The 72089-nt window shown below is 34.9% G+C and overlaps 5 protein-coding genes across 5 annotated transcripts in view; all 5 read left to right on the top strand.

Annotated features, from left to right (window-relative positions):
• The first annotated feature begins 12774 nt into the window (after nucleotides 1-12774).
• Nucleotides 12775-13824, top strand: LOC136066174 (uncharacterized). Its single transcript, XM_065770057.1, has one exon. The coding sequence runs from the start codon at nucleotides 12775-12777 to the stop codon at nucleotides 13822-13824; it is 1050 nt and encodes a 349-aa protein (XP_065626129.1).
• Nucleotides 13825-21045: 7221 nt separating this feature from the next.
• On the top strand, nucleotides 21046-21570 carry LOC136066171 (uncharacterized). The gene has a single exon (XM_065770048.1). The coding sequence runs from the start codon at nucleotides 21046-21048 to the stop codon at nucleotides 21568-21570; it is 525 nt and encodes a 174-aa protein (XP_065626120.1).
• A 21704-nt stretch (nucleotides 21571-43274) lies between these two features.
• LOC136066034 (small ribosomal subunit protein eS28z/eS28y-like) lies at nucleotides 43275-44892 on the top strand. The gene is made up of 2 exons (XM_065769895.1): nucleotides 43275-43352; nucleotides 44493-44892. Exon 2 carries the CDS (start codon nucleotides 44502-44504, stop codon nucleotides 44697-44699), a length of 198 nt encoding a protein of 65 aa, XP_065625967.1. The 5' UTR covers nucleotides 43275-43352; nucleotides 44493-44501; the 3' UTR covers nucleotides 44700-44892.
• Nucleotides 44893-55289: 10397 nt separating this feature from the next.
• On the top strand, nucleotides 55290-65030 carry LOC112006299 (translation initiation factor IF3-1, mitochondrial). The gene is made up of 8 exons (XM_024038581.2): nucleotides 55290-55622; nucleotides 55993-56080; nucleotides 56859-56959; nucleotides 59670-59768; nucleotides 61986-62042; nucleotides 62593-62661; nucleotides 63421-63483; nucleotides 63597-65030. Exons 1-8 carry the CDS (start codon nucleotides 55431-55433, stop codon nucleotides 64674-64676), a joined length of 1749 nt encoding a protein of 582 aa, XP_023894349.1. The 5' UTR covers nucleotides 55290-55430; the 3' UTR covers nucleotides 64677-65030.
• A 4712-nt stretch (nucleotides 65031-69742) lies between these two features.
• The window catches only part of LOC112006296 (uncharacterized), a gene marked incomplete in the record, with an annotated part of 11055 nt that continues 8708 nt past the window's right edge, over nucleotides 69743-72089 (top strand). Inside the window, 2 exon segments of the mRNA XM_065770040.1 lie at nucleotides 69743-69959; nucleotides 71672-72089. The exon segment at nucleotides 71672-72089 is cut by the window's right edge and continues 239 nt beyond it. Of these exon segments, the coding sequence (XP_065626112.1) occupies nucleotides 71733-72089 (357 nt within the window).

Genomic DNA, 72089 nt, shown 5'->3' with positions numbered 1-72089 from the left:
AGAAGCCTATGACTTTGAGAAAGACCCCTATAAATATGGGTTATGAGGCAATAGTGGAAAGCATGGAGAAGAGGAAGCAAAGGAAAAGAAGTTGGGGGATTCCTGTCGCAGGAGAAATGACATTGGCTAGGTTATATATATATATATATATAGAAAGTTCCAGCTAGTGTCATTCTCCTGTGACAGTAAACCCTACAACTTCTTGGCACAAATTTGTCTGAATGTATTTCTGCATATCAAAGGTATAAAAATTATAGCCTTTTCATATATGCTTGTCCCATTGTTTTTTCAAAGACTTTTCCCCTTCAGTTCTCTTTGTCTAGAATTTTTTCAGGAGAAATTAATGTTATTTTTCCTTGTTCCTTTATTGTGCCAAAGCCATTTTGTGATTAGCACAGCTGTCAAGTGCTTCAATTTATATATCTTGTGAGTAGGTTCTATATACAAGCTGGGATTTGGAGAGTCCTCTCTCTGCTAAAACATATAGATAGCAAGAAGGCAATAAGTTTGATTGATTAAAATATGAACTCAATATTAACAATTTATTTCATGAGAAATTACCTCTATGCGTGGATGTAGAAAGACAGGTTTACAGATTATCTCATGGATAGGATAGAGGTCTTCTAAATCCTGTAAAGGCTCAAATCCTATGGGATTTATTTCCATATATTTTGTTATATTTCTACTAAATAGGAATTTTGAATGACTTGAACATTACACCCATATACTAGTTGTGTTTAAATTGACAAAACATATGAACTAATTATATAAATGTGTTGAAGTATGCAGTCAATGGAACTAATTAAGATTGTGGAGCTAATTCATTTAGGGGCCGATGGTGATGATGTACTTTATATATATATATATATATATGGCTAAAGACTTTATATTAGTTAATATCCAGAGCCTGTCCCTAATGAAATTTTTCCAATTTTTTTCTTATATACCTTGGCTTTTGGAAGGAATACTTCTGGGATTTTAATTAAAACTAATACTATTATTAAGGAAGTATGTAGTTTTCTTTCATAGCCATATTTAAGGCTGCAACTGATACTTTCCCTAGCCATTATAGAAAAACTTCAATTCACCCCTTTTTTTACATTGATAAATGATAATATAATTTTAATTTCTTTTAAATTTAAAGCACATTCTACAAAAATTAGCACCTCCTAACACCTTTTTTAAAACTTTAGGAGAAAAATTGACAGCACTTACTTACACTTGAAACTGATTAGTTAAAGTCTTCAATGCTTGTCCCAGCCAGTCATCATAGTCATAATTGCCACATCCTGTTAAAGCTTGTTGGGAAGGGGGAAAAATGATGACCAAACCATAGGCAAAAATCAAATTTCAATTAAACATTATTGTATGTGTGTATTTGTGTGACAAAGAGAGAGAACTTTCAACTCGCTGTTGATACAATTAGTTCTGAAAAAGAAATGATAAAATTGAAAGAAAAAGATATGGCATCAAAGATATCCAAATCTTTGACGAGTTCTGGATATGGAATCTAGGAGACACTAAAAGAACTAAAGACGGTTGCAAATCATTCACAAATTAACTATAGGATGAGAGAATATGCTTTGTTTTGTTTAGAAAAGGGGATGCGTACTAAGCATCCTAAATTAAAATGTATTGTAAATTCAAGAATCTGAATTTTTAGCCGACCCATTAGAGTAAGTTTCTGAAATTTAACTAAATTCATCACTAGGTTAAGTAGTGACCATTTTTCTTAAACTAAATTATATCCAATTCAAGAATTTGAATTTTAGCCTACCCCATTTAAGTGCCTTTTTTTTAATACTCCATTTGAGTGACAAAGACAACAAATGCAAATTGTCATTTTAAAATATAAGTATGCTTTGAACAGTAATTCTCCTGGCCATATGTGACTGTCCGCAGAAAGATTAGAAGGAATGATGCTTCCAAATTCCGCATACTGATCTTATAGATTTATTAACATTTCAACACAGACTTTCTTCAAACTTCACAAACTGATCGGATATTAGTGCTTGTTCTTTCTCCACCATCATATTTATTCAAACGAATCGGGGTGGTTAAATTTCCCAAACAAAACTCTTTCTTTGCAACTTGTGGAATAAAGCATCTTCTCTCTTGAAAAAGCTACAAACTACTATATGCTTTTTTACTCCCTAAGCACACAATTTTCATACTCGAAGACTTTCATTGCATTTTTCGTTGCAAATGGAAATAATACACGTATCAAAAGTGACCAGATAAAAAAATGGCCAGATTCAAGCTTCCAATTGCGAGTTAGGTTTTTGGCCTTGGAACTACGAGGTGTCCTGCATTATTGATTGACTTTTCTAATTAATCAGGCTAGATGAGGTTAAAAGAAAAACCCTAATAACTTGAAAAGTTGGGCTAGTGAAATTTAGTAATATTTTTTGGTCGGTTCAACTTGGCCCTTATTGGTGACCCTACATTGACTAAAAAAGGCCATAAAAACAAGTTATTTTGTTTCTATACATGTGTACACATTCTGTGTCTTAAGCAATCTAACAAATGAAGTAGAAAAAGAAAAAATGTTACTGGTCGATCATGCATTAGTCTTGTGAATATGCTTAATCTATTGGGTTCTCTTTGGTTTAAACAATATATTCGTGGGGCAGGTTCCACACCATATTCTAAATTCTAATGAATAATGATCCGACATGTCAGAGCCGCCATCATGTCCCACCGATTTCTTTTTAAGATTTCACTTTCATTTCTCTATATCACTCATACTTACGCATATATATAAACATGCATTCTTATAAGGATTTGTCTGTAAAGAAGTGATTCCAGTCAGCAGAGAAATTGAGAAATGAGGTTAAAGCTAGGAGCTTCTGTCACAGTAGAGATGGCGCCTAGCTAGTGCATATGAAAATACAGCTATAGGTGCCATCTTTGCTTGACAGAAATCCCCTTCAACCTCTACTTCACACACACACACACACACACACACACACACACATACAGTCACTTTAAAAGGTCACTTCTTTTGCGTATGTATGTCCTTGTGTTTGTGCGGTTGTGGTGTTTTTGAGTTTGTGGTTGTGTGCATAAAATTTATTATAAGAACCTACCAAAACAGCATAACCTCAGTCTCATCCTTGCCCTGTCTCTTTCTTGGATCATTCTATACGTTTCACTTGGTTCTTAATTTGTTGTTGCAGGTTTATTATGTAAGCATATATATATATATATATATATATTTCAAGAAGTGGACCAATTGTTCAAGTCTAACCTCAATGATTTTGAAAGTATGACAGACATGAAGATGGTGATGCCTTTCCTCATCATGTGACAGGTTCATCTCTACTTTCTAGCATTGCGAGTGGTCCCAGTCAAAGACTTGCATAGGCATAGCATTTAACTTGTATTATATATACAAATGCAAGAATTCATAATGAAAGGATTACAAAAGAGTAAGAGCTTGTGCAAGCTGTGATTAGTAATATTATAGATACAGATTTATTTTTTCTTTTTGATAAAAAGGTAGTGAATTCAATTAGGAATAAGTCCCTTTGTTGTTATATAAGTTGCTTTTGATCAATGGTTTAATCAGGATTTGATTTCGGTCACTGGAGGTGGAATTTATATGCACATGCATATGCATGTACACTTATATATATATATATATATATAGTGCTTAAGGAAAACATAAAATATAATTAAGTGATATTTTAAGAAAACCCAAAAATTAATAGCACATATGTTGTTTATCTAGTGAGGATATATATATATATTTTTTTTTTTGGTTGCATGAATTAGAGATTCTTTTATTTTTCTTTTTTGAAATTGAAATTCCACTTATGAATGAAAATGTTTTAAGGTCATGTCAAGTGGGATGTGTCCATGTATGGTAGCCAATTGTGTCCAAATATATTTGAGTATGTAAGTCCTTAGTGTCTAGAAAAGTCTTTAAAGATATATGTCTGAAGAAACAAGAGACTGCTCAAGAGCTATTGAATTTGCTATCTTGACTTCAATCTTTATTGCAGCTCGACTAATTGAGGCTCACTTAAGCTCGACACCAGACTTGATACCTTTCAACCAATTAAGAACCGCAGATTCAATTTTTATTGTATTGTGTTTTGTTTTAACTCACTATAGAAGTGAGTTTTTGTAACCCCAATTAGGGAGCCTATATAAAGGCCCATTATGCATGAATTTTCATAAAGTTGCAGAGATAGAAACTCCAAGATATTCAAAGAGAAAACTCTAGCCTCCAATCATTCAACATGTAAGTTCATATATAGGAGAGATACAAAGAGATAGTGTTGCAACTTGTGTGCACCTAGGGTTTTCTATCATGAGAATTTTTTGACACTATGTTAAAGATTTTCTATCATTCCAAGTGGAAGTTGTTGTATATGATTACTGCAATCAAGTTGTTCCTGTGGTGAGTTAGTAACAGATCAAATATTTATGCACTAAAGAGATTCACAAGGGAAGAATAGTTCAACCGAAGTTGAAGATACATGTATGTGGTCACATCAATAAATGCTAGGTAGCAAATACTAGGAGGGGGTTAATTATATTACTGTACTGTATACTTCCATTCTATTTAGTAAATTCTTTTGTTGAATGGTGATTAATGAACCCTAGAAACTTTTTCCCATCAAGTTTTCCTTTTGTAACCATATCAATGTGTCTTTTATATTTTCGTTGCTATTCCTACTTGCAATATGGTGTGCACATGATTCACTAAAGTGGAACACGTAGCATAATTGGTTAATTTAATCAAATTGTCTAAGCTTTCTTTTAGAAATTTTTTTAATAGTTAGATATACACCAAGAACAAATTATGTAAGATTATGTTATTATATTATTACTTATTATCCCAAAATTTTATGGCTTATTACACAAATTTTTATGAAGGAGAATATATTATTTATTTACATAAATAACTTGAGGTCTGATTAACATTTTTTTGAATATCAATTTTGAAAGATAAAAACTTATGTTCTTTTTGTTTTCTTTTCTTTTTTCTTTTTTCTTTTTCCTTTTTCCTTTTGTTAGAGCTCTAACTTTATAATTCCCCTTTTCTTTTTATCTTTGTTTTCCTTTTATAGGTTTTGACTTTTGAACCTTATAACACATTAATAAAATAATAAGAAGCATTTTTTTTTCTTATTTTAATGATTTTCAAATATGCGGAAATTAAAGATAATAGTGTATTGATTATTAGTATGATAAAAGAATAATATATCAACGAAAAGTTCATAGAATAAATTCACTCAAAATTAGTTTTAAAAAAATCAGGTCTTAATTGAGGAGGGCTTAAATAGTTGTAGGCTTGCTATCAATTTATTCATTTAAAAACTTACCATTAATTTATATAATATATATATATATATATTAATAGGTAAAACTTTAAAAAAAAAATCCAGTTAGATTCTACAATTGAAGTCCAATTTTACGTCATATGTTCTAAATTATTTATTTTTAGAGAAAGTTTTATTTATTAATTTTGTAGTCAAATATGGAACCACATCATAAATATTCATCCAAATGAATTATTGCATACCAAAACCAAAGAGTCTAAAATTAATGAACATAAAAAAAATTAAAAAATGGACAATTTACATTTTCTACCTAATAATATTCTTACAAGACTTTTTAAAGAATTAATATATATATATATATAAATGATTATCAATAATATTTAAATTATATATGTAAGAATTACAATGCTGACAAAATCAAAGTGGTTTTGTTCCAAATGGGACCAACGAAGGCTCCTGGCCCTAATGGTATGAATGCTCTTTTTACCAAAAATTTTGGCACATTGTTGGTGATAATATTATTGCAATTGTATTAGACTTTCTAAACTCTGGCTATATGGTACCTGAAATTAATTATACCCATATTGTTCTTATTCCAAAAGTCAAGTCCCCTGAAAAGATGGCTGACTTCTGTCCTATTAGTCTTTGTAATGTCATATACAAAATTATCTCCAAAGTTCTAGCTAATAGACTAAAGCAGATCTTGCCCCAGTTAATCTCACCTACTTAGAGTGACTTTGTACCTAGTTGTTTAATCACAGATTATGTTTTAGTTGCATATGAAACTCTACACAATATGCATTGTAGAAAAAAGGGCAAAACAGGCTTTCTAACTCTGAAATTAGATATTAGTAAAGCCTACGACCGAGTTGAATGGGCTTTCCTCCAAGGCATCATGTTTAAAATGGGCTTCCCAACTATTTGGATTGACCGGGTGATGACTTGTGTCTCCTCATCTTCCTTTCTGTTCTGATTAATGGCAAACCTTTTGGTATGATTAATCCCTCTAGAGGTCTCCGTCAAGGGGACCCTCTATCACCTTATTTGTTTCTTTTATGTGTGGAAGGTTTCACATCTCTACTTGCAAAGGCTGAACATGATGGAAAAATCCATGGAATCTCTATATGCAGGAGAGCACCTCAATCTCCCATTTGCTTTTTGCTGACGACTAATTACTATTTTGCAAAGCATCAAAAAATGAAGTGCAAGTGATAAATGAGGTACTGATGGGATATGCAAATGCCTTGGGCCAATGCATTAATATGGAAAAGTCATCGGTGTTTTTTAGCAATAACACTCCAAGGAAAATGAAGGAATGGACTAAAGAGACTTTTGGGGTCAAAGAGGTGGAGCGCTTTGAAAAATATTTGGGTTTGCCCACTTTGATTGGTAGAGCAAAATACCAATCCTTCTCTTATTTAAAAGATAGGGTGTCAAAAAAACTTCAAGGATGGAAGGGCAAGCTACTCTCTAGGGCCGAAAAAGAAGTATTGATCAAAGCGGTAACTCAGTCAATCCCCACTTACACAATCGGGGTCTTTCTATTGCCAACAAAACTATGTGATGAGCTTAATGCATTATGTGCAAAGTTCTGGTGGGGGCAGATTGGAGTGGAGAGAAAGATTCGTTGGAAGAACTAGAGTGGGTTAACTCAAGCCAAAAGGGTGGGAGGCATGGGGTTTAGAGACTTGCAACCCTTTAATCTTGTTATGCTAGCCAAACAAGGGTGGAGGTTCTTGCATAACCAAGAGTCACTTGTCTATAGATGCTTTAAAGCATGATACTTCTCGCGTTGCTCTTTTTTGGATGCTGCTGATTCACCTAACAACTCATATGTGTGGAAGAGAATTTTGGCTGGCCAACCTGTCCTGAAAAAAGGTATTTGTTGAAGGGTGGGTGTTGGAGCTTCCATATGTCCTTTGCGGGACAAATGGATTCCTAACCACCCTTCACGTATGATTCTTTTCCACCAACTGAGGAACAATGGGAATGGAGGGTATCAGATCTCATTGACCCTTTCTTGAGGTGCTAGGATAGAGAGAGTGTATTGCTAAATTTTCATAAAGAAGATGCGGAGGCAATTTTAAGAATTCCTTTGAGTCATAGGCACATTCAAGACTTAGTAATGTGGCTTCATACTCAAGATGGGACATATACAGTGAAATTAGGCAACCATGTTGCATCTGAAATATTAAAGATTGAGAAGAATTAGGTAGAAAGCTCTTGCAACCCACCGAGCAATATGGTATGGGAAAGAATATGGAAGCTTAAGATTCCCAATAAAATAAAGGTGTTTGTGTGGAGGGCTGGTCTGAATATTTTACTAACACAGGATAATTTGTACGTGTAGGTGCAAAATAGTGACTGATAATACCTATGAACTTTGCAAGTTTAATCGGGAATTGGGGATTCATGTGTTGTGGGAATGTGGAGTTGCACATGATATATGGGCAAGCAGTGTGGTGAAGCTACAGAAGTTTGTGGTAGGACATGTCATTCAGCTTTTTGAAGAGTTGCTGGTACGACTGGAGGTGGAGGAATTTAAGTTGTTCCTAGTTCAAGCCTAGTTTGTTTGGAACCAAAAAAATTAAGTCATTCATGGAGGAGTATTGCAAGCACTGAATCTGCTTAATAGAAGGGCAGAGGACTTCCTAGCAGAATTTCACCAAGCACAGGTGCATTTGGGCATGTCAACTACAGCTGAAAATGCAAATAATTGGCAACCACCACCCGCTTCCAAGTTTAAACTCAATTTTGATGAGGCTGTTTTCACAGACCTGGGGTGCTCAAGGATGGGAGTGATTATTCACAACAAAAAGGGTGAGGTCATGGGAGCAAAGTCAACAAAAGGACCAAGAGTAGCAGATAGCCTCAAGGCAAAAGCTCTGGCCTGCCACAACGCACTTGAATTTGCTGTGGACATTGGCTTTTCTGATATAGTTACTGAAGGTGACTGTGTTCAAGTGATTGATGCTATCAAAGCAAGCAAAGCTAACTTGTCTCGGCTAGGTCATGTGTTTGAAGACATTCAGGTGCTGATTTCAGGCCTTAGATGGGTAGAAGTTCTTTGGGTAAAGAGAAGTGCAAATCTGGTCTCCCATAGTTTAGCACGCCACGCAAAAAATATTTCAAATGATGTAATTTTGTTGGAGGATTCTCCACCACTAGCTTTGGCATCTCTGTATCATGACTATTCAGCTATTACGGAATGAAAGTTTGCTTCCAGCTTCAAAAAGAAAAGAATTATACTATGTATCTAAATATATATCTTTTAAGTATATCCATCCATATGTTTAGGGTTACAAGCTAGTATATATTAATTGGATTCTCAATTTTGTGTCATGTGTCTCATTTAATTTTTAATCTTGTGCCAAGTGAATTATTGACTGTAAAAATCGAAAAGTCTAAATCTACTTAGATTCAATTGGAGTCCAATTTTCTACCACATATCCATCTAAGTTTTTAATTTTTGTAACAAGTGAATTATTGCTACTACATATTTTAGAAATGTATTATTTAAAAAAAGTGTAAACTAATATTATGTATAATTTGAAAATCTTCTAACAAGATGGTATAATTTCCGTATCCATAATAGTGCAAAAAGAAGGAAGGCCTGACGCTAAGAACAATTTACATTTTCTACCTAATAATATTCTTATAAGACTTTTTAAAGAATTAATATATATATATATATATATAAATGATTATCAATAATATTTAAATTATATATGTAAGAATTACAATGCTGACAAAATCAAAGTGGTTTTGTTCCAAATGGGACCAACGAAGGCTCCTGGCCCTAATGGCATGAATACTCTTTTTTACCAAAAATTTTGGCACATTGTTAGTGATAATATTATTGCAATTGTATTAGACTTTCTAAACTCTGGCTATGTGATACCTGAAATTAATTATACCCATATTGTTCTTATTCCAAAAGTCAAGTCCCTTGAAAAGATGGCTGACTTCTGTCCTATTAGTCTTTGTAATGTCATATACAAAATTATCTCCAAAATTCTAGCTAATAGACTAAAGCCGATCTTGCCCCAGTTAATCTCACCTAGTTAGAGTGACTTTGTACCTAGTTGTTTAATCACAAATTATGTTTTAGTTGCATATGAAACTCTACACAATATGCATTGCAGAAAAAAGGGCAAAACAGGCTTTCTAACTCTGAAAGTAGATATTAGTAAAGCCTACGACCGAGTTGAATGGGCTTTCCTCCAAGGCATCATGTTTAAAATGGGCTTCCCAACTATTTGGATTGACTGGGTGATGACTTGTGTCTCCTCATCTTCCTTTTCTGTTCTGATTAATGGCAAACCTTTTGGCATGATTAATCCCTCTAGAGGTCTCCGTCAAGGGGACCCTCTAACACCTTATTTGTTTCTTTTATGTGCGGAAGGTTTCACATCTCTACTTGCAAAAGCTGAACATGATGGAAAAATCCATGGAATCTCTATATGTAGGAGAGCACCTCAATCTCCCATTTGCATTTTGCTGACGACTAATTACTATTTTGCAAAGCATCAAAAAATGAAGTGCAAGTGATAAATGAGGTACTGATGGGATATGCAAATGCCTTGGGCCAATGCATTAATATGGAAAAGTCATCGGTGTTTTTTAGCAATAACACTCCAAGGAAAATGAAGGAATGGACTAAAGAGACTTTTAGGGTCAAAGAGGTGGAGCGCTTTGAAAAATATTTGGGTTTGCCCACTTTGATTGATAGAGCAAAATACCAATCCTTCTCTTATTTAAAAGATAGGGTGTTAAAAAAACTACAAGGATGGAAGGGCAAGCTACTCTCTAGGGCCGAAAAAGAAGTATTGATCAAAGCGGTAACTCAGTCAATCCCCACTTACACAATGGGGGTCTTTCTATTGCCAACAAAACTATGTGATGAGCTTAATGCATTATGTGCAAAGTTCTAGTGGGGGCAGATTGGAGTGGAGAGAGATTCGTTGGAAGAACTGGAGTGTGTTAACTCAAGCCAAAAGGGTGGGAGGCATGGGGTTTAGAGACTTGCAACCATTTAATCTTGTTATGCTAGCCAAACAAGGGTGGAGGTTCTTGCATAACCAAGAGTCGCTTGTCTATAGATGCTTTAAAGCATGATACTTCCCGCGTTGCTCTTTTTTGGATGTTGCTGATTCACCTAACAACTCATATGTGTGGAAGAGAATTTTGGCTAGCCAACCTGTCCTGAAAAAAGGTATTTGTTGGAGGGTGGGTGATGGAGCTTCCATATGTCCTTTGCTGGACAAATGGATTCCTAACCACCCTTCACGTATGATTCTTTTCCACCAACTATGGAACAATGGGAATGGAGGGTATCAGATCTCATTGACCCTTTCTTGAGGTGCTAGGATAGAGAGAGTGTATTGCTAAATTTTCATAAAGAAGATGCGGAGGCAATTTTAAGAATTCCTTTGAGTCATAGGCACATTCAAGACTTAGTAATGTGGCTTCATACTCAATGACGAGGTAGACAAGTACTGACGAAACTATCAAGCCTTCCCATGAGGACGAGACCTTCGATATGGACGAGAATACCCTCAGGATAGACAACGTGGAAGGCAACACTACTGACGGACACCCATTCCATTTAATGCAATCAACTAAATGGTTACACTTCCAACTGTACGAACCGTTTGAAGTCATTGATGCCTCATTACACAGCCCTAAAACGTTACCCAATGGAGCATTAAGACCTCCATAACTCCTCCAACGGCTAGAGACCATGAGGGCATATATAAAGCCCATACACTCCTACGAAGGAAGGGAGAGACAAGTAAGAAAGGAGATTGTTTATTTGCTTTTCTGTTCATCTTATATTGCTTTTCTTTTAAGAGAGTTTCATATTCTGACTTTGGCATCGGAGGCGTTGTGGCAGGCACCACACCGGTGACCATCTGTGGAAGCTGAAGGATCATCTCCATTCAACGAACAGTACCGACGAGTTCACACTCATCAGTTTGGCGCCGTCTATGGGAACGACATTTTCGTGTTCAAACTCGAAATAGTGGTTCCTTATTCTTATTCTTTTTAGGATGGAGTCCAATCAAGATTCTGCAACCCTAGCTCAGCAAGTTCAGGCCCTTACAGCCACAGTTGAAGAACTGACTAGGCAAAACCAAGAAATGAGGCTACGGCTTCAGCAAGAGGAAAATCGTTCGAAAGGAAATCAGGAAGATGAGGGGGATAGCAACAGAAGAAGTGACCATCGAAGGCCAAACACTCCCGCCGAGCAAAATTTAGACATTCTTCGGGAGATGAGGAGGGAGATGGACGAACTAAGGAATGCCATCAAAGAAAAAATGGAGCGGAGCGTGGATTGGATGGTCCGGGCGATGGATTCGCCATTCACAATAGCGGTCCTCGACTGTCCAGTGCCGTCAAAATTTGAGTTACCTCAGCTTGAGTCCTTTGATGGACTGAAGGACCCCCAAGATCACCTGAATACTTTCAAAACGACCCTGGGACTCTAGTAGCCCCTAGATGAAATATTGTGTCATTCCTTCCCAACTACACTCAGGGGAGCTGCCCGAGAATGGATCACAAAGTTGCCAACATCGTCCATCGATACGTTCGAGCAGTTGAGCAATGCCTTCCTGCGTCACTTTATTGGGGGACAATGACCAAAGAGGACCGCTGACCACTTGCTTACCATCAGGCAGGGAGAAAAGGAAACCCTAAGGTCATATGTAAAACGTTTCACGAGGGAGACACTGGAGGTAGACGAAGCCGATGATATGGTGCAGCTGACGACCTTCAAGGCAAGGTTGAGGTCCAGGGAGCTCGTTAGCTCGCGAAGAACCCCCCAAAGACGATGGCTGAAATGCTCCTTAAGGCGCAGAAGTATATGAACGCTGAGGACGCGTTGGCTGCTATCAAGGACGGGGACAGACCAGGGGACAAAGGAAAAAGAGAAGACGATTGTAGAAGACAAAAGCGGGACCAACCAGATCGTCGAATCAATGACGGAGTCAGAAGGAAAGATGATAAAAATCCATGAACAGTAAAATTCACCCCTCTCGTTATGCCTGTTGACAAAATTTTAGCACAGATTAAAGACGAGCACTACCTTAAGTGGCCACGACCACTGCACTCATCTCCTAACGTCCGCGACAAGAGTAACTACTGCCGATTTCACAAAGATCATGGCCATTACACCGAAGATTGTAGGAATCTCAAAGAGCAAATAGAAGAATTGATACAAAGGGGGAAGCTGCAGAAATTCGTAAAGAAAGGGGAACACAATAAATTCCAAGATGAAAACAAAGGCCAACATGAGTCCTCATCCAAGAACGACGGCCGTCAATCCCAACCTCCTCAAAATGTGATCGGGGAGATACAGACGATCGCAGGGGAGCCTACCACCTGGGGCTCATTCAAGTCACTTAAGAAAACACATCAACGACAAGTAAATAGCGTCCATATGACACCCCTGCCAAAGCACAGACGAACTGATTAGGATATGACCTTCAACAAGAGTGACTCCAGAGGAGTGAAACAACCTCACAATGACCCCTTGGTCATAATGCTCACCATAGAAGGGTTCAACACCAAAAGGATCCTCGTGGACAACGGTAACTCTGTCGATATCATTTACTTTTCCGCATTTCAACAATTGAAGCTGGATCCTAGAAGACTTCATCCATTCGATTCCCCACTTATCAGTTTCAGCGGTGACAGGGTGTATCCTAGAGGCATAGTGACACTGACAGTAACAGTGGGAACGTACCCAAAGCAGTTGACTCGTCAGATGGACTTTTTTGTAGTAAACTGTCCCTCATCCTATAATGTCATCATCAGAAGGCCAGCACTTAACAAGTGGAAGGCGTCCACATCCACCTACTGCTTGAAGGTGAAATTTTCAATGGAAGATGGTGTTGGTGAAGTTAAAGGAGACCAAGTTCTAGCTCGAGAATGCTATCAAGCTATTTTAGCAGCTAAGGAGAACCACACGTGGATAGTAGAAGAAAAAGAGGAAGAAAAGGTGGAAGCACTGGAAGTAGTGGAATTGATCGAAGGGGAAATGACTAAAACAACCAGAATAGGGACGACCTTAAGTCCTGAGATAAGAACAAGGCCCATTCAATTTCTCAAGGAGAACTTAGACGTCTTTGCCTGGAGCCATGACGACATGCCAGGCATATCTCCAGAAGTTATTCAACACAAGTTGAATGTGGACCCAGAGAGGAAACCCATCAAGCAGAGACGAAGAACCTTTGCGCCCGAAAGAGACCAAGCAATTGCTGACGAGGTGAGTAAACTCTTGACTGCAGGCTTTATCAGGGAGGTGTACTATCCAGACTGGCTGGCAAACGTCATCCTAGTAAAGAAAGCAAATGGAAAATGGAGAATGTGCGTGGACTTCACGGACCTGAACAAGGCCTGCCCGAAGGACAGTTTCCCTCTTCCCAGAATAGACCAGCTAGTAGACTCTACAGCCGGGCACAAGCTGTTGACATTCATGGATGCATTCTCAAGGTACAACCAGATAAAAATGGCTTACGAGGATTAGGATAAAACCGCCTTCATCACCAGTCAGGGGCTCTACTGCTATAAGGTAATGCCCTTTGGACTGAAGAACGCAGGAGCAACTTATCAGAGGTTGGTGAATAGAATGTTCGTTAAGTAGATAGGCAGGAATATGGAAGTGTACGTCGATGATATGCTTGTCAAGAGCAAGGAAGAACTCGCACATCTGGACGACCTTAAGGCGACATTCGATACCCTCAAGCAATACCAAATGAAGCTAAATCCTGGTAAGTGTGTTTTTGGTGTCGCCTTCGAAAAATTCCTCGGATTCATGGTGTCTCAGAGAGGAATAGAAGCAAATCCTGAGAAGGTGCAAGCCATACTCAATATGGCATCACCTAGGACCGTTAAGGAAGTCCAAAAGCTCATAGGCCAGATTGCAGCTCTTAACAAATTCGTGTCTAGAGCAACGGACAAATGCTTACCATTCTTTAAGACCCTGAAGCAAGCCTTTGAATGGACCGACGAATGTGAAGCGGTCTTCCAAGAGCTCAAGCGTTACCTTAGCAATCCACCACTCCTAAGCCCGTCCAAAAAAGGTGAAAACTTGTACTTATACTTGGCAGTTTCATCTACAGCCGTTAGTGTAGCCTTAATACGAGAAAAAGATAGGAAACAGCTCCCAGTCTATTACGTCAGCCAGGCTTTCCAAGGAGCTAAATTCAGGTACCCAAAGATCGAGAAAATCACGTTTGCATTGATAGTAGCCTCTTGCAAGCTCAGGCAATACTTCCAGGCAAACCCAATCTTAGTGATGACGGACCAACCCATCAAAAAGTCTATGAACAAACCCGAAGCAGCCGGGAGGATGGTCCAATGGGCAATTGAACTCAGCCAATTCGACGTGGAGTACCACCCCAGGACGGCCATCAAAGCACAAGCTCTGGCTGACTTCATCGTCGAGTTTACCCATCCAGACGAGCCGAGCCTTGCCAACAAGGACGAGACATGGGTGATGCAGACCGATGGCTCATCAGCCCAAAAAAAAAGGGGAGTAGGGGTCGTCATAACCACTCATGACGGAGAAACATTGAAATATGGAGTCCAGCTGAAATTTCCAGCCACCAATAATGAAGCTGAGTACGAAGGAATTCTGATAGGTTTAAGGCTCGGAAGAGAGCTTGGGGTCAGGAACCTGCTAGTCTAGAACGACTCAAAGCTAATAATTGGGCAAATCAGAGGAGAGTATGAAGCAAAAAAAGAAAGAATGCAGAAATACCTCAGGTTGACGAAACGCTTGACTCAAGAGTTCGAAAAAGTGGAGTTCATCCAAATTCCGAGAAGCCAGAATATGGCTGCAGACGAAGTTTCAAAGATAGCCTCGTCGGAAGAGGCAGAATCAAGGACAGACTTGATGATGGAGATACAGAGAAACCCCAGCATAAAAGAAATTTCAACATTCGCAGTCGAGGACGCAAGTAGCTGGATGACGCCCATCATGTCTTTCCTCCAAGATGGCCACCTAGCCCAAAACGCAGATGAAGCTAGGAAGATCAAGAAGAGATCCGCCAGATTCACAATTCTCAATGATACCTTATACAAAAGAGGTTTCTCCATGCCCTACTTGAGGTGCGTTGACGAAGGAGAGGCCAAATACGTCCTGAAAGAGGTCCATGAAGGGATCTGCGGAGATCATGCAGGCCCAAAATCCTTGGTAAGAAAAATTATGCGAGCAGGTTACTTCTGGCCAACCATGCAAGATGACGTGACGAGGTTCGTCAAGAAATGTGACAAATGTCAAAGGTTCGGGAACATTCAACGACTCCCATCAGAAAAGCTGACGATGATAACATCTCCATAGCCATTCGCACAATGGGGAATCGACATCGTTGGCCCACTGCCTCAAGGCAAAGGTCAGGTAAAATTCTTACTAGTTGCTATTGATTATTTCACTAAATGGGTTGAAGCAGAGGCATTGGCAACCATCACCAAGGCCAGAATCCAGGGGTTCGTGTGGAAGAATATAGTTTGCAGGTTCGGGATCCCACGGACGATCATATCGGACAACGGACAACAGTTCGATAGCCAGAGTTCCAAGGACTTCTGCTCGGGCTTGGGCATCAAGAACCAGTTCTCGTCACCAGGCCACCCACAGGCGAATGGATAGACGGAAGTAACGAATCGCACGTTGCTCAAGATCATAAAGACCAAACTGGACGACGTGAAAGGTGCCTGGCCAGAAGAACTGCCCAACGTCTTGTGGGCCTACAGAACCACAGCTAGGACCCCAACAAGAGAGACCCCCTTCAGACTTACCTACGGTACGGAAGCAATGATCCCTGTCGAGGTGGGAATAACCAACACCAGACGAGAAGCTTTCAATAAAGAAGACAATGACGACCTACTGTGAGTTGACCTAGATTGCCTTGACGAAGTACGAGACAAAGCCTTCAGCAAGATGACGGAATACCAAAAAAAAAAATGACAGACTACTACAACAGAAGGGTGAAGCTCAGAAGACTCAACATAGGGGACCTCGTCCTGCTCAAAGTAACCCAGGCAACCAAAGACCCAACTCAAGGAAAGCTCGGCCCCACGTGGGAGGGGCTATACAAAGTCACTCACTACTCCAGACAAGGCAGCTACCACCTGAAAACCCTAGACGGACAAAGGCTCCCAAGACCATGGAACATTGAACACTTGAAGAAATACTATCAGTAGATGTAATGGAAAGACGTATTCGTCATTTACGATCAATAAATGAATTATTCAGCCAATATTTGTGTATAAACAGGCCTGGAGAAACTAACGAAAGCCAAAAATGGCTAAGTAACAAGATTCCGCCTAGACGGATGTAAGTTACCAACGAAGATCACTAAGAGTGATTAAAAAGCCAAAAATGGCTAAGTAACAAGATTTCGCCTAGACGGATGTAAGTTACCGACGAAGATCACTAAGAGTGATTAAAAAGCCAAAAATGGCTAAGTAACAAGATTCCGCCTAGACGGATGTAAGTTACTGACGAAGATCACTAAGAGTGATTAAAAAGCCAAAAACGGCTAAGTAACAAGATTCCGCCTAGACGGATGTAAGTTACTGACGAAGATCACTTAGTGAATAAAAAGCCAAAAATGGCTAAGTAATAAAGTTCCGCCTAGACGGATACAAGTTACTAACAAATATATAGGCGCCAAATGGGCCAAATAATCTCCCTCTTGACGCTACTAACGGCAACCAAACAAATATAAGGTGCCACCAAGATGACAAACACGGCAAACATGCATCAAACAAAAAAGAAGAAGGACGTGCAATCACGAATACAAGTAAGTACCAAAAAAATAAAATTAAAAACCAGAGGCTAGCAGGCCAATTGCCACTGTTTCTACAACTAAAAGCCCATAAACGCTAGGCTAAAAATGTTGTCCTCAAAATTTTATTTTAACAAGTCGTTTATCTAAATGTTTTTTTTTTTTTTTTTTTTTAGCCCAAAACATGACGGGCACCACAAAAAGAAAGAAATTTTTTCTGCTAAGTGTCAAACTCGTCCAGACGCGTCGCCGGCAGGGGCATCCTCGGTACGAGTGGCGTCATCAGGAGTGTCAGCTAGAGCCACAGCCTCAGTGGTAGACGATTGAACAGCCTCGTCAGCCGCCATTTCTTGATCCACCTCTTCCAGATCAAGCACCTCCATGTTTACTCTGGAAGGGTGCTTGACGAGGTATCTCCTCAGAAGCTCGAAACCCTTGAAATACCAACTGAAGAGCACGGTGTTGTACTCGTCAGTGGTCTGGAAGGCTGCTACTGATCTAGCTGCAATGGTCTTGAGGCTCTCCTTGGCTGCTACAATCTGCTCGTCCTTCTCAATGTTCAACTGACGCTCCACCCTAAGAACGTCTGTAAGTTTCTTTGCTTGCTCTCTCAAGGTATTCGCTGTTCCCATGGATTCGATAAGATCCTTCTTCAAGCCTGAATTTTCCGCCTCTAACGCCTCACCCTAGAAGTCAAAGACGCCACCTTTGCCTCCTGAGTAAGATACTCAGAAGAAAGATGAAGACTCTCCCCCAGCACCTAAAAGAGAGTTAGAGGCATTCAAAAAAAAAAAATTGAGGAAGAAGTACCTGAATGATCTTATGGACGTGGCCAGCAGCTACCCCATTGAGGGGGACACCGGACAAGGCCTTTAAATCGGCAGCAGTTACTACCTCATGGGCTTGATCCATTGCCATTTTCTCATCGTTCCAGATGGTAGATGGACGAGAGTCAGCCTTCTCCTTCTCTTTCCCTTTTTCAGAAAGACGTGGCATTTTCGAGACGGGAGTGCCACCTATCTCTTCCAGTGACATAGTTGGAGAAGCTGTCCTCGTCGTCTCCCCCACGGAGACGATCGGGAGGACGGAAGCAATTGGAGCAACGAGGGTACCCCTCCCGGTAACACGCACTGTCTTCTTGCCGAGGTTAGACAGCGGCTCATCTTTCTTCGACCTCATCTTGGCGTAAAGGTCCTTGTTAAACTTCGTCGTCATCTCTGCCAGAAAAGAGCAACATAAAAATAAATAAATAAATAAAATAAATAAAAAAACACTGACGAATTCAACACTTACTTTTTTTTTCCTTCGATTTCCATGTTTCGCAAAACGAAAGAGGAAGGATCTGGACCGAGATTGTAAAAGGCTAACGTCCTCGGGTCTACCAAGTCGTCCCAATTTTCAATTGTCTGGCGTATTCAATTGCTTGCTCAACGCATTCCTTATACCTGCTCTTGAGCTTAGGCTATCTCTTCACTGCAAAAAGGAGGATAACAAAAAATTGTGACGACCACAAGCAAATGAATACAACAAAACTAAAATGACAAGGAGGGAAACTGACGCACCTAAGGTCGGGGTTCCCCACCGACGAAGCAACCTTGGAATGTCACCCCATTCCTGACTGGAGGGAGTCTCAAAGTCATCCCCGGACACAAAGAAAAATCTTGACTTCCAATATCTGAAGGACGAAGGCAGCCCTCTAATAATCCTGGTCCTTTTCTCCCAAGGAACCAGCTCATAATACCCATACTCTTTTGATTCTTTTAAACGATAAAGGTGGACGAGTTCACCCACCTTAATCATATCTCCATTAGCAGCCAACCATATCTCCATACAGTTGACTACTATTCTCTAGGAATTAGGCATTAACTGCCCAGGGGCAATCCCAAAATGGCTCAGGAGTTCCATAAAGAAAGGGTGGACGGGGAATCTGAGTCCACAGGTAAAGGCAGCCTCATAAAAGCACACCTCACCCGCGAAGAAATGACAAGCCCTATCCTTGTCATTAGGCCGACGAACACGAACCCTTTCTGGAAACTGAAACCTATCCCTAAACCTACTCACCGTCTCGGCATCTAGACCACAAACCTCTTCAAGGGCATAGAAAGCCCTAACGACACGGGGAGAAGAGACAGCTGTATCCCCCTTCACTGGATTGCCGCTACACGACAACCCAGTCTCGAGATCACTGGATCTGACCTCAGACATAATGTTCTCCTTCCTCACCTGACCCTTGAACCAGTCAACTGATTGCCTAATTAAAGGCAATAATTTAGTCAATACCACACTAAGGCCACTACCCTCAAAGACAAAATTCCCAAAATCTGAGAAAGTGCCTAAAGCCCCCCCTAAGCACGCAAAAAGAAAAGAAACCGAGGGACAAACAACTCTAACCTCAAAACTACCAAACATGAAAACCCAACAAAAACACAAAAAAGGAAAACAACCCAACTGAATCACAGGAAAATTAAAAACAAAAAGAAGCAGGAAAAGAGAAAATCAAGAACAGTACCACAGCAAAACCAAGAAAAGAAAAAACGAGAGGGAAAGAGAAACATACCTTAATCAATGGCGGATTGAGGGAGCTCTGCTTAACCAGCGTACCAACCCAAAGAAAAGTAGCAGAAAAAAGCTAAAAGAAGAGTAATGGTTGAAATGTGAAGGAGAAAAATGAGGAGAGAAGGAAGTTAAAAAGAAAAGCTCGAAAAACGGAAAGGTCGGTGGGAAACCCAATAGTCTCATCACCTTGGGCATTAATTGCATCAATCAGCGTGCGCCACGTAGGCCACGATCTGTGAAGCGTCGCCACTTCGCACTTAATACGGAGCAGAACCCCAAGAGTCATTTACAACCTGTAACCCTTCATATTCTATGATCGTCATTAAAACGACGAACACAGAATCGGGGGCAGATGACAAGGTAGACAAGTACTGACAAAACTATCAAGCCTTCCCATGAGGACGAGACCTTTGATACGGACGAGAATACCCTCAGGATAGACAACGTGGAAGACAACGCTACTGACGAGGACACCCATTCCATTTAATGCAATCAACTAAACGGTTACACTTCCAACTGTACGAACCGTTTAAAGACATTGATGCCTCATTACACAGCTCCAAAACGTTACCCAATGGAGCATTAAAACCTCCATAACTCCTCCAACGGCTAGAGACCATGAGGGCATATATAAAGCCCATACACTCCCACGAAGGAGGGGAAAGACAAGTAAGAAAGGAGATTGTTTATTTGCTTTTCTGTTCATCTTATATTGCTTTTCTTTTAAGAGAGTTTCATATTCTGACTTTGGCATCGGAGGCGTTGTGGCAGACACCACACTGGTGACCATCTGTGGAAGCTGAAGGATCATCTCCATCCAACGAACAGTACTGACGAGTTCACACTCATCACTCAAGATGGGACATATACAGTGAAATTAGGCAACCATGTTGCATCTGAAATATTAAAGATTGAGAAGAATTAGGTAGAAAGCTCTTCCAACCCACCGAGTAATATGGTATGGGAAAGAATATGGAAGCTTAAGATTCCCAATAAAATAAAGGTGTTTGTGTGGAGGGCTGGTCTGAATATTTTACTAACACAGGATAATTTATACGTGTAGGTGCAAAATAGTGACTGATAATACCTATGAACTTTGCAAGTTTAATCGAGAATTGGGGATTCATGTGTTGTGGGAATGTGGAGTTGCACATGATATATGGGCAAGCAGTGTGGTGAAGCTACAAAAGTTTGTGGTAGGACATGTCATTCAGCTTTTTGAAGAGTTACTGGTACGACTGGAGGTGGAGGAATTTAAGTTGTTCCTAGTTCAAGCCTAGTTTGTTTGGAACCAAAGAAATTAAGTCATTCATGGAGGAGTATTGCAAGCACTGAATCTGCTTAATAGAAGGGCAGAGGACTTCCTAGCAGAATTTCACCAAGCATAGGTGCATTTGGGCATGTCAACTACAGCTGAAAATGCAAATAATTGGCAACCACCACCCGCTTCCAAGTTTAAACTCAATTTTGATGAGGCTGTTTTCACAGACCTGGGGTGCTCGAGGATGGGAGTGATTATTCACAACAAAAAGGGTGAGGTCATGGGAGCAAAGTCAACAAAAGGACCAAGAGTAGCAGATAGCCTCGAGGCAAAAGCTCTGGCCTGCCACAACGCACTTGAATTTGCTGTGGACATTGGCTTTTCTGATATAGTTACTGAAGGTGACTGTATTCAAGTGATTGATGCTATCAAAGCAAGCAAAGCTAACTTGTCTCGGCTAGGTCATGTGTTTGACGACATTCAGGTGCTGATTTCAGGCCTTAGGTGGGTAGAAGTTCTTTGGGTAAAGAGAAGTGCAAATCTGGTCTCCCATAGTTTAGCACGCCACGCAAAAAATATTTCAAATGATGTAATTTTGTTGGAGGATTCTCCACCACTAGCTTTGGCATCTCTGTATCATGACTATTCAGCTATTACGGAATGAAAGTTTGCTTCCAGCTTCAAAAAGAAAAGAATTATACTATGTATCTAAATATATATCTTTTAAGTATATCCATGCATATGTTTAGGGTTACAAGCTAGTATATATTAATTGGATTCTCAATTTTTTGTCATGTGTCTCATTTAATTTTTAATTTTGTGCCAAGTGAATTATTGACTGTAAAAATCGAAAAGTCTGAATCCACTTAGATTCAATTGGAGTCCAATTTTCTACCACATATCCATCTAAGTTTTTAATTTTTGTAACAAGTGAATTATTGCTACTACATATTTTAGAAATGTATTATTTAAAAAAAGTGTAAACTAATACTATGTATAATTTGAAAATCTTCTAACAAGATGGTATAATTTTCGTATCCATAATTGTGCGAAAAGAAGGAAGGCCTTACATTTTACGGAAATTGATTTCCGGAAGTAGGTTGAAGTTGAAACAAACACAGCCTTACTGGAACCCGTTAGTCTTGAATCTAAAGCCTATTCTGAAGGACAGAGTCAGCTGAAATCTGTTATAAGCCATTTTTTGTTATTGTTTTTGTTTTTACCAAGATTTATTATTTGTATTTATTTTTCATGTTGGCTAGAGTTTGACATAAGATCTAAACTCTAATAACACTCATTAGCTTCCCCATAAAAGAAAAATAATAATAATAACACTCATTAACAACTTATTTAAATGTCTTTTTGAGAATAACTTATTTAACTTTTTTATTAAAAGTACTATAAATAAAATGTAAAAGATAAATAATGAGACCTACAAATAATAATAAAAAAATTAAAAAAAAACAAAAGCTTATTTATAATTAAGAACCAACTCACACTTAGACCTCCGAACAATGACACCTACTGAATTAAAAATGCAAGGTGTCTCCATATTGGAGTTGCCCTAGAAAAACTAAAATCCTTTTTTTTTTTTTTTAATGTGTATATGTGTTAGATTTCAGCCTAATAATTGGCCAGGCAGTAGTGAATAAATCCAGCTCATATTATTTATATATAAGAAAAAATATTTTAGTTAATAAGATTTGGTAAGCAAGCCATGCACCCAGATGTACTTATTTATTTTACTTCCTTGCTTAGGATATAAAGCCAAATAATTGATTGGGGGCTTTTAAAATAATCTACACATTTTTAATTTGATAACACAAAAATCCTATCAATAAGATAGTAAGGTTTGGTCAGCAAGCACCCACATCCACGTATACTCTCTATGGTTGGGAAGAGGATTCACTACATTGTTTTGAAATTGAGAGGGTGCTACTGCTATCACCTATGTTGGAAACCCCTCGTCCTTAATTCCAAGGCCGTTTTTTGAACAGTAACTCAATTTTCTCAATTTTCCGGAGTCAAAAAAATTAATAGAGAGATGGGTCATCTGACTGTGTCTCATTTCTAACAATCACTTTCCATAAATTTTCTTGGTAGACCACTAATAAAACAGCTGCCTTAGACACTTTAGAATGTTCTCACTTAAAATATTTTTTCTGAGTATAGCAAGAAACCACCAATGAATTTCGTTATTGAAAGAAATACCATTGTGGAGCACACCTTGGTATCTATAAATGTATATGGTTAGTATGAGTTATGGAAGTCATGGGAAAGGTGCAAAATACAAAGAAAGAGAGATAAAAGGGGTTGTAGGAGTATTGTCACAGGAGGGATCGCGCTGCCTTTTGAAAATAGGTGCTTGTGGCTAGCGCGGCCCTTCTGTGACAACATACCTGCAATTTCTTCTGCTCATATTGTCTTCCTTTAGTTCTTTGATTTTCTTAAAAGGTGTCCCTGTCCATTATATTTTGGACCCTCAAAGATTTGTTCTCCACATTCTTCTTTAGCAATCCTTTTTTTTTTTTTTTTTCTGTGCACTATTTGATGAATTTTCTGACATCTAAAATGAGATTGAGGCTGTCCATGGTAGTTTGAATACCTCAACTTTGAGTGTTTGTGTGTGTGTGTGTCTAGATATATGTATATATATATATATATTTGATTTGTCTTTTTAGATAGATATAACTACCATGTTGCTTCTTAAGGATAGAAACATAGTATTAATGTTTTTATGCTGTTTTTTTTTTTCACCAAGACTAACCTGTGTATTCATCATTCTTCTGGAAAGGAAAATTTTCTTGACTTTGTCAAGCACATGATTATTTATTTAGTGAAAATATATCTATCATCGTCATTTGAAAATTGAAATATCCTTTTCAAGATGATCATTTGATCATGATCATCAATTTTAATTAAAACCTAATTGGAGCTAATGGTATGTTTTGAAGAAGATAAAAGAATTGATGATGTTATCTACTTGAATTTTAGTGTCACTACTTCATCATCAAGATTTCATCAATGTATGAGATATGAGCATTAGGAAACTGACATGATGAATAGAATAAAAAGGTTCTCTTGATCATCTCCAACTGTAATTAGCGTTGACAACTTACATATGTATAATTGTATATGTATAAACAATTCATAGTTTCAGATAAGGCATGTATATAGGTTTAAAAAATTAAGATCCAGTGATCATATAATTGGTCGATATTTAGTACTGAATTCCATGCTTGCCCCATATGAGCTTTTTATAATACAGCTCCCATTCGCCGGTGCCACCTACCTACAATCATATTTTAAGAGAGAGTTTTGAAGTTTATGCCTGGATCTTGGGATGAACATTAACATAGTTATTTTTTTCTTGAAGTGTCAATTATAAAAGTGCCAGGCTTTTATTGGGAACATCATATACATATACCCGCAACAATTAGACTAAATAAGCGAAGGGTGAGATAAATAATTTAAGCAGTAGAGGAACTATAGAAGACATGTTCATATATATGTGTGTGTGTGTGTGTGTGTGTGTGTGTGGATTCTTGTTGCAGGAGAGGGGTAGCCCAGGGAAAGAGAGGAGCATTAGAAGAGATGTATAGGAACTTCTGTCGTGGGAGAGATGACGCCTTGCGCTGCAGTAGAAGACAATTTGAGCAGTAGGCATCATCTCTCCTCGACANTATATATATATATATATTTGATTTGTCTTTTTAGATAGATATAACTACCATGTTGCTTCTTAAGGATAGAAACATAGTATTAATGTTTTTATGCTGTTTTTTTTTTTTTCACCAAGACTAACCTGTGTATTCATCATTCTTCTGGAAAGGAAAATTTTCTTGACTTTGTCAAGCACATGATTATTTATTTAGTGAAAATATATCTATCATCGTCATTTGAAAATTGAAATATCCTTTTCAAGATGATCATTTGATCATGATCATCAATTTTAATTAAAACCTAATTGGAGCTAATGGTATGTTTTGAAGAAGATAAAAGAATTGATGATGTTATCTACTTGAATTTTAGTGTCACTACTTCATCATCAAGATTTCATCAATGTATGAGATATGAGCATTAGGAAACTGACATGATGAATAGAATAAAAAGGTTCTCTTGATCATCTCCAACTGTAATTAGCGTTGACAACTTACATATGTATAATTGTATATGTATAAACAATTCATAGTTTCAGATAAGGCATGTATATAGGTTTAAAAAATTAAGATCCAGTGATCATATAATTGGTCGATATTTAGTACTGAATTCCATGCTTGCCCCATATGAGCTTTTTATAATACAGCTCCCATTCGCCGGTGCCACCTACCTACAATCATATTTTAAGAGAGAGTTTTGAAGTTTATGCCTGGATCTTGGGATGAACATTAACATAGTTATTTTTTTCTTGAAGTGTCAATTATAAAAGTGCCAGGCTTTTATTGGGAACATCATATACATATACCCGCAACAATTAGACTAAATAAGCGAAGGGTGAGATAAATAATTTAAGCAGTAGAGGAACTATAGAAGACATGTTCATATATATATGTGTGTGTGTGTGTGTGTGTGTGTGTGTGTGGATTCTTGTTGCAGGAGAGGGGTAGCCCAGGGAAAGAGAGGAGCATTAGAAGAGATGTATAGGAACTTCTGTCGTGGGAGAGATGACGCCTTGCGCTGCAGTAGAAGACAATTTGAGCAGTAGGCATCATCTCTCCTCGACAGAAGCTCCTTCAATTTCTTCAAAATGTACTTGATTTTCAGCCCATCCTCTAATTTTGAGAGGTAAGCACTTCCTTTCTTCGTTGTTTTTTCAAATAGTTTGTAGCTTTGGTTCTGATTGTTGGGTATGTGTGTGCGTGTGTGTGTTTTGAATTTCTTTGTTTCATTGTTCATATGATATACTAATAAGAAATACAATAGAACATGTGTGTGTTTGTTGAATTTTCTTTATTTCATTGTTCATAAGATATAGTAAGCAATAAAATAGAACATGAAGAGAACTGACAATTTTTCAATTTCCAAGATTTAGAAGTATTCATTTCAAGTTAGGAATTAGGAGATTTGAGGTAAGTTTCTATATTATATGATATTGCTTTGAAAAGCCAAATATAAATTTTCAAGCTAATAGAGTTTTCAGAAAGAGTTAAACGCTATGTGATTTTGTACCTTTTGATTTTGGGATCAGGTCAGTTTGGATTGTTTACTTTCTTGCAACACTGAATCAAGATTGGCTGCGGAGAATTTGCAGTGCTTGAGAAAAGCCTCCTTTATAAGGATGTTTCTTTTAAATGCTATAGCATCCCCTTCTTTTAATGTAATCACCTTAAATCAGGGATACCTCATTTGGTTTACCAAATTGCCATGGTTAAGGGTCCCTAAGATCTAGTGTTTAGATAAAAAAAGGCTCAGTACGCAAGCACCTAAGTGGTTAAATTTGGTTCTTTTTCCTTCTTTATTTCCTTTTGTTTTCACCAATCACAAGTTGAAAGCTGGAAGCTTAGTAAGATGAAGCATTTTGAATTTGTTACAGTGTGTTGGCTGCGGAGCTCAATTCCAACAACCTCTTCCAAAAATTTTAAGGTAGATTACTTAAAGCTTCTTTAGTGAAACAATCCAATCATATTGAACATGTGGGAGTTGACTCTTTAAATACATTTTAAACAGATGTCTCTGGTTGTATTCTAGGCAGCCAGTCTCCAAACATTCAAAGTCAGTTTCACATGAAAGAGCAAATATTTTGTGTAAAGAGAGAGAAAAGGACACACACCTTTTTGTGTCTATAAATATAAAGGAATGGTACGAGGCATAGAAGCCATGAAGATCATGGGGCTAAAAGAAACAAAGTTATTGAAGTTGGGGGACTCTTGTCGCAGGAGGGATGGCACTGGCTTTCTTATGGCAAGCCACATGCAGCAAGTGCCATCATTCTGAGACAAGATACCCTTCAATTTCTTCTTCCTCCGTTCTTCATTTTTCTTGATTTCATTAACACAAGGTACGAATCTCCATTACTTCGTCACCCTTAAATGTCTCTCTTCTTTGTTTCTTGTTACTCTTCTTCTTCTTCTCCAGCCGTCATTTTTATCACATACAAGCAGCTTTGAGGCCATCCATGGTGATATGATTCTTTTTACTGCAGCATATTTTATTCCTTTACTATTGTTGTTGTTGTTGCAGCTACTGCTGCTGCTTTTGTCGTTGTTGTTGTTGCTGTTGTTGATGCTGTTATTGGCAAATATCACTTCTTAGTTGTTCCTTTACAACGTTTGTTTGATTATTATTATTATTTTTAACTATTTCCTTGAGATTATTTTATGTTCCGAGCTTCTCTAAGACATGTTGATTTCAAGCACAGGTAGCTTATTAACTGTAAAGGTACAATCCATTTAATTATCTAATCAATCACTTACAAGTAAAAAATGCTTAAATAATCCAATCATATAACTGCTTAAAAGGAAATTTAATTTTCAAGTTGAAGATATATATATATATATATATATAGGGTTGGGTTTAAGTACATCTGGTATAACTCTAAGTAATGTTACACAATTCAATATTTTTTAATTAGATGCGAATATTGACAAATCAACCGTTATATTACATTATCTTTGTATATTCTTTATGCTTAAAAAATTTCAAAGTGATCAAAAATTAATATCCATGTCATCAATCAATTATTATAATTCAAATTTTTGTATTTTAAAATAATGCATAAAATATGAGTTTATAGATCAAATGGTAAATAGCATCCGATTGATATGAAAATTAGAATGCGTATTAAAAACATATAAAACATGTAATTCAACAGTTAGATTTTCAAAATATTAATTCAATAACAAGTTATTGGGTGGTATAACATTACTTAAAATTACACCAGGTGTAACTTGAACCCAACTCATATATATATATGTGTGTGTGTGTGTGTGTGTGTGTGTGTGGTAGTGATAATAAGGTTTATGGTTATTCATCCACTTGGATTTAATCTCAGCCAGGTATGGACAAAAGGATATGAAAAACGAAATAATACATATTTTAAGACGTTTTTAGATCATCTCCAGCTAAGTTATTCTGAAAACATGCATAAACAAGTCATAAATTCGTACAAGGCTTGTAGGGTAGGAATATATATAGTTTTCTTAATTATGAGAAAATATAGTTTTTTATTTATTTGTCATGGTAGGGAAGAAATAGAGTGGGCTTCTATATTTGTATAATTTATTATGAACTTGTAAGAGTCTATTTGTGTAGCTTGTCCCTAATGAGCATTCCATTTTACCTAGTTCCCTCTTCCCCTGATACTACCTACCTGTAATGATTTTCTAAAAGAGCATTTTAAAAGTATAGGCTTGGCTGTTTCAACTTTTTAATTAAAAACTAGGACTATGTACAAATCCTTATACATATAGGGAAGAAGCTAGCTATATATGAAATAATCAGGTGGTCCAATTATTTGAATGAAGCTGTGCTTTTTATGCTGAGTAGTGGATCAATATACGCTGTAGCAGAGTTGCATCAAGAGTGATTCTCTATCAGCTTGGGGCCACATCTTTGATGACATTAAACTTATGCTGGAAAAGTAGCTGGTACTTGGGAAATTGATTGCTGCTTGCTTTTCAATGACTAATAAGGCTGCCAAAGCCTTATCTTCTTGTATCACACTCATTTGCATTGAAGAATGTCCTCCTTATGTACAACCATTACTGTAGGTTTTGGCCTTATTTGTGTGTCATGCTCATGTATACCTCTTTTTTTTAATCAAAATATAAAGCATCATCTCTCCTTGTTAGAAGCATACTCTTGATTCAAACCCCTCTTACACCAAGCTCAAGGAAAGGTAAGCACTTATTTTATTGCTCTAGTTGTTGGAGTTTAATATGGTTATTGATGCTGATGCTAATATCAAAAGATGCATTAAAAGGAGATCATGTGGAGGTCTTGGAGTTACAGAAGAGGGGGGCACTCAGCAAAATGGTAAGAACTCAATGAGCTGATCACATGAACTGCAACTTGATTTGCTTTCTTGTAAACCATGCCCCCACCAGACTTCATCTCAATTCTCAACACTTGGGCGAGTAATTATTCGGCTAACAGCCAATTCTTGGAATTTTCTTGTCTCACCAAAAAAAATAGTCAAATCATGATTTTCCTTTGTTGAAGTGAGCTTTTTATTTTTTATTTCTTTTTTGTACTTTTTCTTTTTTTGGGTTTGGTTTTTCACTCTCCATTCAGTGGTGGGGAATTGAATCTGTATGGTGGTTTGGGTGGGAGGTATTCAATGAGGGGATTTGGATTTTAATTTTTAGTTTAAATGACTTGAATAAAATAAAATTTTATAATTTTTGTTTGTATTGATCAAATTTATGAATAGATTTGAGCTTATTCATATGTGAATTTGAAGTGATTAGGTATAAGATTGTTATGTCAGATCCATAATATCATGAGTTTTTTTGTTTGATTCTATCAAAATCCAAGTCATAATGTGTTGCTAAGTTTATATCAAGTGATTCATAATAATATTAATTCTTCAAAGCCCTTTATGTTAAATTCTTAAATCCAAAGGCAACTATAAATAATTCAAAGTAACAACTAATTTTAACTGGAATCACATTTCATGATTATTAAATTCCAGAAATTTACTATAATACTCTTCTTCATTTTTATTTTCTTCCTGTGTGTGTGCGCGTGTGAGGGCAGAAGCAATTTGTCATGCCACTCAATTCTCTTCATTGAATCATATCATTTCGCTGACCTTTTTTTTTATTTTTTTTGAATAAATCATTTTGCTGACTTTAACGTTCCAATGTAGGAAATCATCTCTAACTATATCAAACAAAACTTAATCCCAAATGTAATCTTAATCCCAAACATTTGGGGTCAGTTATACATATTCAACAAACTAGTCACGATGAGTTATATGCATTTTTTTCTACCATTATATTTCATCTGAAATTATATTGTTTGTTATTATATCTTAATTGACATAACTTTTTTTAACTATTTCTACTAATATTATTTTAAATCTTCATTTACCTTTTTTTTTTTTTAAATCTTTTCAACAACAAGAGTTACCCTTATGTTTAAGTGAATTTTCTCATTTCGAATCTTATCTTCTTGTATTTTCATAAATTAATTTTAATATTTTTACTTTAGTTACACCCATTTTATGAATATGTTATTTTTTTAACAATGCAACATTCAACACCTTAGAACATAACAACTTTTATAGCAATCTTATAAAAAATTTCCTTCAACTTAATAGGTATTCTACAATCATATAAATAGTATCCTCCATACTATTATCATATAATTCAGTTCTTCTTCAGTCTCTCAATCCAATTTAAATCCGATATCTGTTCTACATCAGATCTTATACCATTTAAATCCTCCAACTTTAACTAGATGTGAGACACATGGAATTTATTTGATTTTGTGTGGTGTACATGGGATTTTAAATAATAAAAACTGGATTTGTCATAAGCCATCTGTCTTACATCTAGATTAAAATTAGGGGAAATTGGAGGATTTAAATAAGAATTGATCATTTCTCATTGATTTAAGATATTGAAAACTATCACTCTTTCATATTTCTTGACCATTAATTAAGTCATACAGCCCTTCATTTTTGTTTCAACTTTTACTAAACCGACATTCTATATACTATGTTTTAGTCCTGCTTTGTTGAAAACTTTCATATTCTAAAACATCTCACCAAAATTCTAACTTTACATTATTTTATGTGTGAGAGACTATGCCTTTCAAGAGACAGTGGAAAGAATCCTATTATTATTATTCTCTCTCTCGGATTAAGGGTTGTACAATGGGGTAACTACTTATTTTAACAAAGTAAATAAGAAATTAAATTGAAAAATACATTGTACTCATTAATGAATTGAAAATTGTACATCTCTTTGATAATAACCAAAATTTCATCGCTTTGGTCCTAAATACAATCTAAAATAAAAATACAATACTTTGATTCCAAGTTATAATCTTTAAAAAAAATATATATATATAAGGGAAAAACTTAATCTACTAACCCTTGATCTAAGTTTGGATGCTTGGTTAAAAGATTAAGAAGGTATTAGGCATCCAACATGCTTGGTAAAACCAATCTTTTTTACTATGATGACCAATGATCATTTCACATCATTCAAGAGTTTATATTATCCAAAACATATAAATTGCAGAGATAAAACATCTAAGAACATGATGAAACTCTATTCTAGGCATGCATATTAGATTTTGAAAGAGTTGGTGAATATTAGTGATGTGTGACAAACCCTAGTTCTAAGAGCATGTGAATATGTTATTGAATTGAAAACCCTTAATTCTAAGAGCATGTGAGCATGTTATTAGATTGAAAACTCTAATCATGCAAAGGCTAAGAACAACCTAGATCTATATATCATGCTAATCAAGAAAATATGAAAAACCTAGAAATTAAACATGCTTAAATTTAAAAGCATAAAATAAAAAGGAGGTTAATTAAGAAACCTAACTTGCATGCACAGCACTCCAAAGCACTTCAAGCTAGGTAGCAGAGAGAGAGAGAGAGAGAGAGAGGAATTTTAAATTTTCTGAATTTCAAAAGGATTTGGTGTCTTTTTTTCAACCGAAAGTGAATGGGCGGTATTTGTACTTAAGGTGGGGGAGCTAGGGCTATGTCTCTAGGCAATGTAGGACTCAAAAAATTAGGTTTTTTGAGCAAAAATTGTAAGAATCAAGGTCAACTTGTCTGGAGAGCAAGTCGAACCAAAAAGGGAAGAGAATCTAGAGGCTCTGACCAAAGTGTTGATCGGCACTTAGCTCTAGATCCTTCTAATCCATACTTTTTCCGTTCTATTAATTTTCGCTTTCGATATGGACCTAATTTCTTACAAATTTTTATTTCATTTTTTTTATTTTTTTTTTGGGGTCCTCAAGGTTAGCAAATTAATTCCAAGTACATCTAATTAATTAATTAATTAATTATTAATTAATCAATTAATACCTATTTAATCAAAAATTAATAATTGCTTTAACTTGGATTTAATTTGGAGCATGCAATCTTACCATAAATCCTACCATAAGCCAATATGATTATGAGAAATTATCTAATGTAAATTGGACTGAAAATAGACTAATTAAAATTAAGAGATCATAATAACCTATTGTCGGAATCTGATTCATATAAGAGTATCTATCTTACCGTTAAAATATGTTTTTTTGATATCTTTCAATTTGGTGATCCAATTTATACTCATGAACTGTCATTTTGATCATTTTGACCTCAATATTAATTTTATAAAAAGTATTTGGAGATCAAACAACCAAATTTCAGTCTTGCCTTTAAGATCTAACTTGACATTAACCATCGGTATAGTTTCATCCACTTAAAATCTACAGAAAGCATGCACTAATATTGGACTTTATCTTAAATAGATTTAGAGAACTCATCCATCACCGATGCAAAAGGATAGAGATTTAATATTGATTCTTGATGCAAATTTATAATGATAGGAAATTCATTTATGATGTATATATCTACTTTTATATATAGAAAATGACGTGTTTACTTGGTTTCACACTATCTTTATTTCCCTAACGTGTCTATTAAATCAACTTAATATATGTAAGTCATTCTCAAAAAAAAAAAAAAAAAAAAAAAAAAAAAATATATGTAAGAGGATATATTAAGAGGAAAGCCTTTCCTTTCAAAAGCAATTCATCTCCCCTAGACAAATAAAGAAGCAATTTTTTTTTCTTGTTCCATTGTACTTGTCAAGAGACATATTAAGAGTCACTTTGTTAACATGGTTCTTTAGGAAAGGAAATGTAAGGAACACCTGAAATAGAGACAAAACCTAATGAAATATTGAGAACTCACTAGTTGATATGTCCTTTTTCTTTCTGTAGACCATGCCACGTGTGTCCGTACACAAAATAATGGAGCACTACATTAATAGGCTCATTCTTTTCAATATTGAGGCCATACTTATTGTCGGTAAATCACCAAAGTCTGGGAGACCCTTTTTTTTTTAATTTGTTTAAACTAATGGAAGCAAAACATGATTCCCTAAGAGAAATTATTACTTATCCATATGAAAGGATATGACGAATATCTTTTATTCAAAATCATTCAGCGCATTGGAATTTTATAATATATACCATCAATAATTAAGGACAAATGAGATCCGACGCCAGGTAGTTTATTATTATCCCCTTAGTGGGGAGAAATTATATATAAACTTGTGCTTGCAGTGTCACTTCTCTTCTTTAATCTAAGTGTTGAATCATTATTTGTTCTTTTTCTTCTTTTGTTTTGTTTTCCTTATTTCAATTCCTTAAATATTCTTCAAAAGTTGTCCTTGCTATACTCAATAATTGACAATTCTGTTGGGAGTGAGTGATTCAAAGAGAGGCTATCAAATTTGTTGGGTCCGCAGGAGTCTGGACCCCTTTAACTTTTGTCTCTGTTGTTGAGCTCACATGTGATTGGTTTTGAGGATTAAAAAACACATTAAAAATGAGCTGTAAGGCACACAGCTTTTGTACGGAAATATGAAAAGCATTAGGCTTTAGTCCCATTAATTTACTTACTCATGATGATGATTAATCAATTCGTTCATACGAAGTTAACGAATCACGAGGCCAAGTTACATGGAGTACTAATTAATCTACGTACGTAGACCCACCCAACTCAAGATTATACGGTTTTTTAACAAAATATTGCCCAAGCCCCAAGGAGTAAGGTGTGTCAAATCTCTAAAATTTTCTCTTTCATTGCTGCTGGTTATGTATAATCATAGACCATCTTACACAGAAAACCCTAGTTTTCTCTAGGAAAAAGAAAATTATATATCTATGAACAAAATTATGACCCTATCTTGCTAGGGGGGAACTCATTAATCTAATTCTCTTTGAATTTACAGACACCTTTCGTGACTAAAGGGCAACAAATTTCATACTGAATTTTGCTTTGAATGGAATTTATATATAAGGCTTCTTGTAGTAGAACATTTCTAGCAGAATGTAAGAAATTAATTAGTAATGTGGACATGACAAAACTGTATTCTAGCTAAGGTTCCTTTTTTAAAGCTTTCACTTGAATTAGTCACTATGATATATATATATATATATATCTCTCTCTCTCTCTCTCTCTCTCTCTCAAACTGTATTCTAGCTAAGGTTCCTTTTTTAAAGCTTTCGCTTGAATTAGTCACTATGATATATATATATATATATATATATCTCTCTCTCTCCCCCACCCTTGAATTATTAATTACTCTGACCTACTAAAATTTTAATAAAAAAAATTTTGGAACCATATGTAGAAAATAATATGGTTTTCAAAGGGATCAATGACTTTGAAAGTACTCGTAGAAGGAATTTAACAAATAAATTAAAAACACTAAAGTACTACTATTTTGTTTTTATTATAAGAAACTTGTAACTTTTATTAAAACACTAAATTACTTTTTAATTAGATGAAAAAACTAGGTTTTTTTTTTTTTTTTTTTTTATAACCAAGGAAACTAACCTTGTACGATACCTTATATTAACTAACATTAATACTCTTTAATGATTCTGTTCGGGCCCACTACTTTAGAATGATAAAAATTAGAAAAGCAATTTTACATTTTAAAGGGAATCTTATTGTAATATTCGTTAAGTGATTAATAATTTCATAATCAACAGGCTTTTGATCTACTTATATTGAAAGTTGTGAGGTCAGGACTCAGAAATCCCACGATATGAATGTTAATAGTTTTAGAAATTTTATAATGACATTACCCACCCATTACTACTTGATGGCTTATAAAACAATTGTCTGTCATTACCTAAGCAAAGTATAATGACCCGAGTTTTATAGTTTAACTTTAATCGGTTCATTCTGGTATCTCTAACAACAACATTTAAAGTTCAATTTTTTTTAACCTCTACTATCAATGTATTAAAAAAAAAAAAAAGCAAAGTATATTTAAAAAATATAGCTTATATGAAGTACAAATACTATCGCATAGCAAAAGAGAGAAAAAAAAACATATATATATATATATAATATGTTTATATATAAAAGTAGGAACTTCAACCATAGTGGTCTAATTTAGGTTATGCCAATTAGCGATTCCATAAGATTAAAGGGAATTCTTCTTTTCAAAAAATAAAAAATAAATGAAAATTCTCTTCATTTATATTACTTGCAAGTTGTGAGCTTAGAAAAGCTCCCATGATATGAATGTTAACAGTTTTAGCAATTTTATGCTGCCTTTACCCACCCATTAGTAATTGATGGCTAGTAATGAAATTGCTTCTCACTAACAAAGTAAAATATAATGGTGAGAGCTTTGTGGCTCAATTGGTATTTTTTGGTATTTCTAATTGAGACATTTAGACTTCAAATTTCTTCACCCCAATTATCGATGTATTAAAAAATTTTAAGCAAAGTATAACTTAAAAAGAAAAAGGAAAAAAAAAATCCTCTTAGGATGGTTTTGTAGCAGCTCTACAATTTTGGTAGTGCTTCTATAGGTTGTGCCAATTAGTGCATTCCTTGTCTTTCTCCTTTGAGAGAGAGAGAGAGAGAGAGAGAGAGAGAGAGAGAGAGAGAGAGAGAGAGAGAGAGAGAGAGAGAGAGAGAGAGAGAGAGAGAGAGAGAGAGAGAGAGAGAGAGAGAGAGAGAGAGATCTTCATTTAGCCTTACACCTCATTAAAATTTGCATTTATATCAATTATTAATTACTTGGCAATGTTAATGTGGTAAATGCATTTATTTGTTTCTAAGTATTAATTATATACACCCCCCCCCCATGGCACACTACTAATTATTTATTTATATAAATTACATGGTTATTTTATAAAATTATATGTAATAAAAATTTATTTGGAATACTTATTATCAAAAAAAAAAAAAATATGACATTATTCTTCATGTTTAGTTGCTTTGACAAAAATTAAAATAAAAACCTTTAAAAAGTAAAATCAAATTTAATTTTATATGCAATGAAGATATCAAAAATAATTGTGTGCTTAAATTATTAGATATAATTAAATATTTGTGACTACAATAACGTAATATGTTCATATATTTTTAATTATATTAATTTAATAAATATATATTTCATAACTACTATTAATGACACTAATATATATAAATATGTATCTGAAGTTATGAACCAATACTAAAGTAATCTAATTTGTGCAATGTAATCAAACAAAGTACCAATAGGATGAATGCATTTATTTTCATGCATATATATTTTGTATTTGTTTATTATAAGTGATGCACTATTTATTTATGAAATTCATTTTCATGATATATTTCTAAGGTTTTTTTTATACATTGATATTTTGGGTGGGGTGATTTGAACTTAAGATTTAGATATTTTCGTTAGAAATACCTATAAGAGTCAACTAGTTGAGTTATAACGCTCTTGGTGATATTTTTCTAAGATTTATATAAAATAAATAAATAAATTGAAATATGACATTCTTGCTTAAATTAACTTGCGCAGGCAACCATTTAAGTATGTACTCAGGAAAGCTGTTTGGTTGCTAAGAAATTGTGATTCCAATTGAAGTTTTATTTTATTTCCTCGAGAACTAAACAAAAAAAGAAATGAAATTTTTGAAAGGGGCATGGCACACACGCAACATCTCTTGAGAGAGAATAGTGACGCTCGTAAGTTTGCACTACGTGATAACAATTCTTTAGAACTCAGTGATTTGATTAAGGAAAAGCTCCCTCTATGAGTCCGCGAACCTCTTGAAGGAATCAACGGAGGTCCCAATCCCTAGCTCCAAGAAATCGTCTTTCAATGCTTTTGTTATTGAACAAATCTCATAAGCTATGTGGCATTCACTTTCGCATCCAATCAGCATAAACAGATTATTTTAATCTTCTCATTTGCCACCTCTCTTTTTTTCTACAAATTTAATTAAAATGGCATATTTGAAAGATTACTATGAACTATTTTGAAACATGGGATAAAGATTGAAGACCAAAATAGTAATTAATCCAAAATAATTAAAGTGATGTAAAAAAGAGGGAAGAGAAAATTAACGAAAAACAAGAGAATTAACTTGATTTGGAGCATACCTCTGTTACCAAAAAAAAAAAACTACTTCAAAAAATCATGATTTACGTTAATATATTTTATAAGAATTATATTTTTTTTCCAAGTCAAACAAGTATTATATTATATTATATTTTTTCCAAGACTCTAGATGCCGCCAGGGATAAATCTTTTAGAATAGATTTTCACAGTATATTGTATTATAGCCATATTTTTTCCCTTGAAAACGTGAGCATGCAAGGAGCTTGACAAATATGACTATCAATTCAATTCACATGTGTTGAAGTAATTTACTGATCATGATCTTTTAGACCCATTCAAATGGATATTATGGTCACATGGATGCACAGTGATTATGTTCTATAACTTAATACTTCTTTTCAGATCTTTCTGATGAAGAATGTTTCTCTCTCTCTCTGTCTCCCTCTACAGCCACATGTAGGCGCAGGCACATCTAAATAGTAAATAGGCGTGTCAGAAGGATTGGAATAAAGTTTAGTAAAGGTATGTTCTCAATCAAATTCTCAGTGGGAGCAGGATGACCAAAATTATGGGAGGAAGAAACAAAGCGTCAACGGTGGGTTAATGTCCCGTCGGAGATGGCACCCACATTACATACACATTGCATTTTTGAAGTTGGTGGTCGGTGCAGTCTCCTCTTGACAAGTGTCACCATTGAAGGCAATTGTTATGTTGAACCAAGTTGCGCGAGCCTACGCAAGCTGTGTGCAATTGTTTAATAAGGATCATGAAATTAGGGGTGTCCACGGGTCGGGTTTATGGCCAATCCAGACTCAATCTGATCTTCTCGGGTGGGGAAAATTTCGATCCACAACTGACTCATGGGAAGTTTCAAATCAACCAAGTCGGGTCATATCTGGTTTCAAGTAATAATCGGTCAGTTTTGAGTTTTGTGATTTTGCCTGATTTTGGCCGAAATCTGGTCAGATCTCGTCAGATCTGGTTAAATCTAACGATATTCGGCCGATATTCCTTCGTATCTACGGAAATCTGGTCGAGATTTTGCCGAAATCTAACGAGATTTGGCTGAGTTAGAGTTGAGCTTACCAGAGTTTGGCCGAGTTTGAGTAGATCTGGGCTAGATTCGCAAGATTTAAGCATATCTGAGTGAGGATTTGAGCGGATCTGAGTAAAGGAAGGCCAAACGTGGCCGGATTGGAGTTGAGAAGCCCAAATGTCGCTGAATTTTGGCCTTCTTTTTGAGGTTTTGTTGAGCGGGTCAAGTAGATTGGGTTTTTAAGGACGAAATTACCACTCAACCCGCCGAGGTCAGGTTCTGAAGATTGGGACCCGTCACCGACCCATAGAAGGTGTCGGTCCAATCGTAACGGGTCGGTTTTGATCAGGCAAATTAGTTCCAATGGGTCTTCGGGTACTCTGGACACCCCTACATGAAATATAATATTCTTCTCTTTAAAAAAGATGAAAAAAAGAAAAAAAAAATGGAGCAAAGTTTAGACTTTATTATTATTTTTCTTTAGTACCTATAAGTTATACATACTACCTCAGCAATGAAAATATGGCTCTTCAAGCTTCTTGGCCAGTCGACCCAATCAATTCATTGCAACCCAATCTAACACCTTAGGTGGTCGGCTACAAGTCTCAACCCTCAGAAACCAAATTTAATGGGTCAAGTGATAGGTTTCCTCATCTAAAACCTGAGCCATCCAACCTGATCAATAAGCACTTAAAATACGGGCAAATATACCTAGATTCGACAACATTCAAGCCACCCTTCTCTTAGATTCGATCATGTTTGCTTAGATTTCCACTCAAATTCAAAAGATCTACTCTCAAATCCAAAAGTCTACTTTTCTTCACTTAGATTGGCAAAGATATACTCTCTAATGCCTACTGTTATTCCATTAGTTTTGACCGAACCAACTGATCATCCTTTTGAGCTCAATCTGACTCGACTCATGGTGATTGGCGGTCGGCTGTGGGTCTCGTCTTCTTTCACCCGACTTGAACGGAAAAAGTTTGAAATGAGCCCAAAACCAACCCATTGACAACCCTAATTGAAAATTTTAAATAATGTGATACTGAATATAGTTTTAAATTTATAATATTTAATTTAAATTATTAAGTTAGTTTAATTTGAAATAAAAAAATCCTAATATGAAATTTTAACCTTTCCTAAATTATTAAGAATCTTGTAGTTTAATTAGCATCTCTAGATATTTTAAACTTTTAAGGTAAATTTTTAGGATGCAAATTCTATCTTCTCTTGTTAAAACTTAAAAATAAAAAATAATGATAAAAAAAAATCAACTTGTGTTATTTTTGGTCAATAACGACTAAAGAAAAGTACTAACAATTACACCTCGAAAGCTAAAGTCCAAATAATTAAACATCGAAAGTGCAAGGACGTTGTAAGTTTGTAACATAAAAGGGGGCCCCGAGAACATAGCAAAGTGTTCACATGGTCCAACAACACGTGATTCCTAAAAATATTATACAAACTACAAAGTAGCTAGGGTTGGAAAAAAAATAGTACAATATATATATATATATATATGTGGTAAACAATAGTACAGTATATATATAATAATATGCTTTACCTTGTGTTGCTACTTGCCAACAATATTCTCGACAACCTTTTTACTACCATTTACAAACACAAGCATGGAACAGCTGTTCACTATCCTCAAGATTGAAGAGTTGCAAAAGCCAATTTCGTGACAATGACCAAAAAAATCTAGCACTACAATTTTTGTACAGTAACTTTGTTACAACTATGATATTGCATATTGTGAACGATGAAGAAAAAATAATAAATAGTTACTCACATTCTATCACATCAAAAATGTGCCAAAAGTCTTGACCTAAATAAGTTAGACACCATAACAAGAATAAGTAGATCTCCTCACAAATATCATTTCAATCATTTAAGCATACCCAACAGTTTCTCCTATTAGTTCTTTCAAATTGGAATGTGTCAACATGCTGCATTGCTTCTTTTTTTTTTTTTTTTTTTCCTTAATTCAATAATTAGAGAAAAGTAAATTTGAATCTAGATATCTTTATTAAAAACATAAGACATGCAAGTTGAGTTTAGTTTACAAGGCTCTTAACAATGTGCTATTTTAATTTATTTTCCCAAGTGTGTCATGCTACTCTTGGACTCCTAGCCCCTTTAAAGCCAAGGGCCAAGGCCCAAGAGTGACGGTGTAAACATTAGGCAATTGGGTGTCTGATAAATGCCTGGTCTATTATTATGGACTTGTGATGAGGCTTTGGGCTCCTAGGCCTGGATTTCCTTGGCCCAAATATTATACAGTAAATCCCAGTCTAATTGGCCTATCTAAGGCTAATTTAGTCATTCTGTTCCCATTAAAAATTTGACCTAACCCTAACCTGTCTATACGTATAAATACCATGTTAGATTCCTCCTCTACTTTTTGATTATTTGCTTTTAATTTCTCTTAAACAAGGAGCATTTTTTTTTTTAACCAGCGTGAGTGATTTCTTGGTAATCAGGTATTTTTTTTTTTTCTCTAATCTTCTTTGTTTTATGTTGCTGTACATTAATTGTTATTGAACTTTTATGATTGCTTTTAATTGATTGTGAGGCAAATAACAAATTGAAATATTAGAACATAGGTTGTTTGGATTAGGATCTCGAGGTTTTTTATTATTATTTTATTTTATTTTTTAAGCAAAATCTTTTAAATTCAAATCATATATACTGTTAAATTTACACCAACAATTTTAGATTAATGATTTAAAAAAAAAAATTCAAATCCAAACACAATATAAAATTTTTAAATGAATATTTTTCTCTCTTTTTTTCCCCTAGAAATTGGTACCAGCATCTCAACCGTGCTGTTGAATTTTATTTCAACCCAATTTTGCATCAACTTAGAAATTAAATTATTTATTATTTATTTAATATTTCGTTTTGTAATTGTAATTTTTAAATGTATTTAATTATTTTCTCAATCTTTTTTATTTTTTATTTTGTTGTTATGTAGCTCAACTGGTATCCCGCACACCTCCTCCTCTTTTTCATTAGGACGGATTTAGCCATTGATTTTTCTGAAAATGGCAATTACTTCCTGCCAACTCTTTGCCACGTTTTGTGAATTCCAACTTTATTTGATTGAATTTTTTCCCCCTCAGGCCTCAACTAGCCAAAATTACTCTATTAAATAAAAAAACAAGTTGGTTTTTGAATTTGGGGAAAGAATCAGACTGACATAAGAGCTAATTAATTCAGCGAATCCCAACCGTGTAATTCTCGGATTTTGAAAACCCAGTAAGAGTAAGGTGTACATGTTTTAGTAACCAAAAAACAATAAAGAGGTCTTGAAAATTGACGAATTTTTCCGAGATATGAGGCCTGCATAATTCCTCTTTCCACCAAATTTCTTTAACCATATAGCAATCCCATAGAGCATGGATGCCGTCTTCAGTGTAATCCCGGCAGAAATCACAAGTGTCATTTGTGATTAATTTCCTGCGGCAAAGGTTCTTTTTTGTTGGTAGTGATTCAGAGGATGCTCTCCAAAGAAAATGCTTAATTTTATTTGGGATATTAAGCCTCCAAATATTAATCCAGAGCTCTCTGTGGGCAGATGCATTTGATGGGCCAGGTTGGTTATTGGTTGCTGTCTTAGCTAGGAGTTGATACGCTGACTTCGTGGAGTATATTCCATTCTTTGACTCAGCCCAAACTCTGACATCAGCTGATTGCCGAGAACTTAATGGGATGCTAAGGATCTCCCTAGCTTCAAACGGAAGGAATTCATCTTTGAACCGAACTTCATCCCAACTTGCTCCATTTTCTGTCAACAAAGCACAGACTTTGGTGATGTTCTCGATCCTTTCCCCCCAAAAATTCTTCCCAATTGGAATAAAGTTTGTTAAAGGTGATGTTCTCGATCAAATTCTCAGTGACATATTAAATGCCTAATGTCAAGAAAGGTGGGGAAAAAAACTAAAACTAAAACCCGACAATATTAATGTCATTTTTTTTATAAACTTGAAGAAATGATGTATTATTGAATGCTTAATTCCTAATTAACAATCTCGTAGTTTAATTAGCATCTCTAGATATTTTAAACTTTTAAGGTAAATTTTTAGGATGCAAATTCTATCTTCTCTTGTTAAAACTTAAAAATAAAAAATAATGATAAAAAAAAATCAACTTGTGTTATTTTTGGTCAATAACGACTAAAGAAAAGTACTAACAATTACACCTCGAAAGCTAAAGTCCAAATAATTGAACATCGAAAGTGCAAGGACGACGTAAGTTTGTAACATAAAAGGGGGCCCCGAGAACATAGCAAAGTGTTCACATGGTCCAACAATACACGTGATTCCTTAAAATATTATACAAACTACAAAGTAGCTAGGGTTGGAAAAAAAATAGTACAATATATATATATATGTATGTATATGGTAAACAATAGTACAGTATATATATAATAATATGCTTTACCTTGTGTTGCTACTTGCCAACAATATTCTCGACAACTTTTTTACTACCATTTACAAACACAAGCATGGAACAGCTGTTCACTATCCTCAAGATTGAAGAGTTTGCAAAAGCCAATTTCGTGACAATGACCAAAAAAATCTAGCACTACAATTTTGTACACTAACTTTGTTACAACTATGATATTGCATATTGTGAAGGATGAAGAAAAAATAATAAATAGTTACTCACATTCTATCACATCAAAAATGTGCCAAAAGTCTTGGCCTAAATAAGTTAGACATCATAATAAGAATAAGTAGGTCTCCTCACAAAAATCCTCTCAATTATTTAAGCATACCGAACAGTTTCTCCTATTAGTTCTTTCGAATTGGAATGTGTCAACATGCTGCATTGCTTCTTTCTTTTTTCTTTTTCTTTTTTTCTTAATTCAATAATTAGAGAAAAGTAAATTTGAATCTAGATATCTTTATTAAAAACATAAGACATGCAAATTGAGTTTAGTTTACAAGGCTCTTAACAATGTGCTATTTTAATTTATTTTCCCAAGTGTGTCATGCTACTCCTGGACTCCTAGTCCCTTTAAAGCCAAGGGCCAAGGCCCAAGAGTGACGGTGTAATCATTAGGCAATCGGGCGCCTGATAAATGCCTGATCTATAATTATGGACTTGTGATGAGGCTTTGGGCTCCTAGGCCTGGATTTCCTTGGCCCAAATATTATACAGTAAATCCCAGTCTAATTGGCCTATCTAAGGCTAATTTAGTCATTCTGTTCTCATTAAAAATTTGACCTAACCCTAACCTGTCTATACGTATAAATACCATGTTAGATTCCTCCTCTACTTTTTGATTATTTGCTTTTAATTTCTCTTAAACAAGGAGCATTTTTTTTTTTTAACCAGCGTGAGTGATTTCTTGGTAATCAGGTACTTTTTTTTTTCTCTAATCTTCTTTGTTTTATGTTGCTGTACATTAATTGTTATTGAACTTTTATGATTGCTTTTAATTGATTGTGAGGCAAATAACAAATTGAAATATTAGAACATAGGTTGTTTGGATTAGGATCTCGAGGTTTTTTATTTTTATTTTATTTTATTTTTTAAGCAAAATCTTTTAAATTCAAATCATATATACTGTTAAATTTACACCAACAATTTTAGATTAATGATTTTAAAAAAAAAATTCAAATCCAAACACAATATAAAATTTTTAAATGAATATTTTTCTCTCTTTTTTTCCCCTAGAAATTGGTACCAGCATCTCAACCGTGCTGTTGAATTTTATTTCAACCCAATTTTGCATCAACTTAGAAATTAAATTATTTATTATTTATTTAATATTTCGTTTTGTAATTGTAATTTTTAAATGTATTTAATTATTTTCTCAATCTTTTTTATTTTTTATTTTGTTGTTATGTAGCTCAACTGGTATCCCGCACACCTCCTCCTCTTTTTCATTAGGACGGATTTAGCCATTGATTTTTCTGAAAATGGCAATTACTTCCTGCCAACTCTTTGCCACGTTTTGTGAATTCCAACTTTATTTGATTGAATTTTTTCCCCCTCAGGCCTCAACTAGCCAAAATTACTCTATTAAATAAAAAAACAAGTTGGTTTTTGAATTTGGGGAAAGAATCAGACTGACATAAGAGCTAATTAATTCAGCGAATCCCAACCGTGTAATTCTCGGATTTTGAAAACCCAGTAAGAGTAAGGTGTACATGTTTTAGTAACCAAAAAACAATAGAATAATGAAATTAGTTTTTGTATCAATTTCAAATGGCTGTATGGATGAATGAAATGTTTTGTACATGTTTTAGTTTTTTTTTTTTATAAATACGATAGCACTGGAACCTTTGATGAGCGTAGTAGTATAATGATTGCACTTTATTATCTGATTAAGATATTAATGAATTTCTCTTTTGTGTTATTTGGATTCTATTTCAAATATTTTATTAGAAAATAAAATACTTTACTAATTATATTAAATAAAAATGAACATACCATGATGGTGACTAATGATAATTCTTTTGTAAGAATCATCTTGTTTACTTCTTTGATCAACAGCTGTGCAAAATGAACACTGACGTGAAGCATGCGATTGTGACGAAAGTTGTTGGTAGGACAGGATCAAGAGGGCAAGTTACTCAAGTGAGAGTAAGGTTTACGGACGATGCAAACCGCCAAATTATGAGGAATGTCAAGGGACCTGTTAGAGAAGGTGATATCCTTACTCTTCTTGAGTCAGAAAGGGAAGCAAGAAGGCTGCGTTGATGGTCTTTTTTTTTTTTTTTTCTATGGTTCAAATTTTTAGTATCTACGAACATTTTGTGAGAATGGATACTTTGTTTGGGATTCTATGGCAGATTTTATTTTAGAATAAATGCTATGTAGTTGGTTTAAAGTTTAAACAAGCATGTTTTGATTTTTGCTGTAGTAAACCATTTATATCTGGATTTTGATTATATATTCCTATGCTACTTTAGTTATGCAATTTCTTATATTTATGCTTCTCATGAGTTATGAAGATGAATTAGCTTTGTTCATTTGCTGACCTAAGTGCGAAGTCAATTTTTTGTAGATTTCATTTCTTCGCAACTTTTAAGGCTCATTATAAAGATCAAGGACCTTATATTATGTAGCAAGTTCTTGAGGTTTATGAGAATGAGTAATAAGGATTTAATCCCAAACTCTTTTATTTTACCAAGTCATCTGCAACCACCTTGGTCATGTAAGGAATGCCTCTTCTTCATAGAGCCCTTGATCTTAATAGAGCGTGTCATGGTTTGTGATTCATGCTAAACGCCGAGCTCTGAAATTGAAGTATTTTTTGGCTCTATAAAAAGTTTTATTTTATTTTATTTTATTTTTGTTTGTGTTGTGACCAAAAAGTAAAAGAAAAAACATGAACAAAAAGGAATGCTTTTAGATGAATATGTTTTATATATTGACATACTAGGCTGATCCAACCAATATTTCAAAAAGAATCAGTTTGGTCATTTTATATATTGACCTACTAGGTTGATCCTACCAACATTATAAAGAAAATAAGTTTCGTCAATCTTCACTTTGTAGAGAATCCATTACTTTGACTTTGTAGTGAAATGAAGAGGATTCAGATTCTTTTGTGTTCCTGTGAAAATGTGACACTACCCGTGTGCAATACATAGGGGGAATTACAAATTTGATTATATAAGTTACAAATTAATGTGTAACTTTCAATTTGACCAAAGTGAATCGAAATGGACCAAATTAGACCAAAGTGAAATGAATAAATCAAACTTGACCAAAGTGGGTTGAATTGCTTTGAAGTGGACTGAATAGACCGAAGGGACCAAAATAGACTAAATTACACCGAACTGACCAAATTAGACCAAAATGGTCCGTAATGCTGCTTTTAGATATTATGTTGATATAAATTAAAAAAGATAAAAAGAAAATGTAAGGAATTAATGTGGTCCAGGCTCCAGCCTTAGATGCCAACATCCACATTGGAAAGCCTTTGATAATAACTATGAGGTGTTGTGTATTACAATCAACCCATTAAAGCGTACTTATATTATGCTAAATCCTAGATTAACAATACTTGAACTATAAGTGAGACTAGGAATATTGCTTTGCTTGACTACAAGTAAGACTCAGATTACGCTATTGCAGAATTTTTTTGATATTTTTCCCTTCCACGGCCACAGGATGCAACTACTCCAAACAATTTTTGATAATTCAATTCATTTTCCAAAGCTCTATTTCTTGGGGTGAGGAGCAAATGATGATATTATAAAAATTTAAGCCCATGCTCAACCCCCCAACATTATTGATACCAGGTGGTAGGTGGATTTTCTTCCAGCTACCTTAACAATTCACAGAGAACAAACCATGGAGCTTCTTCTAGGTGCAGTACATCTATTTAGTTTGCTTTCGTAGCAGCTGGAATCTGACCAAATTAACTGGATTATCATTGGCTTGCCTTTGAAGACAAATCCGTTGACTATATTCTGCAGCCAGAGGTTAGAATGGCATGATCATTACAACTTAAGCACAACGGCGAGATTATTACAAGAAAAAGAGAGATTTCCTTTAGTTGTAAGATTAACTGTACATACTACTCTCAATTAGTGAATGCTTCAAAACTAAGATATTTTTACAAGCCTAGTGCATCAGTATCAACGATCCTCATGGTAAAATACATTGTGTAAAAAAAAAAAATTTCGTCTTAGTGTTCCTAGATATATTACTTTAGATTGTGACATGAAATTTATTAATCATTTTTTAAGTACAATTTGGACGCTCCTGCCTCCATCCCAAATTGATGGTCAAACAAATTTTTTGAATTAATCTCTTGGAAACTTGTTGAGAAGTTTAGTAAAAGGGCATTTAAGGAAATGAGATTTGTCATTTAACGAGTTGAGTTTGCTTATAATAGCTCAATCAATCGATCGATGAAATAAAACCTCCATTTGAAGGTGTCTGGCAGAAATCCACATAATTTCTGGGTCTCTTATCTTTGTCAATTCAAGCAAGAGTGAGTATGGAAGTTGAAGGGTTTGGAGTACAAAAATAAAGGCATTATATGAACAAGTTCAATAACAATTGAAGCCATCCTAAAATTTACCAGTCCAGAGTTGAAAGTTGATGCTCATAGAAGAAGCTTGGGGTTCAAAGAAGGTGGTTTGATTATCGTTTATTTGTATAAAGAGTACTTATAACGTGTTCAAGCAAAGAAAGTTTGGTCTTTGCCGAGTATTGAATAAGTTGAGACCAACTACATTTCGCACAGAGCTACCAAAAGATTCTCAATAGTCAAACTTTTAATGTGAGGAATCTCTTTCCTTATATTGTGGAGATGAAGAGAAAATAACATCAAAGCCAGTAAACATTCAATGCCATCTTTCTAGTTCACCACAAGAGCCGATTGATGTACAATCTATCACTTGTAAACGTAATCACTACTAACCGTAGCACAAATACTTAAACATTTGGTGCACTAATCTTGGTGTTCCTAGATACATTACTTCCTAGATACATTACTTTAGATTGTGATATGAAATTTATTAGTCATTTTTTTAGTACAATTTGGAAGTTCCTGCCTCCATCCCGAATTGATGGCCGTACAAATTTTTTGAATAAATCTCTTGGAAACTTGTTGAGAAGTTTAGTAAAAGAGCATTTAAGGAAATGAGATTTTTCATTTATCGAGTTGAGTTTGCTTGTAATAGCTCAATCAATCGATCAATGCAATAAAACCTCCATTTGAAGGTGTCTGGCAGAAATCCACATAATTTCTGGATCTCTTATCTTTATCAATTCAAGCAAGAGTGAGTATGGAAGTTGAAGAGTTTGGAGTACAAAAAATAAAGGCAGTATAAGAACAAGTTCAAGAACAATTAAAGCCATCTTAAAATTTACAAGTCCAAAGTTGAAAGTTGATGCTCAAAGAAGAAGCTTGGGGTTCAAAGAAGGTGGTTTGATTATGGTTTATTTGTATAAAGAGTACTTATAACGTGTTCAAGCAAAGAAAGTTTGGTCTTTGCCGAGTATTGAATAAGTTGAAACCAACTACATTTCGCAGAGAGCTACCAAGAGATTCTCAATAGTCCAACTTTCAATGTGAGGAATCTCTTTCCTTATATTGTGGAGATGAAGAGAAAATAACATCAAAGCCAGTAAACATCCAATGCCATCTTTCTAGTTCACCACAAGAGTCGATTGACGTACAATCTATCACTTCTAAACGTAATCGCTACTAGCCGTAGAACAAATACTTAAAACATTGGGTGCACAGCGTTTTGAAAGGATTTGACGGGAATTCTGGCATTTTACTCTGAATTTTTAAAAATTTTGGCAATATGCCCCTTTTTTGAAAGGTTTGTTGGTTCCTCTCTCTCTCCAAATTGTCCACATTAAGCTAAAGGGGATGAAATTCCAAACACTAGCTGGACCATCGCCAACAGAAAAATAATATGCAGGTGTTTACTAAAAAATTTAAGATAAAAGTAGTCATCAGTTTTGTCACATGAAAATATTATTTTCTAAAGAATATGAGCTCAAATCGAAACACAATTTTAGCTATGTTTCGTAATCTGTATACACGATACACGATACGTAAAAAAGTCAATGCATAAATTTGCAACCAACTTGAATTGGTGCAAGTTAATTATTTGTGTCCAAACAAGTCAAACCCTTTTTGACACAACCCATTTAACTCATATAATTAAATACATGTGTGTTTTAGTTAACTCAATTAGTAAAATTTTTTATAATTAAATAAGAGATTTGTGGTTTAAATCTTGCCTACACCAGAAATCAATTAATATCTTGTTTTAATGTTAAAAAGCAATCATAATAAGGCAAATACTATATATTCAAATTTTATCATATTTATCACAATACAATATAATATAGCATTATATATATATATATATATATATATATATATAATTTTAATGTGAGGAATCTCTTTCCTTATATTGTGGAGATGAAGAGAAAATAACATCAAAGCCAGTAAACATCCAATGCCATCTTTCTAGTTCACCACAAGAGTCGATTGACATACAATCTATCACTTCTAAACGTAATCGCTACTAGCCGTAGAACAAATACTTAAACATTGGGTGCACAACGTTTTGAAAGGATTTGACGGGAATTCTGGCATTTTACTCTGAATTTTTAAAAATTTTGGCAATATGCCCCTTTTTTGAAAGGTTTGTCGGTTCCTCTCTCTCTCCAAATTGTCCACATTAAGCTAAAGGGGATGAAATTCCAAACACTAGCTGGACCATCGCCAACAGAAAAATAATATGCAGGTGTTTACTAAAAAAATTTGAGATAAAAGTAGTCATCAGTTTTGTCACATGAAAATATTATATTCTAAAGAATATGAGCTCAAATCAAAACACAATTTTAGCTATGTTTCGTAATCTGTATACACGATACACGATACACGATACGTAAAAAAGTCAATGCATAAATTTGCAACCAACTTGAATTGACGCAAGTTAATTATTTGTGTCCAAACAAGTCAAACCCTTTTTGACACAACCCATTTAACTCATATAATTAAATACATGTGTGTTTTAGTTAACTCAATTAGTAAAATTTTTTATAATTAAATAAGAGATTTGTGGTTTAAATCTTACCTACATCAGAAATCAATTAATATCTTGTTTTAATGTTAAAAAGCAATCATAATAAGGCAAATACTATATATTCAAATTTTATCATATTTATCACAATACAATATAATAAAGCATTATATATATATATATATACACATATAATTTGAAAAAATTTATTTATTACTTGCAAGCTTTGAGCTTAGAAAAGCTCCCATGATATGAATGTTAACAGTTTTAGCAATTTTGTAATGCATTTACCCATCCATTAGTAATCGATGGCTAATAATGAAATTGCTTGTCCCTAACAAAGTAAAATATAATGGTGAGAGCTTTGTGGCTTAATTGGTATTTTTTAGCATTTCTAATTTAGACATTTAGAGTTCAAATTTATTCACCTCAATTATCGATGTATTAAAAATTTTTAAGCAAAGTATAACTAAAAAAAAAAATCCTCTTAGGATAGTTTTGTAGCAGCTCTACAATTTTGGTAGTGCTTCTATAGGTTGTACCAATTAGTGCATTCCTTGTCTTTCTCCTTTGAGAGAGAGAGAGAGAGAGAGAGAGAGAGATCTTCATTTAGCTTTACACCTCATTAAAACTTTGCATTTATATCAATATATTAATTACTTGCCAGATGTTAATGTGTTAAAAAGTTTCATTTTAAATATAAATTATCAAATTTTATACTAAAGTAAGTAAAAAATCTTTCAATTGAACTAATGAAATTTTTGAAAACATAAATGATCCCAAACTTAGAGAAATAGGTTAGGCTCCAAACATATTTGAAGCTATCTTGTTCTAACTTATTATGTGGCAACTAAAGACACATTTCATGTGTAGTTTTAGTGACAAGAATTTTTTAATGAATCAATGCCTTTTTAATCGCCACATAACAGGTTAAAAAAATAGATTTAAACATGTTTGATGTCAAACTTTATCAAATATTTAACAAATATAAAAGCACATTTTATAATAAAAAATAGAATTACGAAAAAAAAGAAAGTTATATCTCTATAACTATTAGACCAATTTTTTTTTTTTAGAGCATCATTGAGCTAATTCAAATATTTAGAGGGGGCAACTCTTATTTTTATAAACTAAAATTTGAAATCATTAAAATAATTATATATATATATACACATATATATATATATATATTTAAAGTTTTCAAAATTTTGAGAGCCCATGACCCCCACCCTTCAACATAGGTGCGGTTTGGATAGCTGAAACACGCATTAGCGTTTTGCGTTATCAGCTTTATTTTTTTTATTTTTTAAACCAGCGTCTGTTGCATTGTTCACATGACATGAACAGTGCAATTAGACCAATGAACAGTAATTTTTTTTATTAATTTTTTTATTATTTTCAGTTTTCAACAAAATAAACTATATCTAAACGGATCCATAGTACCGCCTTTGGTGATAACAATTATTTGGAACTCAACGGAGGTCCCAATACCTATTCTATTTCCAAGAAATCGTCTTTCAACGCTTTTGTTATTGAACAAATCTCAGAATAATGCTTATTGCGATTTTTGGAGAGCTACCCCATTATATGATCCTATTATGTGTTTTCTTGAATAGGTTTTAGCACTTTTTATTATGAAAAAAAAAAAAAAAACACTACGTGGCATTCACTTTAGCATCCAATCAGCATAAACAGATTATTTTAATCTTCTCATTTGCCACCTCTTTTTTCTTTTTCATTTTTTTTTTCTATTCACCACTTAATCACTATTTTGACACAATAACAAAATATTTAAATTTAATTAAAATGGCACATTTGAAAGGTTACTATGAATTATTTTGAAACATGAGACAAAGGCTGAGGACCAAAATAGTAATTAATCCAAAATAAATAAAGTGAAGTAAAAAGGAGGGAAGAGAAAATTAACGAAAAATAAGAGAATTAACTTGATTTGGAGCATACTTCTATTACAAAAAAAGTACTTCAAAAAATCATGATTTACGTTAATATATTTAACAAGTATTATATATTTTTTTTCAAGTCAAACAAGTATTATATTATATTATATTTTTTTTCCAAGTCAAGACTCTAAGGGATAAATCTTTTAGAATAGATTTTCATAGTATAGTGTAATATAGTATAGTGACATTTTATCCCTTGAAAGCATGAGCATGCAAGGAGCTTGACAAATATGACTATCAATTTACATGTCCTAAAGTAAATAATTGATCATACACTTTAGACCCATTCAAATTGATGGATCCGGCTTTTATCCAATGGCGAATGCCATTAGATACGTTTGATTACGGACACGTATCCTCTTTTGAATCCGAAATTCAACGTGTCCAGTGGCAGTTGCCACTGGGCACAAGCCACTCCCCAAATTGATATTATAGTCACATGGATGCATAGTGATTATGTTCTATTACTTAATATTTCTTTTCAGATCTTTGTTATAAAGAATGTTTCTCTCTCTCTCTCTACAGCCACATGTAGGCGCAGGCACATCTAATTAGAATGATTGGAATAAAGTTTTGTAAAGGTGATGTTCTCGATCAAATTCTCAGCGGAAGCGGGATGACCAAAATTATGGGAGGAAGAAACAAAGCGGCAACACTCAACAGTGGGCTAATGTCCCGTCGGAGATGGCACCCACACCACATTACATTACATACACATTGCATTTTTGCATTTTTGAAGTTGGTGGTCGGTGCAATCTCCTCTTGACCAGTGTCACCATTGAAGGCAAATGTTATGTTGAACCAAGTTGCGCAAGCCTAATCTACGCAAATTGTGTGCAATTGTTTAATAAGGATCATGAAATATAATATTCTTCACTTTAAAAAAGATGGAAAAAAAAGAAAGAAAAAAAGAAATGGAGCACAGTTTAGACTTTATTATTATTATTTTTTTATTTAGTACCTATAGGTTATACATACTATCTCATCATTGAAAATATGGCTCTTCAAGCTTCTTGGCCAACCGACCCAACCGATCTATTGCAACCCAATCTAACATCTTAGGTGGTCGGCTGTAGGCCTCAACCCTTAGAAACCAAATTTAACGGGTCAAGTGATAGGTTTCCTCATCTAAAACCTAAGCAATCCAACTTGATCGATAAGCACTTAAAATAAGGCCAAATATACATAGATTCAACAACATTCAGGCCATCCTTCTCTTAGATTCGATCATGTTTGCTTAGATCTCCACTCAAATTCAAAAGATCTACTCTCAAATCCAAAAGTCAACTTTTCTTCGCTTGGATTGACAAAGATCTACTCTCTAATGCCTACTGTTGCTCTATCAATTTTGACCGAGCCAACTAATCATCCTTTTGAGCTCAATTTGACTCGACTTGAGGTGATTGGCGGTCGGCTGTGGGTCTTGTCTTCTTTCACCCGACCTAAGCAGAACAGGTTTGAAATAAGCCCAAAAACGACCAATTGACAACCTTAATTGAAATTTTAAATAATGTGATACTGAATATAGTTTAAAATTTACAATATTTAATTTAAATTATTAAGTTAGTTTAATTTGAAATAAAAAATATCCAAATATGAAATTTTGACCTTTCCTAAATTATTAGTGACACATTAAATGCCTAATGTCAAGAGAGGTGGGAAAAAAAAAAAAACAAAAACAAGAACCCGAGGATGTTAATTAATGTATAAACTTGAAGAAATGATGTATTATTAAATGCTTAATTCCTAATTAAGAATCTTATAGTTTAATTAGTATCTCTAGATATTTTAAACTTTTAAGGTAAATTTTTAGGATGCAAATTTTGTCTTCTCTTGTTGAAACTTAAAAAATAAAAAATAAAGTTAAAAAAAAAAATCAACTTGTGTTATTTTTGGTCAATAACGACAAAAGAAAAGTACAAAATAGTAGCAATTACACCTCGAAAGCTGAAGTCCATAATTAAACAACAAAAGCATCAAGGACGTTGTAAGTTTGTAACATAAAAGGGGGCCCCGATAACATAGCAAAGTCCAAAGTGTTCACACTGTCCAACAATACACATGATTCCTACAAATATTATACAAACTACAAAGTAGCTAGGGTTGGAAAGAAAGAGTATAGTATATATATATATATATAATAATATGCTTTACCTTGTGTTGCCACTTGCCAACAATATTCTCGACAACCCTTTTACTACCATTTACAAACACAAGCATGGAACAGCTGTTCACTATCCTCGGAATTGAAGAGTTGCAAAAGCCAATTTCGTAACAATGAGCCAAAAAAAATCTAGCACTACAATTTTTTACAGTAACTTTGTTACAACTAAGATATTGCCGGTGGTGAACGGTGAAGAAAAAATAATAAATAATAAACAGTTACTTATATTTTATCACATCATAAATGTGCCAAAAGTCTTGACCTAAATAAACTAGATATTATAACAAGAATTAGTAGGTCCCTTCACAAAAATCATCTCAATCATTTAAGCATATCCAACAGTTTCTCCTATTAGTTTTTTCGAATTGGAATGTGTCAACGTGCTGCATTGCTTTTTTTTTTTTTCTTAATTCAATAATTAGAGAAAAGGAAATTTGAATCTAGATATCTTCATTAAACACATAAGACATGCAAGTTGAGTTTGAGTTTACAAGGCTCTTAACAATGTGCTATTTCAATTTTTTTCCCAAGTGTGCCTTGCTACTCTTGGACTCCTAGTCCCTTTAAAGCCAAGGGCCCAGGCCCAAGAGTGATGGTGTAATCATTAGGCAATTGGGTGTTTGATAAAATGCTTGATCTATTATTATGGACTTGCGATGAGGTTTTGGGCTCCTAGGCCTGGTTTTCCTTGGCCCAAGTGTTATACAGTAAATCCCAGTCTAATTGGCCTATCTAAGGCTAATTTAGTCATTCTGTTCCCATTAAAAATTTGACCCAACCCTAACCTGTCTAAACGTATAAATACCATGTTAGGTTCCTCCTCTACTTTTTGATTATTTGCGTTTTTAATTTCTCTTAAACAAGGAGCATTTTTATTTAACCAGCGTGAGTGATCTCTTGGCAATCAGGTACTTTTTTTTTTTTTTCCTGTAATCTTCTTTGTTTTATGTTGCTATACATTTTTATGTTGCTATACATCTGGGCCTCGGCCCTTTGCTCATCATTTTAGTTCGTAAATAAGCCCATTTCTGCTTGGTAGGCAGACTTTTAAAAACTTGGCCCATTTTATTTTTGGACCAACCTTGGCCTAGGTGCTTTAAAACTCAGATCAAGATCCTTTTGAAATCTTATAATAACTCTACTCTAAAGTTAGATTTATTAAAATCTCTAAAACAACAATAAACTTTACCAATTAAAGTAGTTAAAACCTACTATCTTAAAGTTCTTAAAACCTTAATTATTTTATTAACCATTATAATAACTTTATCCTAAAGTTCTTTTTAGGGTAGAGTTATTATAAGATTTATTAAAATCTTTAGGACAATAATAAACTTTATCAATTAAATTAACTAGAACTCACTTTCTTAAAGTTCTTAAAATTTTAATTATTTTATTAATCATTTTATTAACAGTACATGTCAATTTTGAACATGTATCTTAATTGAGCTGAGTCAACACACTAAAACACTAGACCCAAGCCCAACCCCGGCCTCCGATTTCCCTCACCCTTTGACATACTTTATTAATGGCCTGTCTCAAGGTTTTTTTTTTTTTTTTGGGTCGGTCTTAAAAAAGTTTGGGCTTAGCTCTGTCACAGTTCAAGCATTGGGCTAGCCTCGGCCCGTTTGAAATTCCAACTGTTTAAGCGCATCAAACTGGAAAACTGTTGTGTGTCGCACAGAGCTGAAACCTGAAACTGAAACCCCTGCTTACTAGGGTTTTCATCTCCACTCTCTCTCCTTCTCTGTGAACACCCACACCATAAAAATGCAAACTTTGAATTAAAAGGAACAAAAAGATGGCATTTTGGTGCAGAATCAACCGGTTCAAGCTCAAGCACCTTCCAAATCAAATTGTTCAAAGATACTACCTTGGCAATTCAAATGCTTCACACACCAACCCATGTGTTGCAGAAAAGCCTTATTGGGTGATTCACAGTGGACCCGTTAGCTTTTGCAACAATGTCAGGTTTTTTGCTGCACCAGTTCAGGTAATGATCTGGGTTTGGTAGTTTGCTGATTATTTGAGAATTTTACTTTAAGGAAAAAATAAAATAAAAATCAGTAACTGGGTATTGGGTATTTTGTATTTTTTGTTTTCTGGGTTGGATTCAATTATTTGTGTTATGGTGTAGTTTGTGGATCACTTGGCGTTTGGTGTAAATGTCTTTTTTCTTTTTTGGAGGGGGTGGTTGGTTTTTATGGGCAGTTGCAGATGCATAATTGAATTCAGCTTGTGTGCTGTGTAATGGATATATGAGAGTGTGAATTGTTAATCATTTGGGGAATCAAATTTAATTTTTGGTGATATTAGCATTTAGATGATATGTGTTATATGATGTATTATTCTTGAACTTTCAGGCTGCAAAGAAGGAAAAGAGGGACACAAGTGGGCCGCGTTTGAATGGCCAAATCCAAGCCCCTTATGTTAGGCTTGTGGCAGAGGAAGGTATATCAGTTGGGAATGTTTTGTAATAGATTTATCGTATATGTCCATGTTATAATGTTTCTTGATGGTTTTGAGATTGATGTTAAGTAGAAAAATGTATTGTTCTAGTGCTTGATATGCCTGTTAAAGAAAATGATGGCTACACACACGCATATATTTTCTGATAAGTAAAATGATGACTACATTGTAAAATGTCGAAAATTCAAATAGGGAGGATATGGTGTTTATAGTCGTAAGAGAAAGAAAATTAGTGTTCATCCCTGCTGTGACTATTCTTTATTTTTTTCTCAGCAGGGCAATGCAAATAGAAACTACACTATACTTTAAAAAGAAAAAAAGAAAAGAAAAAGAGAAGAGACTTTGCTATTACAAACTACACATTGTATCATACTAAGAATTTATCACAAGAAGTTATGACCAGTCTTGTAATTCTTTGGCTTTTAGCTATCTACCCATTAGGAGAGACTCAGAGATTCAAAGACATTCAGTCATTCTAAAACAGATTCAGTGGTATTGTGATAGTGAGCCAGGCTTAGGCGTAGATGACCACTGTGAATATGAAAGAGATGACTGAAATAAGTTAATCTAAAGTTTTGTATTTCAATGAAATATTGAGCCATACATGCCGCATTTTACTAAATGCTAAACAGTTTTTTTTTAATATAAGTAACTAACTGCTAAACAGTAGTTGGGGAAGATAACAATTCCATGTATTTTGGTCAATGTAAGAGCGTGTAGACTTTTGTTAGGGTCATTCTTAATATATGATTATGCGCAGGGCTTAAAGAATATTTCAAATTTGAGGATGGTAAGACTGTAGTAGTCTCAAGACAGGAGGCACTGGAATGTGGCAGGAAACTCAAGCTCGATTTAGTGGAGGTAAAATATTTCAAATTTGTGACCATGATACTTGTAAAGAGATATCATGAATGTGATAACTGTGAAAAGAGAGTGCTGGATGTCTGTGGTTGTATTTATATGTGCATAATCAAAGGCATACATGAATAGGTGAATAAAGGGTTAAGTAATACCTTTCATAGTCTTTTATTTTAATTTTTTTTTTGATTTCCCAAAAGAACCAGGTTCATGTCCCAGTAATGGAATTTTTGCAATTCTCCCTTCTTTTACCTGTCATTTTTTTTATTAGCATAAATTTTTGCAGTCTTTTTTATCTGGTTTTTCTTCTTACTTTGTTTATGTTCTATGAATGACAATAAAAGTTCTCTGGGTCATGTATTCTGTGTTTTAGATTTAGTCCATGAAAAACTTGCATTAAGAAACAAATACCAAGGATCTTATGAGCACTATTGAGTTGTTTTTAGGGGTAATAAGCAAAATAGCAAATATTCAAATCAGCCTTGGAGTAGCTTCTGTTACTTGTTAGGCTGAGGGTGTGTGTAATGAGCATACATTGTTGCTCTATATTGTTTTAGTTAATCCATAATAGCTCTTCTTCTTTTCTTTTCTTTTTTAGGTAATAATAGTAATATTAATCAAGAAAAAACAAAGAGAGAAAATACATGGTGTTCATGATAGTGAACACAAGCAGAAACAACAAAAAGCAACGAAGGAAAAAACTCAAGGAACCAGTCTAAGAGAAGAAAGAAACTCTATAATCGAGGAACAATTAGAAGAGCCCCAACACCTAGACCAATCAAAGAGAGTTCTCAAGCATAAAGTTTGTAATTGAACCAGTGATTTCTTAGTAGCCTAAAAAGTGCGCTGATTTCTTTCTGTCCAAACAATCCACATCAAACAGCCAGGAATCATATTCCATTTGTCTGAATTAAATTTCCTCAGCCAATGGCTCCAACAAAACATCATACTTTCCACAGAACCTGGCATAACCCATTGGATCCCGAAGATCTGAAGCATATGCACCCACAATGAGTGAGCTATAGGAGAATAGATGAGGAGACGATCCACAGATTCCTCATTGCAGCCACACATACAACACCGATTCGCCAAAGAGAAACCCCTAAGCATGAGATTATCCAAGGTAAGGATTTGACAATGAACTACCGTCCACAAAAAGAAAGCCACCCTTTTAGTAACCTTAACTTTCCAAATACCCTTCCAAGGAAAACTAGAAGTAGAAGCACCCTGAATCTTATTGTAATAGGGCCGAATATCAAACTTACCATTCTTATTAAGGCACCAGTGGGAACTGTTACACCCAACACCCCTAGGAATCCGAAATTGAATAAAAGCAAGGAAAGAGAAGGCAGCTTCTAATTCCTTATAGATCTTACTTATCCTAAGAAATAATGTTACTCCATTATAGATCTTTCTTTAAGGAAATTGTAATGTTATTCTACTTAGTTGTGAATTCCCTGGTATGATACCTAAGGAAATCTAAGGAATGTTGGGTTGTTGGCAATACTGATATACATGAGCATTTTATTGAGTGAGTTGGGTTGGGTACCATAAGCAACACTCATATTCTGTGCTCATTTAATGTGGGAGTTGAAAATGCTTAGTAGGAATTTATCATGGGAAAAAATAATGGACTTAGTCTCACATTAACGAGAAAGAAATAAAAGTCAGCCTAGATAAGGTGATTTACACCCTAACATTTTAGATTTGGAGATGATATTTGCCCATGGTGCCCAAAAGGGTGGCATTTGTCATGTGAACAGCAGCTTGGGGTAGGATTTATATGTTGGACAATCTTTGGTTCTACGCACTCTTTTTGATTGGTCCAAAGCTTGGGGTTTAACACAATGTTCTTCCATTTTTGAGTTCCTAGCTTCTTAGATCTTTTACTTGATATTCTTGTACATTGTTGATGCTTTGTGTTCATCATTGCGAACATGAAGTTTTTGTTTATTTAATATTAATAAAACAGCACTACTTACCTATTCAAAAAAAAAAAAAAAAATTGTGCCCATGGTTGTGTTCTTAATCCTGATGCCAGGTGTTATATTCTACTTGACATGTGTAATTTGAATAATTTCGCCAACGTTTCACTTGTGACCAACTTGACAATGCACCCTGCCTTGCCCTGATTAAATTGCTTCCTTGCCCAACCCCACCCCATCATGGGATGCAAGTAAATCTGCTAAAGTTTTTTTTATTATCTTTGCCAAGAGCGTTGTAGCTCAACTGGTTAGCACCTCTTGGTTTTTTCAAGACATCCAAGGTTCAATTAAAGGTAGAGAGGTAGTGGGTGTTCTTTTGTATGCTACCTATGTAATTTACTCAGTTTTTGAACCACATTTGTTAATTCCACTACTATCTTGGATAATATCTACATTTTTTTTCCCAAAATAATTTTGTGTAATGGTTCCTGTGAAAATGAGACAAAGAATGTCCTTTGAACACCATTATTGATTTCCTTTATTGGTTTTTTTAAATATGCATTGGACTCTAATGTGTTTAGCCATGCATCTATTAATGCTTGGAGCAAATGCCCTGGTCAGCGTCTATGTGAAAGTGGAGCTATTAGCGCTTAATAACTTTAGCTTTTGAGACAAGAAGTTTGTTTAGCAGATTCTGGGATGCTCAATCTTTTAATTTCTGTAATTTATTAAACTACCTTTATGTTTCTTATCTCTGTTCTGCAAACTCAATTTTGTTTTGTTTACAGGTTCAAAGAACTGCTAATCCACCTGTCTGTAAACTCATGGACTACCATAGAGAAAAGTACAAAAAACAGTTGAAGGAAAAAGACCGTGCTAAAAGCAAGGTACGTTACATTGTAGATTTGTGCCTTTGGGTTGGATCTTGCTGAAATTAAGCCAACGAAATTTTTTTGGACTAAAACCACAACTTTGTTATTGTTTTCTTTGGCCTGTAGCTTTGGTACAGCCAATTCCCATTGATGTGAGAAGTGATAAAAAAATGTTTATTTTAATTTAGGTTTATTTAATTTTGGAAGTCAATTGTATTTCAATTAAAACGAGGTTTTGTAAATCAATTAGAATTAGAATTAGGGTTTTGTTCAAGTAGTCTATATAAACACAATATTATACTCCTATGGAGAAGGTAACAATTTGATTGATTAATAAAATTTCTCTTGGAGTTTTCTAATGGTTTGGTGCTTACTCCGACCAACCCTAGGTGTTGCATCCTAGAGCTTTTGTTGGTGCACTCCGTTTGCTTCTTGTCACATATGAGAATGGTGATTGGAGAATCAAAGCATCAATCTTGTGGATTGTAGACAGTTTCCATTAGAAATAACTTTTTAGAAGTTTGGATGTTTACCCCTTCCCCAATGAGCTGTGCTTCAAGTAGCATCTTGTCCTTCTATAAAAACAATATGTAGGGTAAAGTCATGAGGTGGTGTGTGTACAACTTACTGGTTAGGGGCTTTGATTTCGTTGATTGGTGTATTCTGTGTCGCTGTAATGGGGAGATAGTGGATCATCTATTGTTACACTGTAGAAAGGCTCACCGTCTGTGGAGCTTTGTCTTTAGAACTTTTGGGATTTTGTGGGTTCCCTCATGTTCGGTGGCAGATTCCTCTTTGGTTGGTGGAATTGGTTGGGGAAGCACTCATCTAACATTTGGAATTTAGTTCCGTTGTGTTTGATGTGGTGTATTTGGAGGGAACGTAGTCGGCAGACCTTTGAGGACTTAGATAGATCCGATGACCAGTTGCTTGCTCTTTTCGCTGGTTCCCTTTTTGATTGGTCTAGGGTTTGGGGATTCACATCTAGTGATTCTCTCTCTTTGTTCCTTAGCTCTCTTTGTCTTTGTAGTTAGTTTTTCCTTTCTGTTTCTGCTTTTCTTTCTTTTTTGTAATTTCTGTTTTGCTCTAGTTTGCATAAAGCAGTTTTTTGAATATACTTATTTCTTACTTATCAAAAAATAATAATAATAAGAAAAAGGATAAGCCTCAACTTGTAATTGACCTTATTTAGGATCAAATAATTCAACAAGTTATACTGGGAGATGCTCCAAACTTCCTATTGCAAGTTGATTTATAATGATATATCTGAAGGTCCCAAAATCTAGTTGTCATCTCCTTGACTAATGTTTTGCATTTTAAAATTTTTGGAAGCTTTGGAGCAACAGATAATCATCCATTGTTTTGACCAGTTTTTTTGATGACATAGAGTCTCATCAACGCAGGGCCCTTTGGACCAGATTATTATTTTTTTAACCAGATTCTTCTGATTGCTATCCACAAATTTTCAGTTTTGTACATTGTATTTGTTTTGCACAATACTTTGCTTAAAGATTCAAAATTTAGTGGCTGAGTAAGTTACAATTATGCATTTCATAAAATGTGATATGGGCTATATATATAAGGTTGTGTATAGATGTAGCTTGAGCAATTTCCTTGGTACAATTCCTATCTTCTTTGCAACTGACAGTTGTCACCTGGTAGAACCTAGGGAATTTGATTGTCAAGTTCAGTGTTCGTAAATTAATTGGGAAGATATTGTAAACTATTTTAGAAATGATAAGTACCTTTTTGGGAGGAAATATTGATGCTTAACATCAACTGAGCAGAGCATGCCTTTTTTATTCTTGGTTTCTCATGCTTTTGTTGATGTATATGTATGGTTCTGGGGTTCTTGACTGCTTACAAAATGGTGATATTATTGAAAGGTTGGTTAGCAGTTCACAAAATTTAAACTTAGTCATAGGACTACATGATGTAAAGTTCAAAAAGTTCCAGAAGTTCTATTTGTTAAATTTCCATTTATGAAGCAAGGGAAAAAAAAGAGAGAAAGCGTTTGGTGCAGTCATGTAGATTCTAGATAGTTGGTCTCAGACTCTTGCACTTATGTTAATATTTCGCATTTCCATAGGAGAAACTGTAAGAGATTTAGTTTTGGTCCTGTACATCTAAATATTGTTTGTTAATATATTATCATTTTCTTTTACCTATAAAAAAAATCTTATTTGCTATTGTTATAATAGTTTAACTTTTTGGAATGCATTGAATATGCAGTCTGAGGTGTCTTTGCGAAAAGGAGACTGCAAAGAAGTTCGCTTCTCAGGCAAAACTGTAAGTTCTTTCTTTGAACTCTGACTTCTTATTTTCCTTGTGCCATATCACATACTTCCTGAAACTCATCTTAACTGTTTCAGAAATAAATAAAAACATGCTGGCAACAATTTAATATTTTCACATTAATAATGGTATTGATGCTGTGAACACAATTTTGTAAAGAGCTTGAACAATTGAGAACAATATGGACGATACAATTCAAGGAAGTGATCATTGAATTCTCTTCACTCAATGTGTCAACTCAACTGTGTTCTGGGTGCTTGTCAATTGATAACAATCTGCTTTGATTTCTGGGATTTCCATTTGTTTATGTTATCGATGATTTGAGTGTTCCTTTTATTTTGTTTGCCTGGTCTCTGAAAACCTGGCTGGGTCATAGATGTACCCACTAACCCAGCTACCCAAATGTATGACTTGCAATGCAAAAAGGATACAAAATGAGAGGAATATAAGGTCAAAAGATAAACTAACCATGGTTACATCATTGATTTTAAAAGAGTGAGTGAAAAGCATGATGATACAACATACCCACTGCTACTCTTTTCAGGAACTAAAGGACTTAAAGATGAAAGCAGATCAAATTAAAAGACTGATGGAGCGTGGTTACCGGGTGAAGGTACATTCTTTCATTTCTTTAATTATTCTCTGGTTATTGATGTTTAGATACTCTGATGATATTTTGGTATATTGTAGCTGATTGGGTGCTATCTTGGGTTGCATGCTGATATCTATGCCACCTTCTCTTTAATGTTAGAGTTTCATTGAGTTGCTGGCATTAGAAGGAGAGACAAATTCACTGGTTGTTTCATGCATCATACCTTTTTTGTTAAAATTTACTGATCATCAGATTCTTCTCAGAAATTCTGTATTCTGGGCTCTTAACAAATTCGTCCTTTTTATCAGAAATTTTAAATACAATATGGATTTGTTAAATTGCAGATGTATGAAGAGGCTGACTCAACCAATTTAAGAAAAAAAAAGGGCAAAGTGTGTCTTAGATATCACAGGCAAACAAAATTTCCATACAATTACTACTTCTTTCTTCTTTTTTGTGTGTGTGGATGGTTTATTTTTTTGGGGAGCGGGGGATTGGCAAAGTGTGAAACTAATGGATTCTCAAAGCTCAGGGAGTAATACAATAATGTTTATCTGCAAAAGGAATAAAAAGAAATTAAGAACTGATACAACAACATACTAGCAGTAATCCACTCATTCTTCATTCTTATGCATGTATATTTACCAATAAAAGTTGTCTTATTCTACCAAGTGCATGTGTGATTTAGGTGTCTGTCCTCAAATTCTTTCAACTAATGTTACCAAATTAACAATTAAGTGCTATTATAATAGTTAATTGTCTTCTGTGGATCTGAAACAGTGCAGGGCAATGGGTAAAGAAGATCAGGACTTGGGTGGATTGCTATCTCGTGTCTCTGCTTTGGTATGGCCAAATCCTTTGATTTTTCTCACAGCTTCATGTTTGAATCATTAATATGCACTTTTTGTGTTTTCTTTTTTACTTTCCCACTGTTATTTATGAACAACATTCTGCAGATTGAAGATGTGTGTATTGTAGAAAGTGGACCCTTGGTGAGAGAGACAGAGGCACATGTGGTAGTCAGGCATGTCAAATTTGGCATGCCCAAGAAAGGTGGGGGGAAAAAGTTGAAGGTTGTAGGAGATACGAGAGCTAAGGTAGCCACCACTGTACCAGAAGCTGTCAATTCTATTGATTCCACTGAAGAACTGAGTTCTGCTGAATATGACTCAGAAACTGAGGAAGAGATCCTTTCTGAAGAAGTTGACCTTCCTATTCCCTCTTCCATGGAAATTCCAGATGAAAGTTTTGGAGACAAGAAGAATGCTTGGTCAGTTGTTGATGCTGGTGATAATTTTGAAGAAGTATTCCGTCTTGGTGATGATGTGAATGGAGTAACTTCCAGTTTGGATAAACAGTTGAAGACTGCACAAGAAACAGCTTCTCCTTCATCAAATGTCAATGTTTCAGACTTTTTGCACTCCATGGAAGTACCCAAATTTACAAGAGCAGATCTAGTCCCATCCTCCCCATTCTCTCCACAAGGGCCTTCCACTGGGACTGAAAAAATTCACAAAGGAAGTGAACCAAGGAATCAGTTCCCACCTACAAAACCAATAGATAACAGCGGTCCAGGTATGAGGGACTCAGTGAGGTTAGAATCCCAATTTCCAAATTTAAGAAGGCAGACCCCAGTGGATGTGAATTTTTCGCCTTCAGGGGCAGAAAGCAGGCAAGTTGGGACTGATACTACAGTATTTCGAAACTCAAAGCTTCCTCCTAACAACATGCCCAAGCAAGGACCAAGTCTTGGTGCTCCCACTACCCCTGCACCTAGTTATGGCATTTTTAGTTCTCCAACTACACCCAGGGGACAAGGTGTACCAGCAGAAGTTCGTAGGAGCAGGGAAGGAAACCCTCATGATGCTGCCAGGAATCCTGGCACAATAGGGGTTTCACCAAATGAGAACTTGCCCAATTTGAATTCTGATGATAGCCAAAGGCCAGGGCCTGACAAGGGTGGACAAAAGGCATGGGGAGTATTTAGTCGAGGGAGCTCGAATACAATGCCAAACATGACTTCCAAGCCAAATTAGAGGTGCAGAAATATTATTTCCATTATAATGATTATTTCAGTGAATCGATGAGCTCCAGCTCAAACAGTACTTCATTCCCTTATAAGTGCAAGGTGGGGGAGATGAGATTATGGATTGAAGACCTATCCGATGTGTGTGTAATATACTAATAAAAACACTATAGGAAGAAAAGAAGAATATTATTTCCGTAAATATTTGACTTACGGAGTCAAACAAATTTTGGTGATGACTTCTATGTGTCATCTTGAGACGAATAAAAGATTGTGTTGCCTTTTTGTTATGTACAACAATTACTTGGAATGCCTCATCAGAAATTCTTTTAATGTATCTGCATAATATTTATTCGTTCCTTTATATATTCTTGTTTTCGTACAACTTTCCTGTTATGTCCCAACCAACACTGGCAATATATCTTGTCATTCCCCTTTTAGTTAGATCTGTTCTAAGTTCTAACTTCTTTGAGTTATCATCATTTTAGTTAGAGGCGTTCCAAGCCAGAAGATCAAGAACCGTCAGCACCAGAACCTCTTTACAAGTCTTAACCTTAACAATGGTGTCATACAACAATCCAATCATCAAGAACCCTGGATAGGAAGCTGGCAGGAGTGAAGTAGCTAGGACTAGCACTGAATCCTATCACTAAATAAAATTTTCCTACTGATTCTTTGCAATAATTAGGTGACGAATTTTTTCACTCCTACTTTAATTATTGCATAATAAAAGTAGTGTTAATGCTGAGTTCACATGAATGTAATGCTCCAATCACAACTTATCACTTGAAAAAGGCTGTGGAAAAGTTTTTGAGTCTAGCATTGCTTGATTCTGACTCATCACATAATTTCTGAATCTTTTCCACTTGGGGCAGTAGTGCAGTACTATGGCTTGGAGTAATAAGACTAGCCTGTTGCAGTCACTGACAACTTGATGAATGCCATTTATGTCTCAAAATAGCAATTTGTCCTCCCATGATTTCTGACTGAATACAAGAGGTCAAGAGCTATCAAAATCAGCACAGTACAATATAATGCATCTGAACTTGTATAGAGAAAACCAGCCTCCTTATTTCTCTCTCCAAGTCAATGGGATTTATGGAGTGTGATGTGAGAGTTTGCCTTTGAAAAGGTAATCTCATTTTTTTAACCCTCATTCAAGGTGGTGCATGAGACTTGAGTGTTGATGATTTCTCCTGATAATTTCTAATCAATTAACATAGTCATCAATTAACGTAGTCCATGTGGTAGAACAAAGCACAAGTCTCTTAATGTGTGGGTCCTGAATTTGACTCCTTCAATAGGGTGTCTTAACTCCTAAATGATACCCTTATTAGTTGTCTCAAAAAGATTATTCTGAGCTTTAGTGACAGGTTTTTTTTTTCTTTTCTGTTCTGAGAAGAAGCTTTAGTGAGAACTTAAGCGTAAAGTCACACTCAATCACTTGATCGGAAGTTACATGTATTATGATAGATGCTTTCCATTCAATCCAGTGGTTTGGGTGAGAATCGTCAGCAAAAGATAAAAGACAAAATTTATAACAATCATTTATTAAACAATGCAGGGGACGTAACAGTTTTCACAATTTGTTAATGTGGTAAATTATGATTTGAATATCACTTTTTTCATTGGCTTATTACTAACACCATTTTTATCATGTAACAACTATAATAAATCATCTCAGCTGTTATGAAAAATATATGTTTCTAGAATTTTTATCATTTGTAAGAGCCATTTTGTAAGTGTTTTCACATTTAAAAAAGATTACACACGTTACATGTAATAGTTATTAATGAGGAGAAAACTCTTGTCATTTGAAATGCTCCTAATAGGTTTGCCTAAACTCATGCCTACATTTACACACACATAGATAGGTCCTTCGATGAGCTAGAGCTAGAGCTAGAACTCATTGATGACATGGCAAAATCTATTGGGACATTATTGATGATGTGAAGAGGTTGTTGATATCATGACATGATCCAATACACATTTCTATAAGAGCATTCCCATTAAGGATGCTAAAAGTGTCATATGCTAAATTTTAGCACCAATTAACCAAAAAACCAACTCCATCAAACATTTCAAATCTCAAAAATTTTGAGATACTGCTACAGTGAAATTGTATTAATACAACCTCACTGTAGCTCAAATCCTAAATCAAAAATTATTTTTTTATTCCAACGATTACTGTGCGTTTGTTTTTTATTTTTCCCTGCTTTCTTCTCTCTCCACTCTCACTTTCCTCTTCCTCTTTCCCGTAGCTTCTCTGTTTCTCTTGGGTTCACGGTTTGAGCTCCTCCCCTCCAAGGTTCGTCAGTCAGGAACTTCAAAGCCCAAACGCCTTCAAAGTGTTGCCACCGATATGGAGGTAGAGCTTGACGGCGGGGTGGTTTGATTTTGTGGGTTGTAAATTTGTGATTTCGAATTGTGATCGGCGTGGGCGTGGGTCTCTGGGTTGTGGGTTTATGACTTCGGATTGTGATCGGCGTGGGTCTCTGGGTTATGGGTTTAGGTCATAGTGGGTTGTGGATCGGCGTGATGGATTTGCTTTTGTGGAGGTTTGCCGTGGTGGGTTTGTGTGTGTGTGTGTGTTTTGCTCGCCGGCGTGAAGGGTTTGCCTCTCTGTCTTTCTTCTTTCTTCTTGTCGATCTGGGTTTTGTGATTGTGATGGTAGTTGATTTGTGATTTGGAAGAGGAAGGTAGTGGCTGGGCCTTTTTTTTTTTTTTTTTCAGTGTTGGTGGCTGGGATGGATATGGGTTTGCTGGGTTGAGATGGAAGAGTGTGAGTTTGTTGGATAGATGTTAGTTGGGTATGGGTGGTTGGTGTTTTTTTCTGGTGGTGGTGGATGGGGTGGGTATGGGTTTGCTATGTTGAGGTTGAGAGTGACAGAGAGGAAGAGAGAGAGAGAGAGAGAGAGAGAAATATAATTGAAGAATAAAGAAATAATAAAAAAAGAATATTTAAATAGAATGGTAAAAAAATATAGAATGTTTGATGTTGAGCGTGTTGTAAAATGAGTTGTTATATGCTAAAATTTTAGGTTTTGAGGTGGTATATTTTAAAAATTTTACTCACCCTGATGGGAATGCTCTAAAGTAATAGCCTATTAAAAATTCCATTTTAGTATAAAAATTTCACTTGATTTTATATGTAAGTTCAAGTGCAATTGGATGAACTTATTTTGTTTATTTTGTAAATACAATGAGATGACCCTTAGGGTCGTGCAAAAAACTTTCTTCACTCACTAACTTGCTCAACCCACTCCCCATGTGAATTCAAAGTGGTAGGTTAGGTTTCCATGCTGGTTGAATTTTTGAACCCACTAAGAACCGATCCTAGTGGTCAACATATGTTATTATTTTTATGTATGCATATTTAGGGAAAAACAATAAATTACTAAGGGAAAGACTTAGGGACAGTACTTAGGTGCTGTTCTTTAGGTTACTCTCTTAAAATTATGCCATGTGGATTTTTTCTTATGAGATAGAAATGTTTTTTTTTGGTTAAGTAACCACATGACTCAATCTTAAGTAGGGAACATAAGAAGTAGCATCTAAAGTATTGTACCTAAGTTTTATTCTATTACTACTACTAGAAAGTTTAGGTGCCAAAGTTTAATTTTAATTTTGTTATTCTTTTTCTTTCCTATTTTTATTTGAGAGAATAATTTTAAAAAAATCCATTTAGAAATTATATTTTATGATTGAATTAGAAAAAAGTCCAATTTAATCAAATGTATATCAACCCTCACAACCCGTCAAGTTGAAACCATCTATATTTTCAATTGGTAAAGGTTGTTGAGTCAATCATAGTTCGTTGTTGTAGGGATGAATGGCCCAGGAATGTGAAGTGGGTTGTGGACCCTGTCCGAGGACATTTAGTAGTCCAAGGATGGGTATACGTTTACAAGGAAGTATGAGTTAGTGAGTTACGGACGGATTATAGTCATGAGGGTTTGGGAAGATAGTCCGAGGAGAAATGCCTCCTCGGCTTAATAGAGCAGAGGTCAGAAATGTTGACCTGCCATCAAGAGCAATGCTCAAAGCAATTTTACTAGTAAGGATAAACATCAAGAGGGAATAGAGTAAAGAGAAGCTAAGAAATATCTAAAGGAAAGCTGCTACCACCGCATTAAATGCTCTGTAACTAACTCTCTGACCGCATTAATGTAAATGTGATACCTAAACAGTAATATACAACCTTAAAACTACCTCCAAAGACTTGAGGAAGGTGTTGATGGGATAGGGATCAAAGCAAGCTTCTTGACCTACACGTGAAGGGTGGAGATGAAGCAAAAGATGGGGATATAAGGAAGAAAGACACCATTATAGAGGGGCATCTGAGAATTTGTAGAAAGAAAAAAGACTATAGCACTAAAAACTGTAATTATAATCAAGTTTAAGAAAAATATATTCAAGAACTACTCTCTTTAGACTTTGCCGAGGAATGATTTCTTTGTACAAAACCTATTTTTCTTTGTTTTACTTCAATCTTTAATCCATTGTGAGTGTTGTCCAACTCTTTGAAGCCTAGTTTTCAGCCCACTCTTTACAAATTTTTTGTATTGGGCTTTTTGGGCTTGAATCATTTTACCTTTTAGGCCTAGGATCCAAAAACAGCCTTTATAGTAGTTTTTTCAACCCATCAAGTATGAATTAGGTAAAATACTATTTTGGTTCCTGAACTTGACTAAAATTTTTTTTTCATCTCTAAATTTTAAGAAGTTCATTTTTCGTTCCTAAATTATTGAAAAATTCATCTTTTGTCCTTAAACTATTGAAAATGTTTTATTTATGTTCTTAAATTTTACTAAAAGTTTGTTTTAAATCCCTAAATTATTGAAAAAATTTTCTTTTTTCATCCCTATTTTTGTTTCTAAACTATTGAAAAAAACAACTTACAAAGTTTAGGGATGTAAAAAATTTTTTTAGTAAAATATAGAGAGCAAAATAGTATTTTACATGCTTAACAATTTTTATCCGCCCAAACCTAATCGGGTCAATCCCAGTCCAATTCCCAACCCGATTATATAAAACTCACGTGCCGCTCACGTTTTCAGCTTTCTTGCCCTAGCAAGCGATACAACAAAATTCAGAACCCCCAAAACACACACACACACAAAAAAAAAAAATCTCTCTGTACTCGCTCGCGCTTTAAGCCTCGAGAAATCTCCTATTTTCTTCAGCTTTCTCTGAGCTTCACACTCCATTGAGCTCTCGCTCTCGCTCTCTTCTTCGTCTTCGATTCGAGCCCTCTACGTCGCCGTTTCGTTCTGGTTTTTTCTCTCTTTAGGTAATTTTCGCAAACCAAAACCCTAGCCCTCTCTTACTCTCTTTGTTTTCATTTTCGTTACTCACTGTTATTGTTGATGGTTAGATTGAAAAATTAGGGTTAATTGTTGAAATCAGGGCTTCAATTTTTTTGTGTAGTGAAATTTTGTGGAAGAATGAATTATTTGTTTACTTGTAGTATTAAGTGATGTGTTTGGTTGCTGAGAAATGGAGGGAAAAATGAGAGAAAAATACGTTTTGATTGTTTGTGTAGTGTGCTATTTCGATTGGTAGTGTGTGGCTTAACTTAGATTTTTGCTATTAATTAGGGCTTGTTATTGTATCTAGGTAATTCCAGAGTTAGATTGAAAATCATGTTTGGTTATTGTAAGTTTAATTAATGGTATAACACATTTTGTGAAAGAATAAATTATTTTATTTACTTGTAGTTGTAATGGAACTGAGTTTGACTACTTTTTTTTTATTTTTTATTTTTTATTTGGATAAGTAAACTGAAATTGACTACTTTGAAGGTATAGCATTAAGTGATGCGTTTGTTTGTCGAGAAATGGAGGGAAAAATGAGAGAAAATACGGTTTGATTAGTTGGAAGTGAAATATTTAACTTAGATGAATTTTTTTGTTGTTTTTAAACTTAGATGATTATTTCAACTAAGAATGATCTGTTTTTGCTTTCTAGGTTTTGGTTTTTAATTAGGGTTTGTTATTTTTTCTAAGTAATTCCAGTGTTAGATTGAAAATTATGTTTGATTATTAAAATTAAGGCTTAGATCTGATTTTTATGCTAAATTAATGGTAATAAACATTTCGTGGAAGATTTTTTTTTACTTGTAGTAGCATTAAGTGATGTGTTTGTTTGCCGAGAAATGGAGGGAAAATGAGAGGAGATGTGTTTTCATTGTTTGTGTAGTATGCTGTTTGGATTATTTGGGAGTGAAATATTTAACTTATTGATTATTTCAACTAGAACAATCTGTTTTTTGGCTTTTGAGGTTTCGGTTTTTAAATTTTTGATATGTAAATACATTGGTTGCAGATATCAGGTGCAATAAACTTTTACCTGTGTGGTTTGTGTGGGATTATCTGATAAGGTTGTGATGGATTTTGACGCGTATGATTATTTAGAGAAAACTGTTGAGAATCCTGAGCCAGGGAAAGAGAAGGAAGGTGCAGTTAATGGAGGTGGTGAAATTGAGAAGTCTGGTAATAAAGAGCGTAGTCGGAGTTCGAAGCATAAGAAGAGAGAAAATACGGTTTGATTAGTTGGAAGTGAAATATTTAACTTAGATGAATTTTTTTGTTGTTTTTAAACTTAGATGATTATTTCAACTAAGAATGATCTGTTTTTGCTTTCTAGGTTTTGGTTTTTAATTAGGGTTTGTTATTTTTTCTAAGTAATTCCAGTGTTAGATTGAAAATTATGTTTGATTATTAAAATTAAGGCTTAGATCTGATTTTTATGCTAAATTAATGGTAATAAACATTTCGTGGAAGATTTTTTTTTACTTGTAGTAGCATTAAGTGATGTGTTTGTTTGCCGAGAAATGGAGGGAAAATGAGAGGAGATGTGTTTTCATTGTTTGTGTAGTATGCTGTTTGGATTATTTGGGAGTGAAATATTTAACTTATTGATTATTTCAACTAGAACGATCTGTTTTTTGGCTTTTGAGGTTTCGGTTTTTAAATTTTTGATATGTAAATCCATTGGTTGCAGATATCAGGTGCAATAAACTTTTATCTGTGTGGTTTGTGTGGGATTATCTGATAAGGTTGTGATGGATTTTGACGCGTATGATTATTTAGAGAAAACTGTTGAGAATCCTGAGCCAGGGAAAGAGAAGGAAGGTGCAGTTAATGGAGGTGGTGAAATTGAGAAGTCTGGTAATAAAGAGCGTAGTCGGAGTTCGAAGCATAAGAGTGATGAGAGGGATGATGATGTGGAGCGGCGTTCAAAGCGTTCGAGATCAGAAGATGAGTCGCGTGATCGCGATCGTGACAGACAAAGAGAGAGGGGTTCATCTCGTCACCGTTCACGGTCTAGAGATGGGGAACGGGATCGACATAGGAGTGGGCGGGAACAAAGGGATAAGGAGAGAGATAGGGATAGAGAAGAGAGGAATGGGAATGTGAAG

This window comes from Quercus suber, unplaced genomic scaffold, assembly GCF_002906115.3.
Source record: "Quercus suber isolate HL8 unplaced genomic scaffold, Cork oak 2.0 scaffold_28, whole genome shotgun sequence".
NCBI lineage: Eukaryota > Viridiplantae > Streptophyta > Magnoliopsida > Fagales > Fagaceae > Quercus > Quercus suber.
This window is presented reverse-complemented; position numbering and strand designations above follow the sequence as displayed.

Excerpts from the sequence above, each read along its gene's own strand:
- LOC136066171 (XM_065770048.1), top strand. The coding sequence starts at position 21,046 with ATGTCAACTACAGCTGAAAATGCAAATAATTGGCAACCACCACCCGCT.
- LOC112006299 (XM_024038581.2), top strand. The coding sequence starts at position 55,431 with ATGGCATTTTGGTGCAGAATCAACCGGTTCAAGCTCAAGCACCTTCCA. Across the intron at positions 56,081-56,858 it reads TAGGCTTGTGGCAGAGGAAG|GGCTTAAAGAATATTTCAAA; the intron begins GTATATCAGTTG and ends GATTATGCGCAG. Across the intron at positions 62,662-63,420 it reads AGCGTGGTTACCGGGTGAAG|TGCAGGGCAATGGGTAAAGA; the intron begins GTACATTCTTTC and ends GATCTGAAACAG.
- LOC136066034 (XM_065769895.1), top strand. The coding sequence starts at position 44,502 with ATGAACACTGACGTGAAGCATGCGATTGTGACGAAAGTTGTTGGTAGG.
- LOC136066174 (XM_065770057.1), top strand. The coding sequence starts at position 12,775 with ATGACCTTCAACAAGAGTGACTCCAGAGGAGTGAAACAACCTCACAAT.